Here is a 72089-nt window from a genome sequence, read left to right as displayed (position 1 = left end):
ACATTTCGAATGTAGTATGTGACGCTAGCATAGTAGTATATGAATAAAAGTGATAATTTATTGAGATGTAAGATTACGTAAGAAGCGATTAATTCTTATCATTCTTTCTCTACTCAGTCTGAGTACAAACAGACCGCTACGGTGTAATGGTAGAGTCTCGGTTCTGCGATGAGAGAAGAACGAGTTCGAAATCCAATTCATTAGAAAACTGGCTGCATATCTATAACTGGCTGCTTGATACATGTTCAGTCTGGCGGAGTCAAACGTTCTTCCGGTGTAATAGTAGTAAACATTTTAAAAAGTATTAAAATTTCAGAATTTTAAAACATAAGAAAATGTGTACAAAACAACTAATAAAGCGTTTTTTAGTTTTTATGTCTGCTTTAGAAGACAAATTTCGTCTGCAGCTCCGATTTTCGCCTAGGGACTAAAATGAGAACTCTTCATTCTTTATAAATCAATTTTCCATGGTCTAATAGTATGTTGTTGTTGCTTATCCCCCTTGGGTTGAACGCCAATTCAAACCAAGTCCAAGAGATCGGGAAAGGGGTACAATAGCTTCTGAGGATAAGGATCCCTGAGCACCTGAGGGCAGAGGTCTGACTTTAACTCATATGAAGATGACACTCACACACTCGCTTACACAACCCCTTTTTGCAGGAGGGCTCTTCCACACATCTCACAGATAGAACACTAGGTAAAGAGCAACCATGCTCGAACCAGGACGCCCAGATCCCGTGGGAAACGCGCTACCCCTGGGCCAGGACGGCGGCATCTAATAGTATATGTACCATATGACGCTCCGTTTGGCCTACTGCTTTGTAAATGAGCTCTGAATATGTACACTTGAGAACTATACAAAGTATGATCATAATTAAAAAGTTTAAATTCTGTGGGCAACTTTTGTCACCTGAAATGATAAAAACTAAGAACGTTTGGGAAGAAACGGGATGGGGGTAAACCGGATGAATAATGGCCGAACTTTTATAAATAAATAATTTAAACTGCTAGGACATGCGCTTACTAACATCGACGAAATGACAACCCCGTCACACTACATTAAACATTGACATATTGTTCATCAAGAATTGACGAAATTTTCAAACATTTCTTCTCGGTGAGCTGCAACTTCAGGAATCCTGATAAATAACTCTTCATTAGAGTTAATGTGATTGCTATCACTTTGTAAGTTTTTGTATTACATTAAAGGTAAAAGTTCTATCGTAAAAAGTTGGTTAATCCCATCATCCATTTGATGGGACTAATCCAAGTGAGAAACGTTCTCTCCCCCTCCCCTCTATTATAAGAGGATATGTGCTTCTCACCTTACGTTCAATCACTAATTGAAATTTGTATCAAGAGTGCTATGGCTCTTTGTAACATCAATTAAGTTCCAAAATCCCAACTGCAGGGTGATTTCCCGCAAGTTAAATCTAAAAACGGATGGTGGATCACTGAGTCACGACTCGAGAATATGTTACTTTCCAAGACCCCTCGACTGGAATCAAATTTACGACCTTGTATTCAAATCGAAACAATTTATTGAATTTCCTTTTTCTGGAAGATGAGTAAAATAGTGCATAATTTCGTATCTATAAACTATGACTATTGACGAACTAAAATATTAAGAAGGAAATTCTATAACTTTGTCTTTATTATTTTGTTGCATAGTGGCAGACTCTCGAGTTCCTGATCAGCGGAGAGGTTGCAGTGGTCTTGTGCTTCGGGGCCGAACGGCTCTGATTCCGTTAAAGATCTGTTCTTATATGCAGGCCTGATGCACTTTAAACCTAAGTCCTTAGTCAAATGTCCTCCCGTTTGGGTAGTATGGAAGTTCAATTGATTTCGTCTTCGTCATTTGGCAGGGGTTCAAAAGTACAAAGTTCATCCCAAAATAGACCCAGTGTAGCTTCCAAACGGGTTGTTAATATAACTAAACTAAATCTTGATGAGCGAACCCCGGATTTGAATTCTAATCGAAAGAGATTGCTCACCATGCTATATTTTAATTCGAGTCATTAGTCGAATAAAATTTATAATAAAATCAATCAATCAGCTTGCCTTTATCACCGATATATAAATAAATTATTCAACATCTGCAATCCCTCTACATTTTCTCTAAAATTCTTCTTTGCGTGTTTCAAACTTAGAAAACAAACGCTTTCAAAATGGCCTTCATTAACGAGTATTCTGTTTTTATTATTAGGCAAGAGGCTTACTTTAGCCATGAGGTACGGTACTGTTTCACTGTTAATAATTTTCCTGCCATAGATACGTTGGAGTTCTCAAAAAGTTTTGACACCGAATGCACCCAGAATCCAACAATTTGGGATGTTTCGGTTAAGCTTTTCAAGCAATCGAATCCATCCCAAACCGTAGCATGCATTTTCACTTTAAAAAGAAGCGACACTAGACCTGCATCTGTAAGGCTAAGTTGTACCGTAGATTTTCTCACTAATTCCAATCAACCTTTATGTCCATCAAAAGGATTTCCACCGAGAGAAATACAAAATGGATTTGAAATGAAAGAAATTTATGATCCTGTTATTCCGAATAATGATATGACTTTGTTGCCTGGTCAAATGTTAACAGTTACAGTTCGTTTGAGCGTAATGTCTTGTCATAGACCAAGAAGAAGAGTCAGTCGTACTGTGGGTTTCACTTTTGATGACATTGAAATGCTCACCTCGAAGCTATAACTCGATTTCTGCTCCTTCTTTCCAATTCTTAAATTTTGCAGTGACTTCAATGTTTGAAATATTCCTCTGGTCACAAGCCTAATGTCTGAAAAGTGTTAGAAAAATAATTGGAGCCGTAAATGGGAGAAACTTTTTCCAATTTTCAAGTAAATCTAGAATAAATGCAAGAACAAGAGTATTTGGAATAAAGTTGCTTGGTTACTAGCATGTTTTAAGCAAAACAGAGCCGAACTTGTTTCTTGATGCCATTGTTTGCAAACGCAAGAAATCCATGATAACTATTGATTCTTAGTATTCAGCGAACTAATTAAAAGAATACTCTGTGAATATTGCAAATTTCTGAGAAGGATGTTAGAGAAGAACTTTCATACCTTATTAATATAGATTTCGTGTTCTGCTTAGCTCTTTATAAATAATTTAATGTCTTCAAAAAGTTTTTGTCATAACTAAAAAATGAATGCGAGTGAAATTCATATGTTGTAAGCTGATTCACTAAAAAAAATAGACGGCTAGAAGAACACTTTATTTTCATAATAAATACTGTGATGGAGCTCTTCTTAATCGCAAAATAATATAAAGAAAATGGAACGAATAATTTATTTTAACAAATGTGTATTGTTTTTGATATAGGAAATGGTTTCTTATCAGAAGTAATACCTACCTCAATTCTCCAAGATTTACTATGAAAATTAAAAACTATCGTTCGCAACTGATGGAAACTAATCCTGATTTGTTCCCTCTTGATCTGATACGAGACATGTTTATGCCTGATGCATAAAAAAAAAATTAAAATACACAATTTTAGTTGAGGAAAATTGTTTCTTTTTCCTTTTTAAGGAATTTTGCATGTTAAGCGACAAAATGTTTCTACTTTTAATGTTGTGCAGTCTACTAATGTAATGATAATTATGTTTATATATTTTTATATTCAATGTTTTATATGGTTTTCTTGTTAAATTGTTTTACAACATAATAATTTGGAAAAAATTTTGAATTAAATAAATTTTAAAACATTAAGGTTTTGCATTAATTTTTTTATTGGATTCAAATAGGAAACTGACAAACTTCAGAAATAATTTATTGTGCTAACAAAAAAAAATTAGAAATCGCATTCCAAACATGGGAATAATTCTTTTCATTTTATGTAATTGTAATACCATGTCAATGAAACATGGATATGCTTCAAAATTCTTACTTTCTAGTATGAATTTCACTTTGAAATTAATTCTATCGAGTATTTAATACAATTTTAACATTTATTTTGACTTGGTGCATTCCGAATATCGAATCCATTTAGATTGGAAAAGAAACCTTTCACTTGTAAATTCCGTTAAAATATGTGCTAACTTTCATAAGAATAAAATCTCTAAATTAACGCGTTGCATGGATTTCTTTTACAAGTTAACGTGTATTTAATAAAATCAATGGTGATACGATTTTCCAGGAAATATATCAATGTCTATCCGAGGAATGTTTGATGCCATATTTTGAATTGATTTTTTTTCTTTCTTTTGAAGTCCTTAAATTTCTTGCGCTATAAATTAGCAGGAATTTGTATAGTGACAGGCATAGCACGCCATTATAGCACAAGAGGCCAAGAGGAAATTGAAAGTTTTTCTCAATTCTTCATTCCTCCGATATAAAATTGCAGTAGTAATTTAAGAAATGGTAGGGCCACTATAAGAAATTAATTCATTTTAATAATGCTGTATATCCAAAATACACTTGCAAATAAGTCGTATGAAAGTAGCAGGAAATTCACCAAGTGAGTATTGTGTGCAGCAGGTATGTATATCACTTATGAATATATATAGCGTCTTAAAAATGATTTTTTCTTGGTAGCCTTGCATTTTGCAATGCATCGAACTATATTATACCTAGATACAAATCTAACCGGGCTTCTATAAGTTAGTAATGGTTTGAGAATCGCTGTGTAGACATTCAGCCAATTTTCAACAGTCGGTTGAAAATTTCGGTTAATTAGGAGGTGGCATGTTAATTTGGTACATAATGGAACACTTCATAGTTCAGTTTTCCTTGATGAGGCAATTTAATTAATAGATGAAATTAGGGTCTTCGTTTTTTTCTTTTATAAAGATAAATTGCTTCACTCTTGACAGTATTTGAGGCAATTATCTTAAGATTCAGCTTTCTAACAGCTGTAGGCTGCCTTAAAACTATGGAAATGTGAGAGATTTCTAATTTTAGCCCGTATCGTTAATGTATCATCTTGTGAATATCGGATATAAACATGGAATATTGAGCTGAAATTTCGCATCCTTTTGATAAACTGGTTCTGTTGGATTAGTTTTGCAGACATTAAATCAACCAAAATGGCCTTTATAAATTCTTCGAAATTTCTTAAGATATTTGTTGCTGTTTTACGTGGAATAAGTCATTCATTCAGATGAATTTAAAATAATCGATTATGCTGAAGAAAGCCATAACCAATATTCAATCGGGGGGGGATTCAACAGAAAACGGTCAATATTTTTGTTGTTGTCGTTTCTAATGGTACTTGTCCTAGACAAGCCCATTGACTGTTTTGTGGATTAAGCCAAGGGGACGTCACTTGTTTTTCCGTAGCGCCATCTAGGGCCAAGAGAACGACTTGGCTATACACACGTCACAACCCTTTTTACGGGGCGGATTTCATTTATTCAACCACAGATTGTACACCCAGTGGTATTACTCTCGACATGGAGGAATTTGTGACCACGACAGACTTATACGCGCTTCAGTCACCACACACGCGGGGAGTCCGGCCGGCGGGGTTCGAACTCGCAACCTAAGGAACGCGAATCCAAAGCCCTACCAACCAGGCTATACATTTTCTAATTATCGCTATTTATATATTCATTGTTTAATTATTCGTATCCTCTGAAAAACGAATTGTTATAAATCCTTGAATTGTTCTTCAAGGATCGAATTGTTCTTGTCACAGAATCGCATTCGTCAGCAAGCAGCTATCGCAGAAGTAAAAATGGCGTTTGCGGGCCGTCAACTGAGATTGTTTACAAGAATACAGCTTACAGAAGCACAGTCTTCGAACACTAATTTTAGATCTTTTCTTATTTCTATAAGATGTCGGATACTTTGTATGACTTCACTGCGAGTTATCGTGAACTTTTTCGGTACGCGCACCTGCAAATTTCTTGCAACCGCAAGTGGTCAATTGTTATCCGATTATAATGGCAAGTTCTCAAATGGTAAAATTCGGATAAAAATGCATGTAATTCATCTCTGTAAAAGGTTTCAAAAGGTTATAGCTATAACAAATTTAAATTATTTGTTATAGCTAAATTGACTTTCAACACTGAAAAATGGATTGCTACTACCTGCTCGCATTGTTTGTTCCCTTGTCCATATCGGTCATTCGAAATTTATTACAAATGATGTCTAAAATACATTCATTAGTAAAAGAAGAATCGGTCTCTTTAGTGGTTCAGTCTTGTCTTGTTAAAGTTAATACTCTGTTTTGAAGAATCGTGAGATCATATCGGGACCCTGTTTTCATTTTGAAACGTGATTAAAGTGACGAGAGATGAGCCTTCAAATTTTTTAAAGTCAGAAAATGATAATGCTAACAATTTTATGGTAATCTTATTAAGAATATATGCAGATAGAATTAATTTAGAATTTTTCTAAATATTTAGTAGGCAATTCTCATTAAACAAAATATCATTAGTAATTTCTTCAGCCTATAATTTTCTTAATTTCCTGTATTAAGCTTGTATATCAGAATAAAAAATAAATGGTTTTTAAAAACACTTTAAGACAGTTTCTGCTGTTTAGTGCACTAAATTACCTCCCTTTTTTTTTTAATTTGATCAATATTTCAAACTTGCAATCCGTTTGTGTCCCTAATACGGATTCGGAAAGTGATATTGTGAAAATATTAGAATAGTGTATTTTCATCGAGAACACAAGAATGCAAAGTTTCAAGTCTAAAACAGGAAGCGAAAGAAGGATCAATTATGGAACTCCGTGTTTGCAATTGGGAAACAATTGAGGTCAACTCAATTGGGAATATTCAGTTCAATTGCGAATACAATGAAAATAGGTAACATTTTACAAAACGAATTCGCCTATTTATAAGGATCCAGAAAGCGATGAGATACTTCAGAAGAAAGTAAAGTAAGATTTTTACCAATCAGATTGCCAAGATTTTTACCAATCAGATTGTCTTGTAAATTTTCGATACGTAATTAATAAAAATGAGAACTGTAGCAAATACTTTTGAAAATGGAAGTTACGCTATCAAAGAAAAGTTGGAATATCGGTCGATACAACATCTATGCAATGTTCAGAAACGAGTATTTATATGGTGTTCCGAATAGATGGTTAATTTCTATTGTGATTTATTCTCGGGTCATATCAGTGCTGAGGAATGAAATTTGAATCTACGATTATGCTTGTTCTATAATACTTATGTATAAATTTAATCATTTGGTTTAACACGTAAAGCGCTAAACCTACTTCGGCGTCCCTTCCATCGATCTCGCGATTCTTTGATATGATGACAACCCGAGATCTATGTAAAATTGTGATAAAATTGCGTGCACCATTTTGATCTCCAGATTAAAATCTATTTAAAGAATATACTTTTTTTTAACTGTATATCGTCAATCAACAATGACTAAAGCAGCCTGCACGAAAATTATATTGTCAGTCAGCAGTAACTGATGTGATCTGAAGGAAAAGTGTAAGGTCAGTCACCGTAGGTACGAAATGAAAATATACTGTCAGTTTCTTTGGCTGGTGCTGTCAAAACAAAGTTCAGTGTCAGTCACTGGTGACTGACATGAAGCTTAACGTGTTAATGATACCTATTTTTTATGAACAACTTAATATATCGTATATATTTAAAATTAAATTGAAAAGGCATTTTTCAAAGAAGTAAACTCAGTTTTAGCTGGAAGTTAATGTTTGTTATATTTTCACTTAATTAAAATCAGCCACTAATTCTAAAATTTAATATAAAAGTGCAAGTATGAATGTACACTGCAAAAGCTTGGGTCCCTGAAAATATAAGGACATCAGTGCATATCTCCTATCTGACTATATTAGCGGAATGAGAAATGAAATAAATCCTTTCTGCTATCATACAATTTCTTCGCCTAAACTTGTTTCTGCTGTCCCATTATACATGGAAAATCTTTTTTGATCCTCTCAATTACTTGTTTACACGGAAGGATAAAACACCCAACTTAATTGCGTTAATAAATGAACATTTATAAAATATCAAAATGACGGTAATTTGTTAAATCGAAGGATATACACTTTAATTAGATAAAATTATTCTAAATATAGAAACTTATTCCCGATTATGATTTTAATAAATGAAAACAGAAAATAATGGAAAAAAATTAGGACATCCAGTTACTCTCATAATAAATATATTTGATAGATTTCAGAATATTTAAATTTTTTGCGAATTTCTTTCAATGATTTTGAAGAGTTACTGCATTGCCTTTTCATTACAGTAGATAATTCAATTACTTTCATGTATTAATTATATGTTAAAAACATTTAAATAAATTCTCAAAATATTTTTTATAACTGTAGATATAAAATGGTGATATGGTGTAGAGGATGGTTATACTTGTACTGCCCATATAAACAGCAACCTGCAACGCGTACGTATTGCAACGAAATTTGGCATACAGACTATACACGAGGTGTGCTCGTGAAATTTCAAAAAAAAAATAAATAAATAAATAAATAAATAAAAGTTCCAAAATGTCCACCAGAGGGCGCCTTTTTCCGGAAAAACATTAATTTTAAACTCAATAAACGACCAAAACGGAATACAGGCACAATATTAGCATTTATTGACTACTTTCTGATCACCTTGTCATCGAACTATATTAAGTAAAGGTAAGGAAAAAATAATAGCACGCTGTTTGAGAAAAACAGTTCAGTTTGCAGAAACAAGAACAGATGAGGATGAAATTGCTCAAGAGGACCAGTTGCTAATCTGTCCAGAATGATGTAGGGAAAAATCCCTCATCACCCTCAATCACCTGCAAAATTTCAAGTCGAAGGACAGTGTGTTCAACAGCAGATCGTAACTGATCAGTTGTGATGCTTCTCGCATAAAGCGTTATGGTGTTCTTTAAGTCATTGACAGTCGCAACAACGTTACAAGATACCGTCATCATTACAGCCGGAAACATCGGCATAAAACATGTGAACGACAGCAAATGTCTCTTATCCTAACCTGTTTGCATAAAGCTTCCTCTTCTTTGCAAGCAGGCAAATCACGGCCCTTTTTTTTCTAGAACTGACAACTTTTACCGATTTTACATTTTGTTCTCATAATTCTTGTTCTGGATTGTAAATATTATTTCTGTACTCCGTTTTGGCCGTTTATTGTGTTAAATTTAATGTTTGTCCGGAAAAGGCGCCCTCTGGTGCACATTTTAGATTTTTTTCTTTTTCTTTTTTTCCGAAATTTCGTGAGCGCATCTCGTGTATAGCCTATATACCAAATTTCGTTGCACTTCGTTCATCCGTTTGCGTTGTAGGATGCTGTTTATAGGGGAAGTTTAATTATAACCACTCTGTAGTTATAGTAACACGAAAAGCAGCCTGAATATTTTAGCGCATTTTGTAATCAGTGTCAAGATAATGTAAAACTGTCGAGCAAATGTAATATCTTTTTCGAAAATAAGTGTATGTAAATATTTAATTCTATGAGCCCGATTAGCATGAGAATCCCAGAGCCTCAAAGTCCTGAGCCGTTTTCTGTGGATAAAAACAGAATGGAATCGTATTTTCCTTCAGAGATAACAGGAGGGGGGGGGGATCACCTAATTGAGCTATAATTGAAATGCGTGCTTAGTTTTAATCCTCATAGGGTTGTCGTTTGCGGTTTGAGGGAAGGGTTTGCTTAATTTGTTGCTGAATTTACACTCACAGGTGTTTCAACGATTTTAGATGCATTTTAACGTTGCTATATTTTAAAAATAATATATTAGTTGCTATATTTTAAAAATAAAATAAGAATAATTAAACATAAAACATTATTATCTTTGATTCTCCTTCAAATATTTTTTTTTCAAAAGTGTATTTTCTTACTTTTAAAGTATGAAAACGTATAATGATAAAAATAAAGTTGGGATTTTAAATTCGTATTTTAGAATTGGTGTTTTTTAAACCCTTACATAAAGTATATGAAAATTATCATGAAGACTTCAAAGAAAAACCTTTTTTTTTAGCAACAAAAAATCTTGAAAATTCAATTGGGCATGCTGTTATTTGCTTTTTAACTTACCCAAAATATTTTTACAAACTTTGCAGATATAGCGCAATACAAAATAAGGTGTTGGTGACTTGAACTGAAAGGAATCTAATGAAAAGGTTAAAAATAATGTATCGTTAAAATTTATTATTTTGCAAATATAAAATTTAAAACGTCTCTAATTACCAAATATCAGCAGTAATGTAGAATGCAGTTTGTAAAAATCTCTTCCTTTCTGCATTGTATATTTAATTCCATTGAATATTCAGTAAAGATGATCGCGAAGAGTATCTTAACACAATTCTGCCTTCGTTTGCTTCTTCAAAAAAATAATATATATTCACATTAGTAGATAAAGTACATAGTTGGGCGGGGGTGAGGGTTCTGGCGATATTAAAAGAAAAAAAAATTATCATTATCGATTCCTCAAAAGATCATTTTTTTTATTCTTAAAAAACTCTATTACATAATCTTGTAGAATATTTACAGCAATTCAAATTAGTATCCGAATTAAAATTAATACTTTTTATTTAATTTCATAATTAAAACATAATAAATTTTATTCCAAACAGTAAGATTTTTGTATTTATTCAAAACTGAGAAATTTTTGACAAAGAAGGTAATAAATTTGTTAAGATTATTTGTACTTTTCACATGCATGTAGCCATTTATCAATCCGTTCATAATTTTTCAATTATTTTCACAAGAGTTCCTTCAAAACTGAAACTGAATGCATAAATTTTTACTTTATTTCTAAATTTTATACAGATTGATTAAAATTACCAGTCACCGTATTTTCCTAAAATGTGATAAATGTAAATAGGTGAGGAAAGAAACGGTAATTGTTGAAATTTTTATTTAATATCTAATTGAGGATTTTTGGTAATTCAATAAATTTAGAAAAATCGATTTGTAATTAAAAAAGGAAAGAGATTTCGAAAAAATATTTGAATAATCAGTGATAATAAATAAAAATAAGTAAAGAGGAAGGAAATAGGTTTTTTAATTGATAAACATATTAAAAATTTTGATATCTTATGCATAAAAAAACTGAAAAACTTATAGCAATCGTAATAAAATGTTTAAGAAAATCCAATCATTGAATTTAGGTCTTCTTAACTGATAATGTTTCATCCACTTAGTTACTATCGGACGTGTCTTTTTCCATCGCAAGCAAAACACACTTGAAAAGCCGCTCATCAATCAATGTCAAGGTCAGCGGACCCCCCGGTAGCGAGCATATGGTGCGCACGTTGCAAAAAAGCGCCTAAGTCAGGCCCCTGTTGGACGGGACGATCTCGGGCGAGTTAGGGCTCATAGAGTTAAATATATTTGTAATATCTTTAACAAGATACGAAGCTGCCTCATTTGGTGCAGCTTCTTCATATAAGAAAATAAAATTTTAGGAACTATAATTCGATTATATACACAATCACTAATGCATCGCATTCATTGAATCTCTAGAAAATGCATTAAATATTTATATTCTGATTTTGTTTATTTCTGTTTATTAAATACTCATCTGGCTTGATAGCTTACTTCATGTATCAAAGACAAATATTTTGATTTTAAAACAGTGAAGGGCTAATGACTATAACAATGATCGACAAAAATTCGCGCAAAAGGATTCAAGAACGGTGAAAGGAAAAGACTGTTGCTGTCTTGTAATAAATTCAGCTGATGCGATTATTACAAAAATATCATCTAATTATGAAAGAATATATCCCAAACATCAAATCTGAATATAGAAAAAATAAAGGTTCGATTTGAAAAGCGTTATTTTGAAGTATTAGAAATGATAAACATTTTATACAACGTGCCTTCTGGGTTTACTTAAAACTTTAAGTAAAAAAGAATTATAAGCTTCCAAGTTATTTTGTGTGTGTGTGTTTTCTATATGCATTTTGCCACATCGGTTTGCAGATAAATTTCTATGAAAGAGAATCATTAAGCAGTTCGATATTTTGAGGCCGCGGTAGCCTGGTGGTAAGGTCTCGGCTTCGAAACCAGAAGGCTTCAGGTTCGAGACTTGATTCCACCGAAGATTCTTCGTGTAAGCGGGTCTGTTGCACGTCAAATCCGGCGGGGCGAAATGTCCTCCCGCTGGTATGGTGTGGAAGTTTGTAAAGGGAGGTGCCAGATCAGACGTCGTCCTCGTCATTTGACCTCGGTTCAAAATTACGAGGTCCGTCCGAAAATAGCCCTAGTGTTACTTTAAAACGGGACGTTAATATAATTGAACTAAAAAAACCCCAAAAGTTCCACATTTTGATTTATAATGGCATAGTTTTTTGTGGATTTCAATAAAATGCTAATATTTAGAATTGCATATCTATTGTATTATTTTATTTGAAATGTTTATTCAATATTTTTTTATCTTCAATTATGTTTTATTTTTCACGTAATTTTGTAACTTGATATGTCAAAAGAAGGAATGATAAAAAATATATCGCATCATATTAGAATTTACGGGAATCTGAAAAGATAAAACTATATACAATTTATATCAAAACAATTTTATTGATGGATTTCTAGTTCAACTGGAAGCGTAATTAAAAACAAGATATATATTAAAGAAAATGATTTAATTTATTCATTAATCACGTTCTACGAGTGGGAGCTATAAATCATTTCAGATTCACAAAGTAGTAATTTTAATATCTTTAGCAAAAAATGGTCTATACTCTATATGTATCAAAAGCACTTAAAGGCGTTTCAAATTCACTCTAAATCTCTACATATTCATTTACACTATGCCATTGTGACAAACAACATTTATGAAATAGTATCAATGACATATAAAACAAAAACATCTTGATTCTAAAAATAAAATGCCAGTAGGAAAATATATTAATATCCACATCATTATTACGTAAAAGAATGTGGATTTGCTTTTAAAAGCATTCAAAGTATATACTAAAAATGAGTATTCATTCAGCATCGAATATTTAAAAAAAAAAAAAAATGAATTTCCCAAACATACGTTAAAAATAGTAAGAAATCCACCACAAAAGCAAAATGTTAAACCTTTCTAATGTAAGTATATATGGGCCGCGGTGGCCTGGTGGTAAGATCTCGGCTTCGGAACCGGAGGGTTTCAGGTTCGAGACCATATTCCACCGAAGAACCGTCGTGTAAGGGGATCTGTTGCACGTTAAATTCGTCATGACTAAACTTCCTTCCGCTGGTGTGGAGAGGGGGGTGCCAGCTCAGGTGTTGTCTTCGTCATCTGACCGTGGTTCAAAATTACGAGGTCCGTCCCAAAATAGCCCTAGTGTTGCTTCAAACAGGATGTTAATATAACTAAACTAAACTAAATCTAATGTAAGTATAAATACCAAATAAAAGCATCATTTGGAGTTACTGAAACAAGGTTATTCGATATTATAAAAAAACTGCGCAAAAGTATAAGATTGCAAACTATTAAGTTTAAAATTGCAACAACGACTAACTTTAGCATTTCTAAATGTATCAAGCCTCCAAGGTAATTTAAAAAGCCTTGCAATTTCAGTAACTGATATGTATTGTTCGCTATTAGCGTCATGTAACGATACTGACATATTTACTTCAACATCTATGGAGTCGTATCTACTAAAATAAACTGAACAGGGAATCCAACCGGTTTCCGTTCCTCGCCTGTATGTAATCGTTAATTATTATGATGTTGATATGCCACAGCAGTCGGAATGGAAATCCTGTTTAATGGTACATGACTACGTTTCTAAAGCAATATGGTTTTGCTCAGAAACCCAATACCAAACTTCATGTCCTTCGAAAGTTTCTGCTGGAAGTCCTGAATCATCAAAGTAAGTCATATTTGAAAATTTTACTTTCTTTTGATGTTATATGCAAAGAAAATTTTCTATTTAATTTTGGAATAATAGGAATTTACTACTGTAAATATTATTTCTCACTACCAAATGAATAAGTAAATATCAAGGACAGAGTTGGAAATACAGAGCAAGTAAAATAATATTTCAAGATAAATAATATGCATTTTGAGTTTGTATTTAATTGGAATAAATAGTTTCTTCTAATGTAGGAAATATTCAGGTAGATAATACACCAGACATGTAGGAAATATTGACCTACTAGAATTACATAATTCTTTTTTTACAGAAACAGACTAAATTTGCATTTCATGTAACAGCTTTCATCAAAATATATATATTACGAAAAAAATTCGTGAAAATTTTATTTTTATACAAAAATCACTTGGATGATATTTGTTATTCAATAGTGTGTGAATTACTATAAGCGAAAGAGCGGGGTTCTTATTAAAATGAACCCAATTCTGAGAATACCAATATTTATTAAAGGCCAAATGATTGACCTCAAAATCTGCTCATTTTAACCTCTTCTTTGTTGTACTTTTTTTAGTTAGTTTCTTTCATTTTCTCTTTTTATATTACCAAAATTATTATTTTTTCTGTTTTTCTGCAAATGATATTTGATTCAGAAGGAAATTTGATAAGCAGGTGAATTCAGTGAAGTGCATTTAAAGTGTGAAACATCTTGATTCTTAAAATTCTGAATATCACTCTCTGTAAATATAGATATGCATTATACGTTAATACAAGTCGTATATAACATTTTTCTGCTAAGTATAATAGTTTAATAATTACATTATTCAAATCATAAATTGTTCCTAGTATTTTAAGAAGTTTCATAATCTATTGATTTAATACAAACTCTTTACTCTTTGAAAAAAAAAAGGGGGGGAGGGCTTTTTTCCTACTGTTGTTATTGAAAATACGCATTTTTATTTTCGTACAGTGCCAGATATTTTGAAAACAACACCGAATGTTTCACAAAAATCGCATCTTTCAAAAGAAAATTAAAATAATTTTAAAGAATTGCATGCAATTTTTAATCATTCTGTGTCAAAACTTAATGCTCCTTAGTTTGGCTTATCGTTAGAAAAAATATATAGTTCTGACTTTTCCGGGATTTCATCCTCCTAAGTAAAATGTGCACATTCCGCAAATAAAATCTTGATAATGGTTTTCTAGCATTGACATAAAGCCACTAAGGCAATTACAGCGAATTCTTCTTTCTACACTGTACACGTTTACCAGCTATATATTTTAAGGGCGTTGTAATTTAACGATGCCTCCGTATCTGTGAGAAGGGGGATTAAAATAGGGATTAAATAAATTTATGTCTGAGAGAAATACTTTTGTCTTTACACCACAAAAGCTCCTCAGCCGACACCTCTTTTGGAGCTGCTGTCTCGGCTCCCATTGGACAGATATCTGAAACTGTTACGAGTGATTCAAGTCACCGCTTTTCACGATAAGAACAAGAATAAAGGCGATTTTTTTTAAAGAAATCGAAACAGTTGCGAGATGACGAAAACAAGATAAAATAAGATACTGTAACTTGTAGAGTTAAAAGATGCTTTCTTTCAAAACAAAAGACAAGGCAAGGTGAGCGAAATTCTTATCATTTGTTTTATTATCTTATGCTTCCCCTCCTCATGCAGGCACTTCACGTATGAGGATTAGAAACTACCGGTGTGGTCTCACCACCCTGGTGGGTACAGAAATAATGTGGGATCGACCACCTCCTACAGTTGACAGGACCTGCTCCTACGGGAGGGGTTATACCGTGACCGACTTTTAGGATTCACAGTTCCTACTTATAATGTCGTGGCGTTCCGATCATTCAAATTTTTCCGTGTGTATTTGACCAGGTTAGAGCACTTCTCCGTGATTATTAGTGTGCTAATTTTGTTGTATTATTCTTTTCCTTTCCAGACAATCATTAAAATAATTATTTAACTTCTTGTATAAATCTGCGAAATATCCATCTATCAATCATAACTTTCTAATACATTAATTCCAGTAAACGTATTAAAAATAATTATTTTAGAAAAGTTAGTAAATAGAGCAGAACAGATCGCTAATATACTAATAATAACTTCAGAATGATATGAAATGTTATTTTTCATTTACATTATTTAAAATTACATAAGTGAAAACTTTATTAACTTACTTTAAATTTCATGCTGTGAAGTGCTTGCCATTTACTATACTTATAAATATATCATATAAATTTTTTTGGAATTAAAACTATTGTCAAAATAACAAGTTGATGCCTTTTAATAGTTTTCCTCTGGCAATTATAAGGGTAATTAATTTTAAACATCATATTTTCTTTTTAATTTTTTTAAATTGTTAGCTGTAGAGCTTCATATAATCATGCTAGCAGATTAATCAAATGTTAAAGTAGTAATCTTAATATTTCCATATTGCTCCACTGTTTGTTTCTAATGGGAAGAGCCATAATCTAATGGAAAGTGGGGGGAAATTAGTGCTGATTTAGGTAGATTATTAGAAATGCTTGACTGTTAGAAGATGAAGGCAAATGAAACAATTGATCAATACAGCGATACTCCTAATGTATAAAGAACAGAAGAAAAAAATTGGAGGTGGTGATACAGAAGATATTGTACTTAAAGGAAAGGAAAAAACTGAATGTCCATATTTACCTATACTAAATATACTCTGCTCAGAACTTTCGTGGCGAATATAAAATTAATTACATAGTTGGATATGTAGTTATTTTCAAAAAGAACCAACATCGATATTAAGGAAGCTGCTCAAAAATTTTAAGAACATGATTCAGAAAAATCGAATCTTAATTTGGTAATGAAATGGTACATTTTAAATTCTTCCTGTCACAGTTTCTCGAAACAAATGAAGAAAAAAAATAGTATCTGCAAAGAGTTTTTAGAAATTGCTGTATGATAATGGTACAATCATCTTTTTAGAATGTAATGACTGCGTTGCAAATTTACAGATGCCCAATGTCATAAATGCAATCTGTAAATGAAGTTCCAAGAAACCGAAGCTGTTAAAAAATCGAAAAGGCCTGAACTCTTTGGCTATTATGGTCAATATGCGTAAAGTATCAGGTGAAAAAACTGATTTCCAAGATGTTTAACAAAACATATAAAACAAATTGAAGAAAGTTACAATATGAAACTGTACATAATATAATAATAGAGATAATAAGATAAGATTAATAAGATGCAATTAGAATATATAATATAATATGATATGATTTGTTTTATAATTTTATAAATAATTCTGTTTTCAATTTTTTTAAATGTCCAATACTAAAATTAAATATTTAAATTGTGTTAAAAAGTTTGGGCATCGTTTACTATTTTGTTTAAATAGAACAAATCAAAATAGCAAATATTTTAACATTTTTTTTACTGAAAAATATTTAAGTTAACAATTTTGAAGTAATAAATTTTGTTCACTAAACAATTTCAGATTTTAAATCATTTTTAATAATAAATTTAATAACTTAAATTTAAAATAAGTTAAATACTAATTATTTGAAGATAATAGTAATTTAATTATTTCTAATATAAATTTTTACTAAAAAATTTACAATTACAATGCAAATATTAAATTGAATAGAAAATACCATTCAGTTCTTGGGACATAGGAGTCTGACACTATTTATTCCAGTTTAAAGTTCGGAAGGGATATAAGTAGGAATATTTTCCCTTAAGAGTTTTCTGTTTATAATAAAACATTATACTTCATAAAAAATTTGGTGATTTATGAATTTAAGCCAGTTATTTTAACCGAATAAGTTGCGTTTTTAAATAAACAAAAGCAAAAATGATGTATTTTTGATGTAATGTAAGATTATTTGATTTAATGTAAGATTTATTTTTCAATTTTTATTCCTGATTAAATCAAAATTTGAATACTTGGACATTATAATGTTAACTCCATTTAGAAAATATGCAAGGACAGAATGAAAGTTCTGTCACTTATTTCCATCGCGACAACGTTCACTGCAAAAAAACATTTTTACACAGTCAGGATGATATGTCGTCCCTTCCGTCACCATAATTGGAATAGGGTTGCAACGCGAAATTGTCGAATTCGTACTGATCGTGTCAATGAAATCTTTTATCTCACACCTTATCGGGTACTTTGTCTTTCTCATTCAGTTTATAAAACAGCATCGAGGCATCGGTGGTGCGCTAGAAATGAACGCACCCGGGGTTCACGGTGCGTTGTCTGAACGTGAAGTACGTTTTTACAAGCAAGAACTGGCCACAATTCCAATAACATTCACTTCTGACGTCGTTGTTTATTCTTTGTTATCCCTCGCTGCTCTTTCGAATGGATCTGGAATAACGCTTTTCGAGCTTCAGAAAATCCACTTTGTCCGGTCGAAACTTTTCTTCCGACGCGCAAGAAGACTCGGCCATTCGCATGAAATTGTCTCTGAAAATGTCGTTGCTCCAGAGCATCGGTATTACTTGACGCAGAGGGATAAAGTTTAAATCTCGGTATTCGGCGAGTCCAAACGTGAATGCCGTCACGTCTGACAAGTTCAGAAAATAATCTTTGCTGCTGTAGTCAACGCGGTTTTGGAGGGTAAGTCGGTGGTTAAATATACAGGGAAAATACCGTATGTCGCCGATGATTCTTCTACCATGGTCATTGCTGTTGATCTGGTGCCGTTGCCATGGTCAAAATGATGATCTAATAGAGACATAGAAGAAAAATGATGTGGTATCCACAGCACGAAGCGCTGTTACTTATGATCAGTGATGGTAGGTTCTGGGTTGGATAAATTCGCTGAAGTGGATGAAGTTTGGGGTTTAAGTGGAAAACTTGATTTCAATGGTAAGCTTGTCGGACCACTCCTTCTGAGAGCAAAGGACTATCTCCTTCATGGCAGTGGCTGAAGTTAATGACTTTTGGTACAATGACATGAGCTAGGTAGAGTCTTGATAAAGTTTGTGAGAATTTTAGCAGAGTTTTTCACGAAACTAGGCTTATGGTTGGTCAGTTAAATGGATGGAAACGAATGGAGCTATTCTATTGGATGTCATTAGTGGCAATGGTGTGGGGGGCGCACTGCTGAAAGGAAACGGGTAGTTGCGATTTTTTGCTCAGTGTAAGTTCTGGTGATTTTTATAATAGAATAGTAGTATTAGTATAGTAATAAGTAGCGCCAGTAATATCTAGATATTGACTTTAATTTAAAAGGTTATGTGAAGGGATTAGAAGGGTTAGGTGAAAGGGTTAGAAGGGTAATAGGAAAACGTTTTTAGGATGTTTTAAGACGTTTTTATTCTGGAATTGGGATCGTACTTAGGGATTAGTTTTAGTGCTTTATTATCTAGGTTCATTATAGAAGTTAGTGGCAGAGTAGAAAACTTTGTCCGACGTTGGAGTATATTTAGTCTTGAGCAAGCAGGGTCTTTGGTCCAATCCATTTGGTTCTTCCAGAGGAGGGTCGTGGCTTCTAGGATGGTGATTTTTTCTCCATAAGATGCTTCTTGTCTTGGTCTGGGGAAGTTGGGGTCCTTTCTCCTTTGGGGTCCGCTCCTTTCACACTTTGGGGTTAATTTTATGTTCTCCATCATTAGCCATAAAGTGGAATTTTAGTGTAGCTGATAACCTTCATAACAGTGACCATTTTCCAAATATTGTATCATACAAAGATGATGATCTAACTTATCCTGAAAGAACGAAAAAGTATATATTTGATAAGGCAAACTGGGATCTTTTCTCAGAGATGGCTTTCATTTCAGAAGACATTGTGGGAGACGAAAATATTCATGATGTTATTGAAAATATAATTGAAAAATTTTTAGAAGCAGCTGATAAGGCAATACCAAAATCCTCTGGGAAGATTCCAAGACACTGGAAACCTTGGTGGAATAAGGAATGCAAAATCGCTGATAAAAAACAAGCAAAATATATTTCGACGACATCCTACAACGGATAATTTTATAGCCTTTAAACATACAAAAGTAAATGCTCAACGAATAAGATGGAGGAGTAAAGGGATTCCTGGATGCTATTTGTAAATTCAATAAACAACCAAATTAGCTCTAAACAACTCTGGGATAAAGTCAGGAAAATCTCTGGCTGCAATAAAAATAATCTCCCTTCGATCTTTTTGACTCTGAATGAACGTACAATCACGGATATTAGCACAATAGCTGACACTTTGGATGAGGCTTTCTCTAAGGTATCCAGTGAAACGGTTTATACCGAAAAATTTATATGTTATAAAAAAACGAAGAAAATAATATTTTAAATTTTACCACTCATACTGACGAGGAATATAATTCCGATTTCAGTTTTACAGAACTGAAAAGGACTCTATATAAATCACGAGCTACCTCACCAGATCCTAACAAAATCCATCTAAACATGATTATTCATTTAATTAAATCATTTTTGTTAAATATTTTACGAGTATTTAATAGAATCTGACAAGTGCATAGATTTCCTAATTCCCGGAGAAGAACATTAATTATACCAGTAGCTAAACCAGTTAAGGACCCACAAAATCCAAGTAATTACAGACCGATTGCACTCACTAGTTGTCTGTGCAAAATTTTGGAACGGATGGTTAATGTCAGGTTGATTAATATACTTGAAACAAAGAATTGGTTATCACCTTTCTAAAGCGGCTTCTGCCGTGGCAGAAACAATTTATACAATGTTTTGAAATTAGAAACAGCAGTTAGATGGGCCTTTGTCAGTAAAAACCATCTAGTATCCATTATGTTTGATATGGAAAAGGTCTATGATAGAGTATGGAGTTACGGCATAATGAAATATATACTTAAAATAGGCATCAGAGAAAATTTACTAATTTTTATACAAAACTTTTTAAGGGTGAGAAATTTTAGAGTTCGACTAGGTAATGTCTTATGAAATAGTTTTTATCAAGACGGAGGCGTTCCCCACGGGAGCGTCCTGAGTATAATCTTATTTATTATAAAAATCAATGATATCATGAAAAATAGTTCATTATTCGGGGATGACTTCCAGATTCATTGCTCCGGAGAGAATATGAGAAAGAAAACTTCAAGACGCCATAAATAAAATACAAAAATGGGGATGGGGGAATTAAAGGTTTCACTATATCTTCACAGAAATCTGCTGCAATTCACTTTTGTAAAAGACGTGAAATTCACCCAGATCATAAACTTAAACTGAACAACCAGGTAATTCCTTTTGTTACTGAGATGAAATTTTTAGATTTAATCTTCGACTCTAAACTTACCTTTAAACCGCATATAAATTATGTAAAAAGAGAATGTATGCTTTCGTTGAACTTATTAAAAATACTCTCTAGCACATGGTTTGGCCAGAAAGCTCCTGCTTTCTCAAAATATATAGAGCTTTAATTCGATCGAAACTTGATTATGGGAGCATGATATATGGATAAATCTACACTGCGGCCCCTTGATACAATACACAATCAAGGTTTACGGTTATCAGAGGATGCTTTTCGAACCAAACCACTTTTAAGCCTATATACTTTGTGTCACAAGCCCCCTTTGGAACTTAGACGACAGAAGATTGCACTTAATTTGTCTTTTAAAATAAAAAGTGCTGATTCCCATTCACTACATTACAAAGTCATAAATCCAATTTATGATTAATTATTTTCATTGAGACTTTCATTTATTCCTATTTTTGATTTTAGAATCGGACAAATTCTTAGTGATTTAAAAATTGATGATTTTCCAGTTCTTAATAAATCTGACAAATTCCCTTCAGGGAAAAATAGTAATTTAAAATTTATTTGACTTCGAAAAATGGCAGAAATCGACAACTCTAAATCAAGTGTATCGGTATATGTTTTATGACCACCGACAACAGTATTCTAGCTATGAACCTGTTTTTACCGACGGATCAAAAGCCGGTAAATTAGTGGGCGTGGCGGTAGTTAACAGAAATATGATCATTTCTGAGGCTGCATGAGTTTTATTCCGTTTTTACATCTGAAATATATGCAACATATCGGAACTTAACAAAATTGTCATTTAGTAACTATAAGAAAATTATTTTATACACAGACTCAAAAAGCGTCATCGAAACACTAAGGAATATTTCGCCATCAAGTCATCCCTTAGCTGTCAAATGTATTGAATTTTACTGTTTCTTAACAGGAAAAGGTATAGATATTTTATTTTGTTGGATTTCAGGAATTGTAGGTAATGAGATGGTGATAAAGCGGCAAAAACTCCAGTACTGACACACGAAACTTTTGTTCCTCTAAGTGACGCTATTCAAACAGTAAAAAATAGATTGGGGGGAAAAATGGCAGGGTATATGGAACGAACAAACTCATAACAAGTTATATAAAACTCATCCTTCGGTAAAATCCTTTAAATATTATGACTTATAACGAAGAAAATCGGTTATGTTAAATCGACTTAGAACTGGACACACCAGACTGACTCCCAAATATTTACTCAACTCAGAACCACCACCTACATGTTCACATTGTCCATAAAACATATACTTGTAGAATGTCCCAATTTCAACCAATTTAGACGGAATCATTTTGGTAGCAACAATGTAACTTTAAGACTTGGGTGAGAACCATAACTAAAATATTTTTTTTTATTGTAGGATATTGGCATTGAAAAGCTTATTCGAGTTTTTTAAAATTTTGATATAATTTTTGTGCATGGTTTCTTTTGTAATAAACTGAGTTTTTAAACACATCTTGTGTTTGGCGCAGCATGGCCAAGAATGGCTTTTGTGCCATAAAAGCAAACCAATCACTGACTGCTGTTCCACAGTTAGGTACTTTTATAATTTTAACGGTCATATTCTAATGACTAAATATTTCGATTCTGTATTACTCAGAATTTTTCAACCTGATTGACGTCTCTACACAATTCCACACACATTAAGACCATATATGATTCAAACACAAATCTAATGACTTTAGAAACCTACAAAAATTGAAATATTTAAGAAGTTAATTATCCGATACTGTTTAATTAATGAAGGGATGGCTAGAAAACTGATAAGCAAATTTTATGACTGGAATTCTTTAGAAATTAAAATGTAAAGATATTTATAAAAATGTATAAGACATTCAATTTTATTAAGTCTTCAGATTTGCTAACTAGATTAATAGTATCCTCATTCTATTAGAGCTCAGTCTTACTAGAAACTCAAAGAAATTATTTTCTTCACTGTCTTAAAACTTAAAACATTTAAGAATGTACAAATAATTATTGGTAATCAATATGGCAAATATATTTACTGATAATTGAATTATTAGTGAATCAATAAAATAGATATTCAACTTCGCAAAATTAGAAACTGAATTTATTTATTTTCTAATGTTGCAGAGGTTACAAAATTGTAGAAAGTTTCAGTTACAGACTGGGTTCCTTAAACTAAGTACTGTGATTAGATGAGAGGGTTACTAAAAAAATCACAAGTATTTCTGTCAAATTCTTTAACATTTACAAGTAAAAGAAATTGAGAGTGTAATCTTAATTCTATTAGCTTACAAAATAATAAATTGCTTTACATTTAATGCTAAATGTTTGCTTTTTTTTTGTCCTAGGAATATATATATACACAAGGGTGCAAAAAATATTTTGTTATAAAAAGAAAACAAATAGCTCAGCTTTACATCTATAATGAATGATAAAATGTTTACTTAATCAGGTTTAATCATCGGTAACCATGCAAGATTCTAAAAATTTACACAACAAAATCACAATTTTGACATATAAAAACATTCAGACATTTCATATCAAATGAGTAATGAAATTTATTGCCAACATACAACAATATACAATTCTCCAACAAACTGGTTACATGATTAATCAAAAGAAATGAAATATGCGATGTTTGAAACAATCATGTTTCAAACATCGTATAATTGCTTATCAAAATAATGTGCAGACTTTGTTTCAAGTTCTAAAAAGATGACATGTATTTTATTTTTCAATCCTACTATGAAGTGCTATCATAAAACCATACCCAACAAATGCAAATGTATGATGATATTTTTACACTGGAAAACTTTAATCATCCATAAACATAGGGGATCGATGCTTGTTCCCAGCATCTTTCTTAATTCGCTTGATTTTAGAACGCAAATCTTCCTCACGCCTGTTCAGAGGGCTCTGCCTTCGAGAGCTCAATGCCCTTCGAAGATCTTCTGATGAATCATCTCGAGATGGTCTCCAAGGCCTAGAACCTCCCGCAGATTCTGGAGAGCTACGATTACGAGCAAAAGATCTACCTCCTTTTTTCTCATGACTTCGAGATTTCCTCTGATCAAATGACTCGGTGTCTGGTGAATTGGCTCGAGGTCTCCTACGGTCTTCTTCAGCTATGTCTTGCCTACGGTCTTCTTCAGCAATATCTGTCCAAACATTGTATCGGTCTGGCACGGTACAATGTATAGAAATATTATCATCTTCTTCTTCACTTTCACTAGAAAATCTATTTCCAAGTTGAGACAAGTCGTCTTTAGTATATTTTGTTCCAAGACGACTATGAACACTTTTGCGTTCTGCTCTGTAAACAGAATTCAAAATATCACACACAGATAATAAAGATTATAAAGAATTTATGATTATAAAATAAAGTGATAAATTCCAATGATAAAGAGTCAAAATACTGAAAATCTAAAAGCGCACTTACTCATAATGCACAGGGACGCTTTTTTTCTTTTTTGCTTCCTCATCGTCTGCATACATTCTCATTCTTGGCATTTTAGTTCGGCTTGCTTTAATTACAGTTCTTTTGCTTGTTTCACCTACAAATGAAATAATTTAGGATATCCAATGCAAGTCTTAACACAGTTAAACAACAATAAATAAATAAATAAAATAAAAAGAACTTCCTGTAGAGAATTTTTTAAACTTCAGATTGAAATTTTTTTACGTTTTTTATTTTTAAAAGTTCATTCGATGTTCTAACTTTTTAGCTTCTTCTCTTTTTAAATAATACAATTTTTATGATTTTTTTTAGAAATTTTCTATTTGAAAACGAAAATTTGTTTGCATTGTAAGAGATTCTCAAATTTCAGGAACTTTTAGTAGTATTGTGCAGCATATGTTGACACAAATTTGGTAGACAAATTTTGTCACATAATTTGCATTTTTAGCTGCGAGCAGTTGTATTCTAATACCAAATTCAGGACAATTTATAAGTAAAATGAAATAACTCAAAAAGATGCAAAAATAAGAAAGACTTGAAACAAATTATTTATAGAATTGCTAAATAAATCATACATGAGGATTTCTATAATGGTTACAAATGAATGAAAATTCCATGAAAACAAAGAAAATTAACAGGTACCAAACAATAAAATGCATGCTTATAAGGAAAAAAGCGTCTCTTCCTGTAATAAATGGAAAGATTTCAGACAGAATATGGCCATGACGCGCAACATTGAAATATAAATAAGTGTGTGTAGCTGATTTATGATAGCTCATGCCAAATGGTTTGTTTATTTAAAATGGCAAATTATTGGGGCTTGTTAACATGCAGATAGTAGATTTAACAGCATACATAAAAATGTGTAAGTGCTCGTAACAACCCTACACAGTGTCTCAAAAATATTAAGGCAAATAAAAGTGAGAGAAATAAACAGTTTAACCCTTTCTAGGGCTGCGGGAAGTATGCTTCCCACCAAATTTATCAATTTTTGTATGAATTTATGTAGGTTGGCATAAGTTCTGACAATTTTTTTTAGAAAGTCAGAAACTTAGATGTCTTAGTCCTTTATTTTACAGAAAATGATGTGTCTTGATTTGATACTTAATTATTAATCAAATTAAATTAAATTTATCTAATAAGCTAAATGAATCTCTTTTCTTATTTTAATTTCAAGCCTAAAAATATTTTAACATAATATGACTAGAAAAAAATGGCCCTTTAAAAGGGTTAAATGAAAAATGTGAGCGGAAAATGCGCGTTCAAATGGCAGAAGGAGCTGTTTAAGTAAAAAAGCAGTCTGCTGACAATATTTGTAATTCCCCGCGAGGATTTCGGACATCATGCACTGCTACATGATTTCAGAGCTTGCCGAAATGCATTTTTACGTATGAGGTTGCGAATGGGATTTGAGTAGCTTTTCAAAAGTACAGAAAGCGATGTAAGCTAATTATGGCTTGCACAGGAATAGAAGGGGATAAACTGATACCGCTTTTAACATGCACGGATTTCTTCTGAGGAAGCATTATGAGAGTGATGTTATAGATGATCCACTGAGTTCGAAGAAACTCTAGTGACCAAATAGTTAATAGCTATTGAAAAGTGTGTCAAGTGCCAAAAATCTTTATTAATAAATGCCAATCATGCACCGTCATTGTGCATCTTGCATTATTTTTGAAGATTTCTCTTTTAAACACCTACTATAGAAAGCTTTTTCAATAAAATGTTACTTTTGGGGGGGGGGGGCTTTCATGTCTTTCTTACTGATTTGTTATTCATAGCTTCTTCATAAAGAAGCTCTTTTAATATGCCACTTCCTCCAATACAAAATCTGCTCATTTTGAACCACTCTATTCTGCCTTATATTTTTACGATATCTTGCAGATCACAAAAGAATAAACACCTAGGTGCATGGAAACAGGAAAATTTTTTTCCAGACATTAAAATTTCTACATTTCAGCAAGAAGTATAATTTGATGGAATTTACTGAAACTGGAATTGTACCATTTCACTGTCTCAATAAAATGATTTACTATATTCTAAGCAATAATGCTCAATTTATCACTAAAAAAATATGTACTTTCTTCATGATTTAGTTAATATATATACTTCAAAAAGAGTAGGCATGTTTTCTCAACAAATATTTTATATTACCTTAACAAATACAAAAACAGTTCACTTAGAAATAAAATCATTAAAAAAACCCCTAAAAGAACTAAAAATTATTTAAAATTTCATGGTATTAACTTTCAGCCCGTTTTTATGAAGAAGTTTTTTTTCTCAGTTTCAGTGGCAAAGTCACCATATACATTAAAGAATTAAATAAAACTGAATTATAAAATTTATATTAATTGAAAAGGAATTATAATGTTTTGTGGTTTGGATATGGAGTTGTTTACATGCTAAAAGTGAAAGTTTGAAATAAATTGATTACTTAGCAGGAATAAATAGGATTTAATATGAGCAAGAATACACTAAGCTTGTTCTAAAAAACAGCAAAATCTGGCATTCTGAAAAAATGCCAAACTACGTTTTATACTACTAGAATATTGACGCTAAAAATGTAACCATATTTGGGAACCAATAAATCAAATAAATAAAAAGTAGAAGGCGTTTTCAAGCAGAAAAATTCTATCAAAATATTTGCAAATCCTTGAAATATTTTCTTGGAACAGTTCAGAGAAAAAAAAGTTATGCTGTGACAAGAATAAGGAATTTGTTGAAATAATTCGGGGAGTGAAAAAAAAATTAATGGCATCAATCAGACCAAGGAATATGATAAATATAGGTTTTAAAAAATAATGGGACATTGGACGTAATATTAGCATTTAATCAGGATTTCTGAAAACTCAGCATCATTATTTGTTCTTAAAACTTTTATCATCCTAACACAAGTACTTTAATTATTAGCTAGAAATTGTTGCCACATTTGTTAAACTAAAAAAAAATTCAGTTTTCAAAATAATTAATTAAATATTTAGTTAAAGTTTAATCACAAAATGATAAATACTCATTTTAGAACCCAATAAGAATGATAATTCATCAGTACATAAAAGGTCAATACATGTCTCAGCAAAAAATAAAATCTCTTTTTTCAGTTTGATAAGTATTCAACTTCAGCAGGTTATAGACATAAATAAATAGTAAAAAGTAAGTTAACAATGATCATACCAGAATTGTTTTCTGACTGAGAAGTGATGTCTTCAGTCAATTTTTCAACGACTTGTCTGTTCCTAGCAGCCTGCATCTTGCGTTTCCTAGATGAACTAATGAGACCCTTCAAACCTAAATTAAGTGAAAATTCTTAAGTCATATAAAAACAAACTATGTCATATTTATTGTCAAGGTTTTGTTAAAAACTTATGTTGAGGATTAAAATTAATATTTAATAATAAAATCAAATGAACATGAAATAAAATTCTCAACATTCTCAAATAATTTTATCATAACTGCAAATGTGCTAAGAAACTATGATACTTAGAAAGAAAAAAATATAAAAATGTTTATTTTTTAAAAAACTTGAATGTATTAATAATACATTAATTAAAATTCAAGAAATATAAGTTTTAAGGATAATATCTACAAAGGCCAACAATTACATTCTCTTTCTTACCTCCATAATTCGGATTTCCATATTTTTGATAGTATTGGCTCCTCTTCTCTGCACCTGGCAGTTTTTTATCATCTATAACAGAAAGGAACACGATTTTAAAAGCTAAAAAAAACTCTTAAGACTTGAGCATCTATTTCTAGAATGAATATATAATATCAATAGAATATTTAAAACATGCCATTCTTGACTAATAGTTGAATATTCACATTAACGAAAGAATGGTAGAAGGGACAAATGAGAGTTAAATTATCCATTCAACAACACAATATATCCTGTTTTTTCTAAGAGAATAAATTCCTTGGCCTGGTGCTTTCTGAAAGGGGCACAAAATTCCATCACAAAATAAATGATGTTGATAATAATAAGATATTTAATCCTTTGACAAATAGTTACAAACCTTTATAAGAAAAAATAAGTCCATCTACTTAATTTGAAACTTACACAAATAATAAAGTAAAATCCCTATTTTACACTTTTCCAGGGACCAGAAGAATAATGGTGCAAACCAGGAGAAGTATAAATCTAGGGAAGCCACTTACCTTAACTACCACTTAGAACTTAATCACATGGAGCCATCAAAAAGTATAAACAATGGGAACATAAGTATGAGAAAATACCATATATAATCAATATCAAATATATTTTTAAATGTTAATTCATTCCAGCTACTCAGAAAACCAACTATTAATTCAATTAGTATTTGTTTACTGTAATTTTTTTTTTTTAGATTAATAAGTTCGTCTAAACAAATTTTTTTAGGATCGTAATTGCCATTACTGAATTAATTTGTAGCTTGAACAGTACAATATTTCATTTTTTCAATACAAGTTTTAAGAAATACAAATGAGTTAGATATTAAACAATTGGAATTAAGTTGCAACTATATCAAAGAAAGGGAAATTAATCAAATGCTAATAACACCAATAACAAAAACAAAAATTTGATGAAGTTATTGAAACTACAAGAATAAAATATTATTTAAAATAAAATTTCATTTACCACGACTACTCTAGAAATTTTAAATGCTATAACCTGTAATCAAAATGAAAGAAAAATTTTTAACAAAATCACCTCTTGTGGCGAACCTCAGCAATATGGCTTTCGATTTAGGATGACGAATTCCAATCCTCCAGTAACCTGGTGGCACTGGTACATTGACTACTTCAGATGAATCATTTTTTGTTTCAGATTTACCTGGTTTCTCAGTATCTGGCAGGGAATCAACTTCCATAGATTTCACTACCGTTTCCTATTCAAATTATAACTTAAAATTAAGATGAATCGTATGAGATGATACTTAAAATCATATAAATCTTATAAAAACCATAATAAAGGAATGAAGGGGAAAACAAAAAGAATTTTGTTAAAATTTGTTCACATTGTATCAATTACAATAAAAAAATAACCACTTTAACAACACATTCAAAATCACAAAAATAACTTCTTTACAGTTTAATATAAAATAGATTTATTAACTTAAATTTCTATACTAATTAATAGTAAACTTTTCTTTCATAATAACATAGTTTATCTTCATTATGAAATAAATTTAATTAAATTTAAAAAAAATTTCTACATGATAATTGCTTAAGATTTATTTTTAAAAATATTCTAAAGCAAACATAGAAATAAAAGTGATATTAATATGCGAAATTTAACTTTTCCAATAATAATAATAATGACAATAATAATCACATCAGATTCTTTTTTATCACTGCATTCATCTTCCTCTAAATCGGACATTTCAATAATATATTCAACCTCCGGACTTTTTACTCCCCTTTGGCCACCGATCCATTGGCCAACTCCTTTGGCCACCGATTCTGAAAAAAATTTACAAAAGTAAATTCGTGAGAAAACTTTATCCTGTTATATTTCATAACCATTACTAAAATAATTATGCATGAAATTTTGCAAATTTCACAGTGTAATATTTTGTAATTTTTACATTTTCTCATTTGAAGCAAGATATATTCATAGTGAGAAACTAATTTGGAAAATATCCTATTTGTAAACAAGAAAAATGTACGTATTTCCCTATAGAGCTAAGAAAATATTTAAGAAAGGGAATGGTGAAACAAATGACTAATAATTATCGTATGGTTTTTAAAAATATAACATTTAAGAATAATAGATAAAACTAGCTGCCTTCAGTAATTAGCTTGCTCACCCGCATTATTGGATTTTTAGGCTGTTAAATGATTAATATGAAATCATTTTTTAAAAATTTTATCTTGCTATTTGATACGACTCAAAAACATGAATTCAATAGAATCAGTTTACCACAAATTAAAAAGTGTATATATAATAAAAAAAACAGCGGAAGTGAAAATCCTACTATAACGCTGGTGATGGGAAAAAGCTAGCAATTACATGTTCTGATGGCTAGGTTTGAATTCCCTCATAACATTTGAAAACATTAGCATATTCGTTATTTCGCATATTTAGCGAGTTTACTTTAGTGCTTTTAATGACACCAATTGAGATATCCATGCTGATTCCAGAACTTGGTAGGAGAGAGCATCAAGTTGGCGACTTCGAAATAGATGAGCGATTCTTCACTTTTCCCCAAGCATTCTCAGAGATTGCATATCAAAATTAAAAACTATTATTAAAATTCAGGTAAAAATTCTATAGAAATGAAATTAATATCATTAAAAAGGCAGTTTTGTCTTAAGATAATACGAAGAGCATTTTTGTAAGACAATTGCTTTGGTAGATAAGAAAATCAATGTCTATAAGAAAGTCAGCGATTATCCATCTGGCGACTGTTAAGCCTAATTTTGTGCTCGATTAGACTTTCTGTTTGAAGGCTACTTCCTGATTTCTTTTATATCTTCTTTCCTCTGACTTTTGATAAGATGGTGAACCTTACCCAGAACTTTTAATAACATTTTGCAGCTCCATTAATTAGCAAAGCGAAGCATTTAGTTCAGTGTAGCTGTAAGAACAATGAAGCTATCTGAAATTCATACGATAGTTTGCTTATATTTGTCTGTTGCCATTCCGTAATGAGTAATAAGTGCGATTTTTAAGCCTCGTACGTTAGCTATTTATATACATAGATATTAGATAAAATATTAGAAAGGAATATTAACAGAAATATCACATTTGAAAAAAATATTTTTAAAAATTCAACATATATTTCTTTGATTAATCCTAATACTTCAACATATAACCAATTTATTTTAAGTATTCCCAATTAAAAACTATAAGTATGAAACTTATCAAGAAAATATATTTAAAGTAAGAAATGAGAAGGCAATCAATATGAATCTTAAAATAAAATGTTTTAATAAAAAATACATAAATCTTTAAACTATCCTGAAATAGCTTCAACTTGAAAATAAAAATACTGCATAACTCTACACAAATATGAAATTGCAAATTAAAATATCAATTAGTTTAAAAAAACAATCAGGTACAGATTAATCTTTTATATTTCAATCTTACACAGTACTTTTCGAAAGTTATATTTTGTTGTTCTTTCCCAATACCTGTTACTTTTTGCTTTGTGGTACCTTTCTTCTTTAAGGTCAAAGGTCGGCTCATACCAATCATTGCTCTTGCTGTACTTGCAGCATCCAACCAAATAACATTGCCTGTTTTGTAAATAAAATCATTTTATTAATAAAAACAATAGCTTTAATATATTATACTTTTTCAAGTAACTGTGATCTACAGATATAAAAGAAACACATTAATCGCGGTACAAACAAAGAAACACTTTGCTATTCGTATAACTTTATGATATAAGTAGAAGCATATTTTATATTATACCATAGTATTAAAAATATGCCTGCAACTTTTTCAGCAACATACTAAATTACACTGACGAAATCTTATTAATCAAGATTCAAACCAATATGAGTAATGTCATCATAATGAATTCAAGAAAGTTAACTTATACTAATTTTGCTTTAAAAGAGATAAATGGAAATATATTTCTAAAAAAAAATGATAAAATTACTAATGTCTTTAATAATAATATATTTTTAACATAATATATTTTCAGCCATGCTAATAATTAAAAATAAAAGAACATGCTTGCAACATCATCCTGCATATGCTTGAAATAAATGGTAATATAGTCCCGCATATCGAAACTGGCTTCTATGAAAAGGGTTCATTTATTGCATTCATACTCGTCAAAAATAAGTCTTAATATATATTATTATTCCTTGTCAACCATTATTCATTACATAATATAACATATTTATATTTTATTAAAAGATTTGCGAATATAATTAAATAATATAGCTTTAAAATATTTCATTCTTTGATAATAAACATTTCATTTAGAATACATTGATTTTTATTTGAAAATGCTTTTATGATGACACATGTAATTTTGATTTTTATCAATGTAGTACAAAATTTGAAAATCTCTGTATTACAGAGTGAAAAATGGTGGCTGCATTCAAATTCCAAAACAGTACCTTCACCTTTGAAGTTGGATCTGAATGGACTACATACATACTGGCAGTACGGATTACGCTCGTTAAGCGAGGTGCTCTCGAATCTAACTCAAAATGCGAATAATTTTTTACATAAGAAGCCATGTTAAATAGGATAATGCGTTTCATTCCAGACAAAAAAAAATTATCAAATTTATTATTTATAATACAAGAAGTCTAAAGACATTTGTCTTTGACTAGCTTCAAAATTTGGCGAAAATAGACATGACTATCACTAAATAAATTTGTAGAACGCATTACTACTGCATGATTTGAGTGACATTTCTCAATATATGATAAAATAAAATTTTATGCTTTGAGCAATTGCCTTATTTCATTAGAAGATTATTGCGCTGCTGAGGTAGTAGTCTCCTCTTAGATAAAATCTCATCCTCAACTTTTTACTATGTCACAGAATACAGTTCTATAAAATCTTCTGTAATTCCATCTATGTTCTTTCACCAGTTCATCAATGTTGTTGCTGCCCATCTCTACTCAATAATCTTGGCCAGAAACACAATCTCGTCGTTTAACACTTCATTTTCAAATTCCTCAGACTCGCCTTCAACACCATCCAGCCAGTCAAAACTTCTTTCATGCAGAAATAAGAATTCTCTTCAAACAAATGTTTAACATACCTGATACGCGAAATACAAGCGAATCCTACATGTGATGTTATATCTTCCTTTTACTCGTTCAGTTAGGAGAATGGTCCCCCCCCCCTTTTCCCATTTTGCTTTGCTTGTTGTACAAATCATTCGTTACAGAAGGTGGTCGTTAAGCAAGGTATGACTGTAGTTTAAAGTTTTAATTTTTTCAGTATGGCTATTAGCAGATAAACTATTCCTTAAATATTTTTTTAAACAAAATAGTGTGCAAGATTTCACAAAAAAAAAATTAACAATTCTTTTCAGAGACAGAAATTTTACCTATTTTTTATACAATTTACAATTTTATTAAGTAAAAAGGCATTTAAGTTTTCTTAATCATACATAATTGAGCAAGAAACACAGCATTTGTTTAAATCCCTCAAAACATTTATCAAACTAAATTTAAAGAGAATTTAAAAAATGATATGCAAATATAAAATACTAACATGAAATATCATTGATCCATTCCACAGATGCAGGACAATAATCTTCAAAATAAGTAAAAATATCAGTTGTACTCATCTCCTCGACTCCACGCATATGAAGAGCTTCTAAACGAATATTTTTCAATTTACCTACAATATAAGCAATAAAACTTCGTTTATATATAAAATCAAAGCATTATCAGAAATAGTTCTCAAGAACCCCAGTAAAGATGAGCATAGTGAAGTAGAGACTATAAAAACAAAAATGCTACACTTCGAGTTTGTGTTGCTTTACGAATTCTGGCACTGAGTATTCAATGACATTAATTATGCATCGAAAATTTTAGATCAATATCGATTTGGACGAGGCAAGCAGAGCTTCAGCAAAGACAAAAGTAAAGTTGCATATTTATAGAAATGACTTTGAATCATTCAAGAGCAAGGCAAGTGAAACAGTACGAAAATATGGTATAGATCCCTATTTTCAAGAAAAAAAGGTAACAGAAAGTTAAGACCATTTTGATGAATTAGTTTATCATCGCCGATTTCGAAACCGAGAAAAGATATTTAAAATTACTATTTTCAATAAGATGCTAGACACAATATTAGATCAATTAAATACACGTTGTACTGTATGAGTGCAGTCTGTCAAATATTCAATTTTCTAAAACCAACGTTTTTACTAGTTGTAGATGAAACAACTTTATTATAAAAGTGTGACGAATACCAAAATAAGTATTTTAATATAATAGGCCCAAACTGTTCCCCTTCAATTTCTTAATATTAACAACCTAGTTCTCCCTAAAATAATTCTGTTCACCAATTATATAAGGAAACAGTGAGCAAATATGGAATGCTACAATTCTAACAGAAGTATTTACAGCAATGTTATTATTCTATACAATTCTCGTCACTTCTGCAGCAGCTGAAAGATCATTTAGCAAATTAAAAATTATTTAAGAAACGGTGTGGGCCAAGCTAGACTCCGATATTTATCGCTAATAGCAATTGAAAACAAACTTATCTTGTTCGTTATTGTTTAATTTTTTATTATCTATTACATTACTTCTTGTCTTCCGGTTCCGGTAATTCCTAAATTCTTCAGAGCTGTTCTGGAAGAAGTCTACCGTGGTGTTTAATCGAACATGGATGATCACTAAAGCTCACACAAGAATACTCGCACAGATGCATGTAGATAGTATGTAGCTTTGCTTTCCTGTGTTCTGCAGAGCACAATAAAGAGGTGATGATAAAGTAATTTTTCACCTTTAAATTATTCACATATTTTTTATTTTTTTGATAAAACTTAACCAGTTTAAATAGGGCCCACATTTATTTATTCATTTGCACCAAGGCCTTTGGATATCTAGCTACACTGCTGATTCCTTAGTAATTTTCGCTACTTTACTTTTATTTTTGCAAACCTCCAGCCATTCACCATTGAAAGTTTACACAACATAAAATAAACATTTTCCCAGAATATTTGCCCGAAAATTACTAAAAGTAAAAATACTGAATCATTTCTCTAATAATAATGTCAAAATATAATAAACAAATGCTTCATTAAAAAGTGACTATGTGCAGAAATGCAAAGACAAGTGACTTAAAAACAAATTCAGGTAATTTATGGGAATATATAAAATTATCTCTGAATACGTCCTCCCGATCCCTATGTTGGCAAGCAAAAGCAGATGAAAGTAGAATCAAGCCTATAAAAGGCATATATTTTCCCCACACTGTCAGCCTTTCCCTAAATTGAGGGAAATCATTTTTCACTGACCTCCAGACTTAATGGGCATTCCATAGAGATGAAAGATCAGACACTACAAGGAAAGAAATATTCATATAACTCTGCAGATCTAGCATGGAAAAAATTCCACACACACCCCTCCTCCTTCAGAAATAAAAATAAGCACTTTTAATGATGCTATACATCCAGCGTCACTGGAAATATAAATTCAATATGTAGTCCAACATGAAAATATACTTCACATCAATGATTTATATCACCTTTAAAATTAAACTTAATTATTTGTAATAAAATATAAATATTGTTTAATTTAAAAGCAAATAACATTACTGATGTTGGCTACAAATAATAATTTAAACAAAAGGAATAAAACAAGAGATTGGGTACATGATAACACAAATTATTATGAGATGCATAATCAGCACAAGGTTTAATTAGAATATACAAATAATGAGAAAAAAGAATTCAAAGAATTAAAAAAGAAATAAAATATATTAATACATTAAGAGATATATTTATAACAAGACAACAATTTCACATTTGGTCTTATATCATGGGAAAAAGTTAATAATATGCTATATGAAGATTTAAAAAGTGTATTTATATCAAATGTTAGTTTTATTATGAATATTACATCTTTTTACTATCATTTGGCAAAAAAGCATTCCTGCAAAGTGAAAATTCACTTTGTTTTGAAGGAAGAAAAATAATTATCAAAATTCACATTAAAATACATGCTACCATTTCCAAAATATATTTTAATTAACCTTTAATAAAGGCATTATTAAGATTTACAGTCAAAAATAAAAATAAAGAAATCCCTTGCAATAGATCTACCTCATTAAGATGCAGTAATAAAAATTTTAGAAGACTAATGTATCTAATAAAACTGGTCAATTGGGATAAATATTTCCTAACAAATCTATGTACATCTAAAGTGATAGCACATGAAATGCAGATAACATAATATTCTTGTAACAAAAATAACTATCTTATCAGGAAATTGTTTTCAGAAAATATGTTATATATATTTAAGAAATATTTAACACAACAAAATAAGCAAATAAATAGTTTAGGAACTTACATGTGTTTAAATTTTCTGGTTCAATGCCTAAGCTAAAATGAACAAAAAATATTAGTCGGGGATTATTACTTTTTTTTTTCCATCAGTAAAACATAAAAAATGGAAACTTAGAAATCAAATACTTTATATTAAAAAAATATATCTTTTAAAGTATACTTTTAGCTAAATTTGAAATGAAATAGAAAACTACAAAATATTAAAAAGACAATTTTAGTTAAATAAACAGAATAGCACTTAGTAATAAGACTGATCTTGAGAAGCATACTCTTTTAAAGAACATTACTAAAGTTCATCAATAATTACCTTTTATATAACTCGTCAATTTTCTTTTGTGTAATTGGTCCATCCTTTTTTGTTATGCCAAACCTTTCAGCACGCTCTTGTAACTTTTTTATTAATGCCTATACCAAAAAAAGAATGAAATTTGAAAAATATTCCAAAAATCATGCACAGTTTTTATAACTTATTTATTTAAGGAAAATTTTTTAATAGAGCACAAAATCTTAAACAGGGTTCCAGATTTATTTAAGTGTTTACAGTAATCCAATAAAATTTTATTAATTTATTTTTTGAAAGCACTTAGGATAAAATTACACTTAATTTAGAAGATTTATAGCATACAATTAGAAAATCTGAATCATGTCATTATAAAATTCACCTAGAGCAATACTTTTCATTATATATATATATATTTTAATTTTATCCTTTTCTTGATTGCACAATTTAAAATACTGTTGAGAAAGTGCTTGGATTTTTAGAGTATCGTGGAATCAAATATTAAATTCTTTAGCCAAAAATGTCAGCCGTCGCTATGATAAAATAAATTCCTTTAAGAAAAAGTACAACTTTTGATTTAATTTGAAGGCAACAAAGAATTGAAAAAAGAGTGGTGCAATAGAGAAATAAGCGTTTTTGGATTTTACAAGAACAGGAACTTTCATTAAATAACTATGAAAATATATCTCAAAAAGTAAATTTCACCAATCAATAACTGAACAAAGTTCAATTAATATCGATAATAACTTTTCAGAAGAGTATTTGATTTTTTCCATCAAATTAAAGAGCAGTGGTATACACAAATGTCTACTATAGTTTCTGAGGCCACTATTACTTTAAATCTAAAGATGGACCATACTAAGATGAAAATTTAACCACAATAATAGGACTGTTTGCAAAGGGAAAAGTATTCGTTATATCATCAATAGAACACAGATAATAATTATGTATTTATGTTATAACTCGGAGAATCAATATTTGCTATTTAGAGACTACAAAGCAAAAAAGTTCCATTTTAAATTTGACACATTCTTAGTTATTAGGTGAGTAAATTCTCAGGTTTTAAAAGTAAAAATGAAAGAACAAAGTTTGTAGAAAAATAATAAAAGAATAAATTTACTTATTGAATTTTTCAGTTCATTTTTAAGTTTTCGTAAAAGTCTGAGATAGTTATAATATAGTTGACAAGGTATTACATAAATAAGAGAAAGAAAGATGCAATCCACACACACATATATATATTGTAAAATATCCATTTGATAAATCAATATTAATTATTTAACACAGGAAGCATATTCATACCTCAGAAGCAAGATCCACTCCAGTGACGAAAGTTCCAGCTTTATTTTCATAGACTTTAACCTCCTAGAAAGTAGAAATGCATTCAAATAACATTATCTGTGGATTCTAAATGCCTCCATTATATACAGCAAAATAATTTAAATAAATAACAGAAGAATAAGACTGAAAATCAAAGAAGCATAAATGGTTTTGAATAAATATTGCTACACATAATTTATAAACAATTTTTTTCTTATTAATGCATTCCTTCGTTAAATTAGATTAAAGCAAAAATATATTTGGTTAATGTTAAAAAAGCTTTTCTATATATAAACATTTTTAATAAAGTAATTAAGAAAAATAATTGATAAAAGATAATAAATACAGCACAAAGAAATGATAATTATATTTAGAAGTTTATTCTGCTATGTATATACCAAACTGAAGAGTAGGCATTCTATAATAGAATGGAGCTTTTAAAAATTGTGCATCAAGTTTTTAAACTTTATATTCTTTGTATTAATCATATGATAATCTCTAATAAAATTTAATAAAAGGTCTTTAAATGCATTTTACAGCATTATCAAGTATTTAAGCTGTAAATTTTTATTACCTCATGAACTTCCAGGAAGAACTTTTTTTAATGTCTCGCAACTTTGCAATTTTTTAAAATGTTTCTAAAACAATAACAAAAGTATGTAACACTTAAAAATCTGTGAATCAGAAACAGTTGTGTAGATAAAAACATTTATAGAAAGAAGGTAATTAGTCTTCTCTTCCCCCCCCCCCCCTTTGTTTTGTTTAACAGTTCAACCATCACGGATTTCATAATACTCAAAATGAAACCAGCATTCTTCTCTTATTCCAACAAATTTTTTTGACTGAATGATACAAAAACAGATTAAAAATCATACAAGTTCTCATCATTAAATGTTTCTTGCAGCAATGAAAAAATGGCAATTAACATTGTTAATTCAAATTTAATTTTTATTGATATGAGAACAAGCCAATGGTAATTAGATGCTTTGAATGTTTTAAAAGGCATTAAAAAGCATTAGCATCTTTATTTACTTTCCATAATTATCATTTGAAATGCTCTTCAATCCTGTTTGAACAATTAGAGAAATACTAAAAGAATACTAAGTAGCAAGAATTAATACATACACAGCAGTCAATTTTTACAAAGAGCGACAAACCTCTTTATAGATAAGAAAAAGGTTAAAGCTATTCATAAAGCTCCTTTACAAACATAAATACAATATATATGACACCGCAAACGATTGATTACGACATTCCATACATTTTTTGGTACATTTGAAAAATTTATTTATACTGTAGGACATTCAATCAATGGTCCTTTACTCTAAAATTACAAATAAAATTTCACTTAATAATGTATGTAATATTATTACTTAAAATCTTTTTTCTTTATTAAACTTAAAGCATTGAAAAGGAAATCATAAATTTTCATTTTTTAAATTTGCTTTTCAATCCAAATTATGCACCATGCATCCCATTTTAAAGCTACATGAAAGAAAGCTATTAGGAGAGAGACCTCATAATTTTGAAATACAATCAATCAGATGATGAAAATAGCACTACTTGCCAAATTTCCGGGTTAAACAAACCCGATCCTTGATTGCGAAATAAAACTGCAGCAAGTTCAGAAACATGATGGATTTTCTATTAAAATGGGACTTCAGTTCTCATGGTCCTTTAATATTGAAACCAAGATTTAACTACCAAGCCCTCTTAATATAAGTAATCGTGACCATGCTTTTACTTAGAAGATAATACATGGGATTTTAATTTCAAAGCAAATTTCTGCAATGGACACAAATATTTTAAGTAGCATATATAAATTTCTCATCTTAATAAAGTTTATTTTTAGCATTTACAATAAATGTCTATAACTAAACGATAAATTGTTTCAACAAGCTTTTTCTGGTGTGTAGTGAAAAAAAAGATGGTGTCTCCCCCCCCCCACTTTTTTTAAATAACATATTAAACATTTTCAGTTCATCCTAATATGGTCCTATTATTAACGCTCTGATTAAATCAGTTTTTATCATTGTTTATGCTCAGTAGATTTTTTTATTTATTTATATTTCTTAAAATTTCATGGATTAAATATTCTTGAAATTTCAAAATTTTAATTGCATATAAAAAAATTAAGATTTATTTTACACCTCTAAAAATTTAAACTTATTCAACAAAATAATAGTCTGCTTGGAAAGTTGAATATTTTCATATAGTTTTTAAAAATTGGTGTCTTTTAGTCAGATTTGATTTGAATAATCTTCTATTTTGATACTACACTAACAGGATTGCCAGTCAAACCTGGAAAATAAATTCCCTGCGTTTTCCCAGTATTTATTAGAGGAAGTGTATGAATAGCACCCAAGTGCTCGTTACAATAGAATAACAATAAATCCCTTGTTTTTATTAGTGGAAAAAGCAAAAGGAAGTAAGAAACAATTCAACATTATCCGAAATAATAATATACTAAATAAATGTTTATATGCGGAAAAAAAAATTGTCTTTGTTATTTCCTAGCATTTTACAAGACAAATTCACATTTAAAAGGAAAGAGGAGATATTGATAATTTACTTTGCACTCTAATTTAAAGCGATACAAAATTAGGGTTCAGATGAAATAGAACACAAAATAACTTCCTTGCTATTATGATATAAACCATTTAATGATCACTTAACAAAAAAAGATTATAAAGATATTCCCCCCAATTCATATATTTGAGCACCAATTTCTGCAACTCCCAACCGCAGAATTTTCAGTCTCATTTTTACAATTCTTCTTTTTTATGAGCACAACAGCTGCTTGCAGGCCTTGGCTGCCTCAACCCCGCATACTTTCCAGCACTTTCTATTCCTCGCAACTCCCTTAAAGTCCTTTATCCTCAGAACACTCAGGTCTGTTTCCATATCATCCAGCCATCTAGTCAGAGGTCTACCTTTCCCCTGGGATCCCATAGGATTTTTAAAAGTGGATATTTTGAGGGCGCTGTTTTCAGGACTTCTCCAGATATGGCCGAGCCATTTTAACCTATTGCTTCGGATAACCAGTATTATCTGTGGTTGCTTATAGAGTTTGTATAATTCAAAATTGAATCTAGTTCACCAACATCCTCTATCTAGTACTGGGCCAAAGGTAGTTCTAAGGATCTTTCTCTTGAACATGCCCAGAGAATGCTGAGTGTCCAAGTTTCACTTGCATACAGCAGAACAGGCATAATAAGAGTATTATAAATTCTTAGTTTAGTTTTGCGATTGATTAAGTTGGATCTTAGATATTTTTTCAGTCCAAATAAACATTTATTAGCCATTTTTACTCTGTTGTCAATTTCTGCTCTGAGTTTATTATTGTCATTAATCATTGTGCCAAGGTATTTGAAATGATCGATTTTTTTGAAGGTATGTCCTTTAATACATAGAGGAACACTGTGATTTATAGTTCGGGGTGGGAATTCCACAAATTTGGTTTTATCGTCGTTGATGGTAAGGCCAATATTTGTGGCAGAAGTTTCCAAAGCTTGAGAGGCCTCTCATTTTTACAATGCAGTACAATTTAATTTCAAAGCTGTTTGGTATTTGTTAGATTTTTTTTTTTTTGACACTGTTTGGGTTTTTTAGTTTCAAAATATCTCGCATGTGCTAATTTTGCATACTATAGCAAATGTCTTAAGATCGGAACATTTCACACACTTCCATAAAAATTCATGGTATACACAGTTCTTAGAACAATAAAAGAATCATCAAATTTTCAACAAGCATTTCCTTGACAATACTAAATTTACTTTTCAAAGTCACATTGTCATGTAATAATATAAGAATTATTTTTACAATTTCCCAAAAATTAGATAATTCCTTGGAACTTGAAACATAAGAAATCATCTAAATGAGTTTTTTTTATTAAATGAATCAAGTTATTCTTTGTATTCACTTCTTAGTTTTTCAGAAAAAATTCAAATTGGATCTTTTCAAATTCTGAACATGGAATGAAAATTTGTGCTTTAGAATAAACTATAACCCAACTATTCACTTTTCATATAATACTGCATTGCTATTTAATAAACATGGTTTTAAACAAGTTGCAGCCTTTAAAACAGCAAAATTTTTGGGCATGCATTCAGTTTTTTTGTAGTGTCTTTGTTCAGTTTAAATTTGAGCCTGAAAAGTGTCTTTGTTCAGTTTAAGTACTCTACTAGCATTGAAGATGCTGTAGTCATTATTCCAATAATGGTATTGGAAATTAGACTGATCAGTGCAGAAGAAAAGGGGACAAATGGTGTTATTTAGTTTTTAGAGCTATTGTGGCAATTAGGGATTGCAATATCGGACCAAAATTTCACTACCGGTATTTTTTAGATCTTAATACCGGGTTACCGGTTTTAATACCTGTAGTAGAAATTTTAGAAATCGAAAGAAAACACAGGTGTTTCTTTGTTTTATTTGCCAGTTTTATTAGAGAGTGTAAATATTACACATACAAAAAAAATTTGTAACTTATAAATTATAACAGTATATAAAGAATCACAAAAAAAGTAAACGAACGTCTAATTTATTTAAATCACAAAAAAGTGTAAATATCACTATTCATTCGGTGGTACTATTACAAATTTTTGAAATTTTGAGTCTAAGGTAGATGATAAGTTCAAGGGATGGGTGGGAAGGAAACAATGCTCTTTAGGTCGTTACCTCCAATGATCCAAATCTTTCACTTTACCCTCTGCAATGTTCAAACCTACTTCTAATCTCGAGCTAATGCTTGTGATTAAAGAACATTGTCAGTTTCACAATGAACAATCATCACATGTTGAGCATGAAAGCTACATAAGATATTCTGAAAGAGTACGATTAACTTCCTAGACTAAATCGGTAGGTATGTAGAAAATTTCTTAATTTGTTCTTAATTGTAAGTAGGAAAAGTAGGAATGATATCAAATCTGTAGTCCAATAGAATGGCAATTTAATGTGTAAATGAAAGCAATAATAGAAGGATGAGAACATGGAATATGCAGTGAAAAAGTGATTTTTCAAAGTAAGAGAAAAAAGATGGATACACTAGTGGGCGATTCTTACGTGATGCACGGGACATTTACATGTGTTTAAATCAATAAATTTTACTGAAATTAAGGTAATTCAATGTTTTGAAAATTACGAGGTATAAGCCCTTAACTTGCACTTCAAAATGATATGCAATTTTTTTTTCTACATTTAAAAATTAAGCAAACAAAAAAATTAAAATGCATGCATGATGAACGGGATTCACAAAAAATCAGATTTTCTGATCATGCTGGTATTAATATTAATTTCTGTGATGTTTTTTGGATTTACTGACTAATTTTTTTTAATGAAAGAACAATCAGTAGATTGATGTGGTACTCAATATTAAGTAAATATAAAATTTAATTAATAGTTTATGTTGATTTTTTGGCTGTGATGCATGGGACAAGTGTGATTTGTTTGATTACACCTGAGATTTATACCATTTCTCAATATATTTAGGTTGTTATATTTAGAGAATACATGACAGGTGAGATACTAATAATGTATTCACATTATGCAGATATTTATTTACATAAAATAACTGCCGGAAGATGGCACTAGTGAATGCATAATTTAAAATGTTTAAAAAATTAAATCAGCTAAAAATGTGTTTAAAAATATGATTTATTTTAATATTCATATAAGCCTCATTTCATTTTTAATATTTTTTATGAAAGATGCGAGTTACTTTGTAACTAAACTGTAATTGTGTCTGCTTTCACTTTACATACCACATGTTTGCAAGTTTGTTATTATCATCAATTTAGTTATTTAACAAAAATTAATTTGTCCAGTTTATTATTATTTTTTATGGAGTTTGTTAGAATGTCAGACAAAGAAAGAGCTAAGAAATATAGAGATAAAAACAAAGAGTTAGAGAAAGAAACAAGCAGAGGATGAGGGCTGTTAAACTTAAAGAAAACGCTGAAAGCTTGGTAGATCCAATTGAGAATGATAAATATAGGAGGAATGAAGCTGTACGAAAACAATTATATAGATTGAAAAAGAAAGAAATGTGTTCTAACACAACTGATAATTTACCTGCCATATCTTCAAGAGTTTGTGGTGCTTTCAGAAGTCCTCAATCGTTTGGTAAAGCATTCAAGAAATGTGTAAGAGTACTACCAAAATTACCAACAAAAAAAAGTGGCTGTTGTGACAAAACTTGCAGAAAAATGTGGATTAAAATTAGAATCATGCAAAAAGAAACCTTTAGAAAGTAACAAATCATTACAAACAACAGTCACTGATTTCTTTTTCCGAACAGATATAACTTACACTTCCCCAGGAATGAAAGATGAAATGACTACATGGACAAATGGTAAGAAAATAAAACTAAGAAAACATTATTTAGTTGTATTTCTTAGAGAGGCATATGCTATTTTCAAAGATGAACATCCTGAATATGTAATTAGTTTCTCTACATTTTGTAAACTTCGTCCTGAAAATGTTTGTCTTTTACATGAAACACCAATCGACCAGTGCAAATGTATGATTTGTGAGAATTTCTTTCTAAAGTTAAAATGTCTTAAGAAAACATATGACTATGAAACATTTTGGGATGAAGTGTTATGTAATAATACTAGGAATTCTCACTGTTGGCAAGGTCTTTGTAGTGATTGTTCTCATGGAGAAAAGATTGAAATCAGTGAACCAGATGAAAATGCAGTTATATGGAAATATTGGGAGAAATATGGAGGCAAGTTAATAAGATGTAATGTGAAAGAAAGCTGCATTGGTGAAGTTGTGCCAAGCTTAAAAGAGACATTTTCTTTGTTTACTTCCCACTTAAATATTAAACGAATTCAAAATGAAGAATTTCAGAATGATAAAAGAAACCCTAATGTAAGAGTTCTTCAGCTAGACTTCACTATGAATTACAGCTGTGAATATCAGAATGAAATTCAAAGCGCTCTTTGGTCTAGAAACAGTGTGACTTTATTCACAGCAGCGGCATTCTCTCAGGATATTTGCTCAACATTTTTAATTTATTCCGATGCAAAAGAGAAAGAAAAAAATACAGTCAGAGCATTTGTTCAGTTGCTTTATTCTGAACTGGAACCCGATTCAGATGAAAATAAACAACTGGAAGAAGTGATTTGGACAGATGGCCCATCATCTGAATTCAAGAATAAATTTCTGGCTCTTTTTCAACAAGAACTTAGCCTTAAATACCAGAAAACATTTAGCTGGAAATATTTTGCCACTTCCCATGAGAAGGGTGTTGTAGACGGTATAGGGGAAAGAGCAAATCACTTGTTCGTCAAAAAGTTATGAGCAAGCAAACATCTTCTGACATTGTACAATCTGCTTCTGATTTTTACTACCTGGTAAAAGGTTTAATGCAAGCAACAAAAGTTTTATTTGTTGAAGAAAGAAATATTCCATGAAATAATGATGTATGGATAATGCTGTGCCTATTTTGAACATTTCAAAGTTACACGGAATGAAATGCACACGAAATGATGGACTACCCTCTTCCTAAATGCAGCTAACCCAATTATGCAGGAACAATCTCATAGTGATACCAACATAGAGATAGGAAACTGGATCTTGGTAAATTATGATGGTAAGGAATACCCTGGACTGGTAATTCAAATTATAGGTGCAGAAACTGAAGTATCTGTGATGACAAAGAGCACAAATGGTGCATATTGGAAATGGCCTAACATGAAAACAAACTGTTCTACACACAGAATAACATAGTAAAAAAGATAAAAGCTCCTGAAATTGTAAATTCATGAGGATGCTACAGTTTTGCAGATTTATATTAAAGACAGATTATGTATGTTTTTGTAACAACAATCAATTAAATTATATTTTTTAAGAACCTTTTTTTTTTTTTATCATTTAACATAAATAAATATGTAAACACCAAAAATTTCTGAATGTCTTTTATTTCCCCCCTTTTTTAAACACTTATTTTAACATGAACAATGCACCGGATAAGGATGTGTGATGCGCGGGACAAATTTAAAATGCTTATATTTTGAAAAATTATTAATGTGAATTTGTCTTAATAATAGAATTTTTTTTTTCTTCTTGAAAGTACAAAGCAGATTAGAAATTATTTCTGTCTGAAAAAAAAATTAGTACTGCTAGTAAAACTTATAGCAGTTTTAATGTGATGCACGGTACATCCTTTAAGATATCTAAAATTATGAACTACAATTTGAAAAAATTAAAATGAAAGTAATTTCCTTTTTAAGCTAAATAAAAATATACCTGCAGCTACTTTGCAAAGCCAAAAATTGAATAAAAGTGCAGAATATTTGTTTACAGACATTATTAAAGTATACATGTATGAATTCAAAATTTTTTCAATATTGTAAGCACTATTATTGACCTCCATGAACATATAAAAACAAACTGTTTAAAAACAAAAAAATACATGAATTAAATAGCCCAGACTGTGTGTTTGACTAATCTATAAAAAAAAATGAATTTTATTTTTTGAAGGTATGGTTCACTTTTGGGAGAATAGTGAAGCACTGCTTCATCAGAAGGCAGACAGCATGTTGAATCTTTTGATGAATATTATTCATACGAACAGTTTTTCCAATTAATGCTAAATACTTCAAAAAATATGCAAATTTGATAACTTGTTAAAAGAAAACTTAAAAAATTAATTTAAGAATTTTTTCCAATTTTGTACATTACGTCAATTTTTCTAATTAAAGAAAATGATGTCGCGAGTCTATTTTTTCTGGTGTCCTTGTATTCCTACAAAATTGAAGTATTTTTAAGGCATTTTGGTTATACTGAATCATTTGAATATAATGATCACTTTGATTTGGACCCAAATTGATCACTGCAAAAATCATCTTCAATATTAGAAAATTATCAATTCTTTAAAATTTTAAATGCTTATAATTTAAATTATAAATTTGAAATTAACCAAAAATCTTATTTAATAAGTAGATATAATTTTCACAAATTTTGCCAACAATTTTGCTCTTTATAAATGATAAGCATCATATTAAATAATAATTAAGTGGCATTCAGAGAAATTAATTATTATGTCTGATGAGATATAAAAGTTTTGTATCTTGTATGTAAAGTAAAAGGAAGCATCTTGAAAAAAATAATGGATGTAATTGATACAAAAGATATATTTTTCACTTTATTTGTGGATGAAATTACATTTACAATTAAAACAGAACAGAATTATTTAAAATATACCAAGCACAAATGACTCATCCATTAGGGTTGCAGACATCCTTGAAATTAGCTTGAAGCTTGCTTTTCCATTTTAAAACTTTTTTTATTATTTTTCTATATTGAAAATTCAATGCATAAAAAAAGGAAGAAAAAGTAACATAAAAGAAGAAATAAGACAGAAATGAATCAATAAATAGAAGATACACATATTGAACCTGTGTAGATGAAAACTGTTTAGACAGAAACCCCAGTAGACATTAAAATTCACTTACTACGGAATAGCAGAAGGTGAAAACGAAAGATTTATCTCCTAAGTGTAGAAGTGCAAGACTGCTCTGATTGCAGTCCAAGCTTAAAACATGGCTAACATTGAAATAGTTTTTCTCATTAACTCTTATATTTTTCTGATTTTGCTTTCAAGCTGCCTAGCAAGAACTCATTTGCTACAATACACAATTGTTTGTTTTTACGAGACGTCATTCCTTGGAAAAAAGATAAGTAGACAAATTTTCTAAAACAAATTAATGTAGTTACAATTAAAAATTTTGAGTTATTTAGAAATAAAGCTGTTATTGTATTTTAATTATTTCTTTGTGAAATATTTTTGCAACAATGCTTGTTTCTGTGCTGATGAGCTGCCATTGATACCTAGACCATTCTAGAGAATACGCTACCTTCTATGAGTAATCTTTTCTAGCAATGAATGCACCACTTATTTTTAGCAGCTCTTTTCCATTTTACAAAGGACTTTAAAAAAAGTTAAATAAATGTTTCAAAGTTAAGACAAGCCTACTGCCAAAAAATCTGATACCAATTGAAAAAAATTTCGAACAAATAAGGTGACCACAGAAAGATAAAACTACAAAAGTTGAACTTGTAAACTAGCATCAAAAAAGGGCATTTATAACACTTCCGAGTTCCATAAGAAGCAGCAGTGGCGTGCAATAAGCAGAAAAAATGTTACAGTAATTAATATTAAAGGTGTGATGACACTCCTAAATACTAAAATATTTACATCATAATAGATTCAGCAGAACAGATTGTTTATTTATGGTTATAAGTCTTCCTTAATCAAAAAACAGTTTAAACTTAAATTCTTTGACAATCATGATTTATCTTTTACGGACAAGGCATTCATAAAAGGAACAGGATATATATGCTGAATTTGGGTGCTGGCATCATAAAATTAATATAAAAAGCCTTCTTTATTTTTTAACTCAATAAGAGGCAACAGTAGTGCATAAATAGAAATATAGGATACACATACTAATTTCCAAATATTTGAAACAGATTCGATTTTTGAAAACGATAGACATACACTAAGAAGTTTCATAACGAAGTACAAATGTCATTGATGAATTAATGATGACAGCTGATACATGACTGACGAAATCTATGATTTCGCGCCAAAAATATTTTGATGACTTACCTATACTGATAAAAATAGTTCCACTTTGAATTATTATTAAAAACACACAAAATGTAAATTTCCTACATTGAAACTATGAAAAAAAAAAGAATAAATAGACGAATCTTACAAAATTATATGAAAACAATATCAAAGCAGAAAATATAGTTTTATAAAATTTACAACACAAACGAATACTAAAAATTACATACTTGTAATGTCTGCATCCATGTACGATAAACTTCGACCTGCTTTTGATCTTTTTCATTTTCCATAAAATCTTCAAGCTCTTCATCTAGAGAATCATAGAGCTCACCTTCCTCAGTAAAAATTTCTGAATCAGTATCAAGTCCTAACGTAATTTCAAGATTAGGGAGAAGCTTTCCCATAGATTTCTGATCCATCATGTATCTATAACAACTGTCACTTTGGAACTGTGAAAGTTAAAAGTATTGACAAGTTTAATAATTAGTATAAAGATCCACAAAAAATAAACGGCAAATTTATAGCTATCTCTTGTCTCTAGCTTTCAGCTGTTTTATCACTTCAGTTTATTTCAAAACAAGTTTAAAGTGTTGCCATTTTCCAGTCAAGGTAATATAAGTTTGAAAAAGCCAACTGACTTATGACACTTTCTGTAGACTCATCCATAGAAATTTCAATGATAAAAGCACTTTGATATTTAAAAAGATGTAATAAAAAGATTTAAAGTATTTTTAATATATTGTACTTCATCAACAAATATATATTCTGAAATTGAATTAAAATGAAGTAACGACAGTAAAAAAATGGTTTTTACAGATTGGAGTAAGTCGTTGCCACCGGAAGTATACCCCTGATTCTACCGGATGTGAACCAAAATTCATCGGATATGACGTAACACTTTGTTGACGTCATACTGGTCATTTAGCGCGGGCTTTATCTAGCAATATTTAGTGACTAATCCTTTTTTTTTTGCCCTGCTGTACGTGAGACGTGTGTATTGAATCTCTTACACCTTTTATTTGCTTGTGGAGATAAGAATTCATTTTGTTCTTTTATATATTATTAATCTATATTGTTTATTTATCTTTCATTATTTATTTATATTATTTAGGGTTTTTTTTTTTTACTTTACTTAACTTAATTAGAATTAGTATCACTGAACATACTAATTAGGGTTAGCTAGGAAACAAAAAAGTTTCTTTGTGCTTGTATTTTATATTATAAACTTTTATATTTAATTTTACTATTTGTTTTTCCGTAGATTAATTATATCTTATTATTATCTATAATCTGAAAGATTTTAATTTCCAGATTAGTGCTAACTTGGGAAATTGTTTTTTTTTTTAATTTAATTTGTGTATTATTTCAATTTTTTAATTATTCAGTGGTGTATTGAACTTGATAGTTTCAAATTTATTTGTGGTATCTAATAATAATCTTTAACATCTTCTGTATATTGAATCTTATAATTGTTTTCTGTTTTGCTGTATGCTTTTTTGGCAGTTTGTACAGAATTTTGTTACTATTACTAGCTTTTGAAAGAATTCCATTTTATCTCACTGTTTTACAATGAGGGCTCTCTTTATTGGCGATTCCATGATCAAATACTTGCATAAGTATCTATCTGTTGAAACACTTGACTTTCATTTGGACATTGTTTCCTATCCTGGTGCAACTATTGAAAGATTAGCTAGCAATATTTCTGTACACAAAAATTATGACTGGGTCTTAGTGCATGTTGGCACAAATAATGCATCTTTGGATACTATTGAAGTAATACTTAAAAAATATAGAGCTTTGGCCACTGAGGTATTACTTCATGACCCAGGTGCAAGAATAATTTTCTCGAGTATTGTTCCAAGAGATTTTGATTTCCACAGAAAGGAGTATAAGGAATCGGAGTATTATTTACAGACACTAAACTATAAGGTTCGAGCCATAAACTGTGCACTTAAAGAACTATGTTATTTTCAAATGTTTTTCTTTTGCAGTTCTTTCCAGCCATCTTGGAAAAACTATCTTGCAAGAGATGGCTTGCATTTAAACAGATGGGGTAATAAGCTGCTTGCAGGTTGTTTTCTTGAATCCTTAACAGGATGCATCTCAGCAGATACAGCATCTAAAAAGGTAAGCATGAATACGTTTTTTTTTTTTTTTCTCACAATGATTTTAAAAATTTATGCAAGCCTGAAGTCGATAATTTATAATTGGTTTTTGTTTTATTTTCGCAGATTGCAAAGACGCAGTCTTCCAACTCTGGTTTTTCTTTTGATGATTCAGAGTTTCCTCTATTGCCATTTTTTCCCGCAGCATTTGTTTCTTCTGCTAGGCCAAAGCAAGAGTCTACAAGGCTAATTTCTACACCCGTGCAACAGTCAGCTGCTCTGCTGACGAAAGATATTTCTTCTCTGCCATCTTCTAAAGGTAATACTCAATTTGTACTGCCTGTGATCCCATGCATTCCATTCAGTCAGTTTAGTGAAAATGTTTTTAGTAGTATTCCCACATCAAATAAATTTTCAGTTTTGCCAACAAATTGTAAAATATTGCATGGTGGAACATTCGCTCGCTCAAAATTGTTTCTATTCTAAAAACTGTGTTTATTGTGGGAAAACATATTCTATGCGGTCCTCGTTTTCAAATCACCTGAAGAAATTTAAATGCCCTCAACCTGTCAAAGACTGTTATCCTAAACTATGTGAAAAATGTTTGAAGTCCTATTCCTCTAAATCTTCTTTTTCAAACCATTTAAATCAATGCAACAAATCAAAAACTCGTGTTTTCTTATCCCCATCTGGAAAAAATTTCAGTAGGGTTTTGGAAACAATTGCATGTCTGACAGAATCAGTGGCAGGACCTGCAAAGGATCTACAAGCAAGTAGAGATATTAAATTAACATCTTCAGTTTCAGATATTTGTCAAAAATTTAAACGCCCTTCCAAAGTTAAAAATACATATCCTAGAATTTGTAAATTATGTTTAAAGTCTTATTCTTCTAAATCCTCTTTTAGCTATCATTTAAAGCGTAGCTGTAAATCTGAGGTTCAAACTGTATCATGTTTGCCAGTTAAAAGTAACTGTATTGTATTGGATAATAACTCTCACAAGGAATCAATAATAAACCCCATTGCAGATGTAGGAATAAATCAAAATGTACATAATTCTCAATTTATGAGTGATAATTATGAAAAATCCCCAAAAAGTTTAAAATGTGGTAGCATTATTCCTGTAAAACCTTTTAAAAGTCGTCAAGAAACTTGCAATTTTACCAAGAAAAATGAACTGTTTTTTTGTGTACAATCTGAGTGCAATCAAGTCTTTTCTAATCTATGGTATTTAAATAAACATCATAGTGCTGTGCATCAAATTCAGAATGTCAAAACATTTTCTTTTGATTCTTTTAAGAATTTTAAGATTTGGTTAGAAGCTGCAAGTTCTTCTACTTATACTTTTTTCCAGAAATCAACAGGCAAAAAAGTTTTGGGTGATAAAACATTTCATTATTATGTTTACGAATTTTTTTATCCTTCATATCTGTCAAGGATTCAATCAAGAGTAGAACGACATGCTAAAAGATACCACCCACTTAAAGAAAATACACGTAATTTAATCAAATCTTATTTATTGCTATCATTTCCTGTTTCAAAAATAGTAAGCTTAATTCGTGGTGATGCAGGCTGTCGGGATAAAAGAAATTTGCCCAACAAAAGAAGTTTTTATTTCTCGGAAGACTATACAGTCTTATTCAAGGCATCTACATAATACAATAAAGCCGATTAATGATGCCATGTCTGTTTTCTGTACTGTGGAGAAATTAAAAAATGAAAAATATAATCCCATTTTAATTTTCAAATTACTAATGTCGGATACTATCTTTGGACCTTCTTATTTGGATAGCTTACCAAATTGTGAAAATTCTTTTGCATTAGGTTTTCAAACTGAAGCTCAAAAAGACATGCTTATGAAACATTCCCATAAAATCCTTTGTATTGATGCTACCCATGGCACAAACCATTATGATTTTTTTCTTCTTTCATTGCATGTGCAAGATGAATATGGTCAGGGATATCCTGTTGCGCATTTTATTACAAATGATTTAGATTTTCGTACATTAGTGGCTTTATTTTCTAGTTTACATTGTCGCATTCCTAATTTGAAAGTTAATACAGTCATGACTGATGATGATGGTTTTACTTTTAATTCTGTATTTGGTCCCGATATCAAGCATCTATTGTGTCAATGGCATGTATACCGTGCTTGGAAAAGGCAGTTGACTGTTAAAGTCCATGATAAATGTCTCCGTATGAAGATGTCGTATGAATTATTAAATATAATGAATGAAAAGTCTCTAGAGGATTTTGATAATAAAGTTTCAATTTTTATTAGTAAATATTTAAATGAATGCCAAAATTTTGTTGATTATTTTGTAAAAAATTATTCTACCTGCTATAGACAGTTTCCACAAGGTGGTACCAATACAAATAATTACTGTGAATCGTTTCATAATCAGTTAAAAAACTGTATATTTTGAGCGTAAATTTAATAGGCGCATAGATGAGCTAATTTTAACTCTTTTAAAGATGGAAACAGATAGGTTTTTAAAATATTCTTCTAATGTTGTAAATAATGTTCCATTAAATTCAAATTTCAATAAAACTATTAAAGAAAAGCATGAAATGGGTGTAAAAATTCCTATTAATGATACAGTTAAACATGATGATCAATGGTTAGTAAATTCATAGACGAAAAAGGGAATAGTATACTCAATAAAAAAAATTACAGATGTTTGTCTTTTATTAGATCATTGCTGTTTTAAATGTACTGATATTAACTGTACAGTACTATGTAGTCATTTGTATGTGTGTTCTTGTGAAGACAATAGTAACCTTTGCAAACATATTCATAAAGTACATTTATTGTATTCTGAAATGAAAACATACATAACAGATGATTTTTATGCTGTTGAAAATGAAAGAAATGCACAAGGAATTGAGCCCCAAATCTTAAATTTGGAATTGAAAGGTAATGTTTCGTCTGAATGTTTTAACACAAAAGAAGCTGAATGCAAAAAACTATGCTCCGAGATTTTGGAATTAATTAAAATTCCTCGTATTCAAGAAACTATGCTAACTAATGTAGTAAATTGTTTAAATACTTTAGTATCTGGTATGCGCGGAGTTGTCTGTCACAAAGATGATCCTGCTCCTGTCGCACCTCGGTTATATGTTGCTCCCAATCAAAAAATTCCCCCACAGATTAAATTTTATAAAACTTCTCAAAGACATAAGAGGAGAAAATCATTTCAGGAAAAAAAATGGGAAACGGCAAAGATTAAATGAAAAAAATATTGATGAACCTGACAGTATTATAGATGAGATTGCACCTTTACAATCGTATCATGCGGGAGAAATTTCTAAATGCTTTAGTCGTGATGAAAAAAGTAATGATGATCCTGATGGTCATAAAAAGGAAATTATTCCTTTAAAAGCTTATTCTGCTAGAGAAAATTCTGTATGTACTAGCCTTAATATATTCAATAAATTTAGTAAGATGAATGTGGGTAACCCTACTGCAACAGTAGTAACTATTAATAATATCAATCTTTCTTTTTATATATTAAAATCTTTAGATCCTTTTGTTACTCGGAAAGAAGAGAATTATCTAAAGTCTGTGTCACCGAGCTTTAAGAAGGGTTGGCTTTATGATTCTGCTATTGATGCTTTTCTTTTTCTGTTAACCGAGAAATTCAGAAATTGTAAAGCAATAGAATCCTTGCAATCAGTTTTAATTTTTAATCAGAAGGATATTCTTAAATTTTCTTGGATTCAAGAGTTGCCAAATCTAGATTTATTAATTATCCCTGTCAATTTAAATTGTCATTGGACTTTGATTATTGTTAATATAAAACTTAAAACATTTGAATATTTTGATCCACTTTTTGGCAGACCAGATAATAATACTGCAATTTTGGTTAGGAAGTGGTCTAAGATTTTAAATAAATTGCTTAATTCAAAAAGCCACTGGCAGATACTTTTTCCATCTCATATAAAACAAACTGATGATTTTAATTGTGGAGTTTATATAAGCTTTTATGCACATCAAAAATTGAATAAATTTTCTTTAACTCAGGACTTCAACATACTTTCATTTAGAGCCCTAATGTTTGAACAGATTACTAAAAACTTAAATTTTTTAAATCTTTTATTGTGAAAATTTTAATTTTTATATTAATTTAAAAATAATAAATTTGATTAATTGTTAACCTTACTTAATGGGAATTATCCCTTATCCCTTCTAAATTTTAAACACCATGAACAAATAATTCCCAATGGTTAATTTTAAGTGATTGTCTAAAGTTTTTTAGCTTTCTCTTAAGCTTAACTTTTAGGAAGTTCTTTTATTATTAGTTTCACAGAAGATTTAATGCAAGTTATGATTGCTAATCTCAGTGAGAATAGATAATTTTGGAAATGGAGTGCCTTGATGGTGTCAAGAAAAGGTAAGTGACTAAATTCAAAAATTTAAGTTAATCACATATTCAAAACAGGAAGAAACAAGTTCATAATGGAAGCAACATACTAAAAACGACTTAATATAAGTATATGATTGTGTTACTTTAAATTGTTCTTATCTCATTTTAATGGGTTTATTAAATGTTGTTTGTTATTTAGTGAATTTAATTTGAATCAGTATATCAATAAAAGCTCACTGTTACCAAAATAGTATATATTTTTATAAGAAAAATAAATTAATTTTTTATACTGCAGTTTATATTGTTATATTGTATATATTTCAGTTTATTTATTTTCTCCTGTCTTAAAATAAAGGAACAAATTCCCAATGGTTTAGCTGAAAAGATTGTCCAGAAATTTCTGGCTTTCTTTTTAAGCTTTTAACTTTTAGGAAGTTCCTTTATGAAAAAAAAATTTAGTATCAGGATAAATCCATACCAGAAATTGTGGTGAAGCTTACAAGCCAGATAACAGCCTCTGGAAAGAGTGTACACTTTTGTCCAGGGGTCTTGTTACTCGGCTACAAACCCCAACATCACGAGTTTGCTCCTCGTCCTCATCAATCTTCCTCATTGGTGACCCTGGCTCTGAACTAACAAATGTATCCAAACAAGAATTCAAGAAATAAAGCAGTAAGTGACAGCTAAGAAATGGAACATTTTCCATGCTATAGCTGCGTTGTATTTAAAATTAAAATAGATCATTTAGATAATATGAAAATAATTATATTTCATTTGTTTAGTGTACATTCTTATAAGGGGGGGCATAGAAATCTGTATAAAAATTATTTAAATGTAGATGGTTGAAATATATGTAGAAATTTATAATGTTATATTATCTATTCATTGTCTGCATATTTCATCACTTTGCCATGCTTGTTGAAAATCTGCAAGAATATTGCTGAGCTTGATTTTTCTTCTTTCAGCTCATATAAAGATGTATAGTTCTCACACTCTGAAGTGAAACAAAACAATAAGAATATGCTACATTATTACTTTTCACAAATTACAGATTTTTAATGATTCTATGTTATTTTATTTTTCCATTTATACCTATTACTTAATGATTTCTTTTTACATAGTTAATAAATATAATTAATCTTTGGTTATCAATTAATTTAATAAATGTCTCCCAGATACAGTTTTCTTTTCTTCATTTTGCAAATGAAACAAATTTATAAGTGCTTGGAATAGTATATAAAATTAGTGAACTTAATAAAATTCATCTATTTCTTTGGCACATTGGAGTACTGAGAGAATATCATTATAACTTGAAAGAATAAAATAAAAATGTCAAAATAGAAACAAATTTTATATTTAACAAAATTATTTATGATTTTGAAGATTTGTATTTTAAAAAAATTAATTATAGAGTGGCAATAAACTATCTAGCAAGGTAAAAAAATAAAAGAAAAAAAGTACTGTTTCCTGATTTTATGTTTTATATAATTTACTACACAGCACATTTTTGCAGTGTCTTGCTTGGAGACAGTTGACTGAATATTTTTTGGAAAATGTGACTAGGTTATTGCCAATATCCAACGTAAAAGGCCATGTCTATGAAATTAAGAATAAATATACAACATCTTTTTAGTCTTTTTTTTATAAGGTAATGAAGATATTTGTTAAATATTGTAAAAATTTTAATTATGAGTTAAGATTTTTTATAAGCAAAATAGGTATGTGATAAATCCTAATTTTAAAATGACAAGTGAATCACTAAAAAATCAGCTCATTCAGTTATAAAACTTTTCCTGCCAAATGCTGATATTGATTGTTTATGCTCATAGGGTGTGAGTGGGAAATTTCAATGGAAAAAAGAAAGGTAGAATGTGAATACTGGATTTTATGACTATACTTCCTACTTTTAAACTTTCAGCTTGAGAAAATAAGTTCTTGTCTTTTTTTTTTTTTTTTTTTTTTTTCTTCTTCTTCTTCTTTTCTAGGGAAGAGCTGATTTTCCGTTTTTTCTGTGAAATTCAGAAAGAATGAGTACCAAATTTATAGAAAAAAAATAATTAAACTGTGTTAAAATTCTGTAAAAAAAGAAGCCTCTCATAATATATGAACACTATATTTGGACTAGTTTTTCCTTACCAAATTTCATTTGAAGGCTATATTATTGCATGCAATTTTTTTTTGGATGAATTAAATATATTGGATGTAAAAAACTCTGTAAAATTAAAGTAATTTTCATTTTTTTACAAATGAGGTTTCATTATAGTGTTGACAAGTTTTTTTTTAACACATAACCAGTCTGAAGAATTAATAATTGTATGAATTTTTTATCCAAGAAATTTATATCCTAATATTGAAGACAAACTATTTCTTTTTATCTAAATGATGAATGAAACAGCTCGTCACTGAAATATTAAGCAATTTTTATTTTTAAGAAGTCAATCATGCGGTTATTTCTTTTAATAATTTTTCACATCTGATAGTTTAGCAACTTATGTTCCTTGCATTGTTTTTATTCGTGTAAAAACAAGTTCATTTTCATGAAAAATATCTTCAACAGAGTATATGTTGATAGTCTGAATACAATTCTGCAGTGCCTGAATATGACCTTTTTATTAAATAGACAACTGCTTAGGTCCCTCTAGATATTTTTTTTGTGTGTGTGTGGTATTTCCGATAGTTTCATTTTGTACTGTCGCCTAGTGTACAAAAGCCGTGCAAACTTAATTATTATTATAAATATTGATATTAATTTTAGAATATTTTTCTAGCAGTTCGTTATTTACTTTTAGAACATTGTTCTACCGAAACTTTTATATTTTGTTGTTCCATAATTTAAAAAAAAGCTGCATTATAATTTAAAATAAATATATCAAATCTATAATTAAATATTATTTAGATTGTCTTTAAAAAGTCATAAAACTTATTTTGTGTTGAATTCTTCGAAAATTTAATTTGGCATTGCGATATACTGAACTTTAGAAAGTGATCCGCAATAAAAATTTTTGTTATTTCAGTTTGATGAAATTTTCTTCTTAAAACTGTTTATATAGATATTGTTAAGGAGAGGAAAAGAGAAACGACCCCTTGAGGGTTTAATTGGCATTCGAAGACTTCGTTTTAGTCCGGTTCACTATCTGACTTATGATCTTCAACTTCTTGGAAATATTCTTTATAAGAATTTTTATTATGATGAATGGGTTTATTTTTCCATAGCACTCCTTTAAAGACTTTCATTCTAAATTTCTAAACGTTATTCTGTCTGACTACTAAAAAACACAATTGCCCCAATGATAGAAAATCGTTTTCAATTGAATTTTTTAGAATTGCAAATAAGTCCTTTAATTCGACTTTAAGAATACATTGTGATCAGAGACGTGTTGAAAGGAGAGGGGATTATTGCTCCTAAATTTTTTTTTTTCCCGAACTTGCTCCACATTTTGGTACTTTTCATGATAATTCGACTGGAATATTTTATGTTTGATTCCTCTGATTTTATTGTACCGAAAATAATTACTAAAGAATATACTTAATATCTTTGGAATGTGTGTGAGTATAAATTAATTATAATTAGTATATTAAAAAAATATTTTTAAAATTTTATATAAATTACAGGTAAAAACACGCACGGAAATAAAATAAATTTCATCGGAAAACTCATTTTTGTATTTTTAAAATAATTTAAAAAATGGTTTGTGTCTGATATGCTTCAAAATTATTGAAGGAAAAATTTAAAGTTTTAAATAATGTTTAGGTGAAAAATCTAATTCAAATTTTGAAAAACTCTTCCTTAATCTTTTAAAAGGTCATTTTTTTTTTACACAATCATGATTTGTTAAAATATTTTTAGGATTGAATTTGGCTTAAGAAAAGTGACTCATTTAGCTAATTACATTAATTAAATTTGGTTTCTTGATAATTAAGTAACAAATCAAGACACATTATTTTATGTGAAATAAGGAACTGAAGCATCTAAGTTCCTGTCTTATAGAAAATTTGTCCCCTCAGGGGCTCACCTTCTTTAGGTGGGTACAGGTGTTCCAATCCCGAGGTACCCAGGGATCTTTACTCTTTCTTTTCTCTTCCTACTCCTCTATCCCTTTTCTCTTCTTTATCCCCTTTTCACTTAAAATCCCCCCTTCCCCTTCTGTTTTCTTCATTCTCTCGACGGTAAGCGAGGGAGCTTGCCATGAGAAGCTGTCGCCGCTCTGTTTGCTTCTTGCTTCGCATGGACAACCAAAAACTCCACGTGTTCACCGTGCGTGGTGACCCTCTAAGGGTCTAAACCGAAATGTACCACCCGTCTAAACGGGTGGTACATTTCGGTCCCTGATGCATCAATCGGCCGGTATCCCAGATATTTGACTGGGCTGCTCAAGAAGATCAAGCGAAGGGGTTACTCCTTGGGCTTAGCTTTAAGGGTGGTCACTGTCCCCGGGGGTGACTCTCAGCGTATAGGTTCCTAGGTTCCAGCTAGCTCCATGATAAGCGCTAAGGCTGGGAATGGGAGCCAGTGGCTCCTTCCCTTGTTGGGCTCCGTGGAAGGCGGTGTCGTCGTGGCCCGAATCTTTTTCCCCCTTTTTGCATGGGTTTTCAGACACTTTGCCATGTTTACCTATCACTGAAGATACTAGATTTCTAATATTACACACACCAAAGACCTTTCATAGTTCAAAGATTGATTTCTTCATTTATTGGTGATGTGAAATCTACTAAAAAACTTCCATCCGGGAATCTTCTTATTGAGACCTCATCAAAAACACAGATTGCTACGATGCAGAAATTAACAAAACTTGAAGACTTCCCTGTAGAGGTAACTCCTCACAGGACACTGAATTATTCTCGAGGAGTCATCTCTGATTTAGATCTTTTTGATTGTTCGGAAAATGAACTCATTCGGGAATTGCATTCCCAAAAAGTTTGTGCAGCTCATCGCATAAAAATTAAACGTAATGGTTCATTCATTCCAAACAAAACATGTCATTCTAACTTTCAGTAGTCCGGAACTTCCGAAATTTATACGTGCTGGCTATATACAATCCAAAGTTAAACCATATGTACCGAATCTTCTACGTTGCTTTAAATGTCAGAGATTCGGACATTCGCAGGGAACTTGCCATGGCAGCCGTCGATGTGCCAAATGCTCAGCTGATGTTCATGAAACTTCAGTTTGTAGCTCACAAACCTTCAAATGTTTAAACTGCTCTGGGCTCCATCCTGCTTATTCCCGTGACTATCCTAAATGGAAAAAGTAATTCAAAGCCTGAAAGTTAGAAGAAATATTTCATACGCAGAAGCGAAAAAATTTGTTTTAGACAGAACACCCAAACCTGGCCTTATTATAGTGCCGCCATAAGTTCAACATTAAAATGTACTTGTTCTCAAACCGAATTACTTTTGTAGTCAGTTTTACCACACTGATGCACAGATGTGAAATTAATTCGTCTATGCATTGGACACACATAGACATTTGCTGTTTGGTGAACAAGCCTGAAGTTGAAGCTTCCTCATTGTACGAACTGTGGAGTGATCAATTCTATTGCACATATTCTTACTCAATGTCCTAATTTTACTTCTGATCGTTTAACTCACTTTCATTCGCCTATTTCAAATTTACAGGACCTGGACAGGAGGTGAGAAACCTCACTGAAAATTTTTTACTTTTTAAAACCTACTGGTTTCTTTCATAGCATTTAAAATTTATTTTTATTCTTGTACCAAATCATTATAAATCATAGACCTTTTAAACTTTTGACGTTTTACAATGTATCCTTGTTTTATTTACACCTTTATGATGGAAATGCTTAAATATCCTTGTGGATGACACAACTTGCCCTAAATTGTACCTTGTGCCAGAAAACCTAAACTATACCATACCATACTATAGAAAATTTGAGTCAGAACTTAAGTAAACCTACATAACTTCACACAAAAATTGAAATATTTGGGAGGAAGCATATTTTCCATATCTCTTGAAAGGGTTAATGAGCATCAGCAACGTAAGAAGTAACTTTTGTAGTTGCAGATGCGATGATCTGTTCTGTAAACCATTTTGAATGATTTTTGTCATGCATGGTGAAATTATAAACAGTACACACGTCTATAAACGCTATCATGTTAGAAATATAATCCAAATCTTTGCACTATGTACCACATTTGGGTTCATTAAATTTGTGTTACATGTTGTATCATTTTTATTTTATTAATATTATATTCTTTGTTAGCACAATAAGCAGTAAATGAAAAAAAAAAATTGAATGGATTAGAACCTAATAATGGATAGCAGGTCAAAATTAAACTCTGTAGAGGCATATAGGCAAGCAATACAAGTTTTTTTTGGGGAAGGGGGATCTGAAATGTTTTGAATACAAAACGAATTCTAAACTGTAGTATATGAATAATAGCATATCAATTACTCATTAAAAAATCAGCAATTTTGCAATTTCATGGGAAGAATTTTAATTATTTCCCTATAATAAGTATTTGTTTTTTGAATTTGCAATATCAGAGATATTTCATAAAATCAGTTTACATTGAACCAGGATTATACAACATTTATTTATTAATATTGTTTAAATTAAATATTTCCAGAAAATGAAATAGCAAAGCATTTAATTTTTGCTAAGTTTCAAGAGAAAGAATTTTGGCGTCTTATTTGTTAGAAAGCTATTTTAATTTAAAAATAAATTTTAACAAAATAGCAAATTGTTAAAAGGAATGAAAAATAAATATTACTCTTTTTTTGCTTCACTATATTATGTGAAGAGATGAAGTTGCAATGTAATGTAAAAGTTTGGAAACTGAAGATTAATATAAAACCAGGACAAGGTTTATATAAAATTAGAGATATTTTAAGAACTTAAATCTTAAAACATTTATTTGACACTGAGATAATCAACAAATGTAGTTGCTGAATGGTACCAACTTTAATTGTATTTAAAACAAATTCACTAATTCATTAATAATTAAACAAATTCATTAGGAGCTGACTAAGTACTATTTATTATGCTTGCATGAAACTTCTGTATAGCTTATTTTAAATATACATAATTTCTCAATCCTTTAAAAAAAATATAACATGTATGCATTTTAATATCATACAATGATCATTATATTTCTTTAACGAGTAAAATATTGTATTAAAATTCTAAGTGCATTATATGAGGCCTCATACATCTGTATAAAGCCTTCCATAAAAGGATTTTAAAATATTCACCTTTACACGAAAAAAGGTATTCAATAGATTGGCATATTTTACCTTCATTGGAATATGAAAGTTTTTGTATTGGATATATATGTTATTGAAAGAACTAATTCAAACCAATTCAGAAAAAAATATTCTGAAATTTTTTTTAAAGAAATATAACATGGCTATTTAAAATTACATTATATATATATGTATAGCAAAATATTGAGTAAAATACAGAAAACGTGTTATTAGAAGTATGTCTTTTATTGAAATTTGGATATATTTTAAAATGGTTAATATGAAATAAAGTAAAAGCAGATGGTATTAAAATATTTCAATGTAAATTCACACACAAACAATTAAAAAATTCACACATATATGAGTTGCTTGATCTTCATAATTTATATCGAAGGAATGGCAATTAAGAATTGCACAAATTGTCGTGGCATTATAGTTTGAGAAAGACATTTGTTTGACTAATTCTGCTGAAATTGCTATATAAATAGAAATCAATGTCTAAGTCTATGTAGTTGATTTTAAGAAGTAAAAAAAACAACCAATTTTATATTTTTAAAATACAAATTTTCCTTTTCACTTTGAATATGTTCAATATATGAGTATTTTTTCCCCTACATATTCCATTTCAATGCAAAATAAATAAATAAACAAAAAAAGGGCAATGCTTATTACGACTTGTCATGTAACAATTAGGTAAAATTAGTATTTAATAAGAATGTCAATCATTAGTTGGGCTTAAGTGTTATTGAAACAAAGGGGAACAAAAAGTAAAGAGATGAAAGTATTTAAAATTGAGGAAATATGAATATCTGCAGCAATAAAATTCTGATAGTTAAATATGAACATGATAATCATTGCTAAAAATTATGACTCAATACTTGTGAAAACATGATATTGATAGAAAGCCTTCTTTGCATGTTCTGCACGAAAAAAGAAAAAAAAATTACTAGAAAATAAAATCTTTGAAATATATTTAAAAAAAAATCATTTATCTAAATATGCTACTTATTTTTTGATACATACAAATATACTTTAAATCATAATCATCTCACATGTTACTGAAGATTTGTAAGTTAATGTAAATGGAATAACATTATGTACATGATAAAAAGAACTATATTTTTATGTTTACTATCCCACATATATCAACAATTGCTCATAAATTCTTTCACACTTCTGTGTCTCAAACCACCTGTGAATTTTCAAAGATTAACCAGACAGAATCTGACACACGTTTGCTGTTCATTTCCAAAATACTAGCGTCTCAATCGCAACGTAATCCCTATGGGAAGGGCGAATCCATCATGAACCGTACTTTTCACAGGTAGGTACGTTTGCCCGAGAGGGGCAGCAGGGATAAACGTTGGCTTTTAAATGTTGAGTTGAGTACCGGACTAGCGTCTCAATCGCAACGTAATCCCTATGGGAAGGGCGAATCCATCATGAACCGTACTTTTCACAGGTAGGTACGTTTGCCCGAGAGGGGCAGCAGGGATAAACGTTGGCTTTTAAATGTTGAGTTGTAGCTCAACGCTTATCCCGGTTCATTTGAATCGTTTTTCATTGATCACGAGGGAATACGTTGTCATTACTTTAGCATGTTAATGTGGATATAGTTTTCCTCTCTATTAATGTCTATTTTTAAATCACTATTTCTTATCTTTGAAAATGTTTACAAATTTGTTCTTGTGTTGCATTTCATAAACGGATCGTATATAATTTTTAGAAATGTATAAAATTACATTGTGAATGAAGAGGTAATGTGATATTGATATTTAAGTTTCAGTATGTAATATGGAAATAAAGCAAATCATTAACCATTTCATTTTCATACTTGATTTTTTTTTTGCCATTATATTACTCTTGTGCTTTGTAGTTTTAAGTAAATGCATGTTAAATTCTTGTAAAGGTAATAAACTAACAGGAATGAAATAACTTATTGAATTTAAATAACACGTTTTGTGAGTAGAAGACATATAACCAAAACTTAATGATCTAGGTCATCTTTATTTTTAAAAAAATAAGTTAAATAACTTTTACACAAATTTAGAAAAATAATTTTATAAAGTGCTTACTGTAAAAACAACTTTAGCACAAAGTTTATTTCGTACTCGGGGTTCATAGTGTAATAAAAGACATAGCATGTTGAGTAGGTATATATTGTAATATTTATTGTATATCAAGTCAAGCCTTTATTCAAGAAACAGTTTTCTTAAAAGGATTCTGATTTTATTAATGTTTGATTGAGATTTATTTTACTATATTATAAATTTCTGAAATTTTTATTATCACAAGTTGTTTTCCTCTTCTCAATAAATAAAACAAATTGAGTTTTATTACTTAACAGATAAATCTCATTAAATGAGCTATAAAAATATGAACCTTTTTAATGCATGAAATAAAACTATTTTCAATTCATGTTTTATTGATAATTTAAGTTCTTTTGTAACAAATTAGTCCTACATAAATGACACAATTGTAAATATATTTAAAATATTTTCATTTGATGAAGTTATTTTATTAGTTCAATTAGTATTATTTGAAAAATAACATTTTAATAATGTCTGTTAGCAATTTAAAGTTGCAAAGAATTGTATTTTATAGTGATTTTTTTTAAACATAGGACTATTTAAATTCAATTTTCTTATGACTAGTATAAGATTATTTTCAATTACATAAAAGTATTAAAATGTAACTCCCTGCGAATATTTCGGAGGATATAATTTTTTTTTTTTTTAATACTGGTTTTCTTTAAGGTTTGTTTTTCTAGTTATTAAGAAATCATGTTATATAGAGTTTCATGTTCATACTTGCACCTTCCTCAGTATATTTCAAAATATAAATATTTTTGAAAGATTAATATAATGGTCTTTTAAAAGATGTTCAGAATATTCACAATATTACAGCCTGTTACTGACATTCTGAATATAGGAAAGGAATATTTTAAAAAATGAATTTATTTTTAAAAAATGAAACTACTAACTACTCTACTACTCTATTTTTAAAAAATGAAACTACTAAATTTTCCTGTTAATAACTGAAAAAGAAGTGATATTGAACTAATATATTATACAAATATAGAAAGCCTGAATGTTCAGCATGTCACATGTTCTATTTCTAGTAGCACCAATATGTCTCCATGTGAAAACTTTTTTAAAGAGGGTTAGTGGAATTTGGCTTCATTCTATTTAGTCGTAGATGCCTCCAAATGGGGAAAGTTATTTTATGGTCACCCTGTAGTTTAATTACACAAAATTTTTGAAATATGGCAAAGTGAAGTTTTAAAAATTCATTTAAAAAAAGTAAAAATTGGAGCCAAAAAATTATAGTTAGGAAAGAATTAATTTTACCTGCTAAATCATGCAGCAGTTATTTTTTTCATGTTTAGGAGTATGAATATAATATCCTGAAAATTCTACAATTAAATAACAAGCTAATTTTGAATTAAGCAATAACATTTGGAAAAATAGAAATATAGTCAAATATCAAATTCTTATTGGTTTAACAGTATAATATAAACAAATTAACATATGAAATAAAAACTAAAGAAAATAAATAATATATAGCACTGTATTACACAATTTTTTGACTAAACTTTAATAAGTTAATGTCATAACTAGGCAGTTTTTAGAGTGAGGAAAAATATAATGTATCGATTGTTAGCTTTATACAGCTATAAAATGTAAATAAATGTGTTCATGGTAATTTTTTTCAGATTGTTGTTCTGTGACATAAAATCATATTTACAGTGTTTGGGAATGAAGTAATCGTGTTATCTTCCTTTTGTGAATAATTGCAATACTTATTAATTTATTTGAAAAATCTTGGTTGATTTCATTATAAGAGTCATAAAAAGAAATAGCTATAATATATATAATCCTTATGATGAGAAAGGTTTTATTTGATTTGTCAAAATTTTTCTCATCTCATCTCATCTCATCTTAATGCTTATCTTATTGAAATGATAGTGCAAGTTTACACATTACTAAAGTTTCTACTATTTTAATAACAAAACAATGACAAAATGAGATTCTCATCTTACTGTTTATCAAATAAAATACAAAGATATCCTTACCAAATATGAAATCATGATAAAAAGAATTAAATAATAATTAGCAAGTTCACTTGAATCACAACAAGGAAAACTAAAAGCTAAATTTAGAAGAGCCTACAGAAGCAAATTGTTTTTTGAGATGTAATCTAACTGACATTGCTCACAAATGGTAAAATGTTTAGTATGTAATAAAGTTAAATATAATAAAAACGCAATATATATTTATTACGAAAACATTGTGTAATGAAACAAACAGAAAATGGATTAATATTAGTATGAAAGAGAATACTATGCAATATTGAAACATGACATTGTTTTCATATTTGTTATAGTCTGTTCCATCATTCTGTTATGCATTTCATAGTATATATATTCATACTTGTCACATCAGGTGACCAGTTTGTTCATCAGGAACATTGGTTGTATTTGTTTTTAGATAAATTGTTTAGATATAACTTCATATCAATGAGTCTATCAAATAGTTTAGCATTAAAATTGTGATTTTAACTGACTTATTTAAATATTCTTATTTACTCTGTGTATTGTGATCATAAACTTTTCTGATTGAGACTGTTACTTGACATCATGGCACTGTTGAAAATGTAAATAACCCTTTCATCTATCTTCTGAATTTGAGGTATTGTAACTTCACTTTTTCTATTTGTTTTATAAATTGCTCAGATATTAAATATAATACTTCTTTACTTGCCTTTCAATAATGGGCGAAAACCATGTGATTAATTACATGATGAAAAAATGAAAACGATTTGGATTTCAGGGTAATAATGTAACATTAAATGTGGGGGGGGGATATTTTTTAAAAAAGCAAATATTCGTTCTACAATTCAATTGATATAATTAAAAAAATTTCAAACAATGTAAAATTTATGTTTGTGCAGTGATATTTTCAGAAATTATCGTGGAAAAACGGCAAATTTCAGCTTAAAATAATATTTAAAATTTCCAAAAAAATCGGTCCAAGGTGCACACGTCCACCTTTCTACATATGTGTCACATTTGATACATGTAGGTCAAATATTTGGCTTGTAGAGCACCAAAACACACACATTCAACTTTATTATTAGTATATAAATATATTTGTTCCACTTTTTTTATAATTAAATGTTTCGTTATTCGTTCGTTGAAGCAAGTTATGTATGGGGTGGATTAAAAAATGATTCCGTTTTTATCCTTATAATGTATTAAAATAGTTAAATATAATAATAATAAAAGAAATATGCAAGTGATACAATAAATGAGTTTTTCTTTTTATTGGTTAGATAATGCAGACAAAGATATTTACATAAATACTACAGACAACAACTCTGTACACGATGACTTGCAATTCTGTTATTTGGTTAAATGTTACAAACTGCATTTTGGTTTATATATTATAAACTAGTGAATCTGTAGAACTTCAGCTCTCAAGAATTGAATAAATTTGATGATAGTTAATAGATATTTTATAGAAACTTTTAATTTAATAAATTTAAATAATATTTTAAAAACTTTCTATAGCAAACAACTTTTTTTTTGTTATCTTTATTGAATATAGAATAAGAAATGAAATACTTTTTTTACTTAATATACAAATGAATCTAAATTTTTCAAGGCAGATTTTTTAAAAATTTTAAATGCAATTTAGTTCCTCCATTGGTATATTATATCTAATTATTAAAAAATATAGCATTGTAGTTTTATTAGAAACAAAGAATTTTTCAAAAGCATACAATATATTTCATCATTTGAAGAACTTATTGTGCTATTTGACTTTATGAGGCAGAAAAAAAACTTAACACAAATTAAAAATATATAATGAAAATAGTTATTTCCATTTTTTTATTAGTATTTATATAAAAATATGTTCTTTTCTATGTGAAGAAATGTTATACTTCTATAATTTTATCGTTTTACAATAAAAAAATAATAAACACAAAATAAAGTTAGATGAACACTCTAGAAACAAAGTAAACAGAATGAAAGTAATTTGATTAAAACTTGTTTTAAATATTTACATAACAGCTCATTTTTGTGAGGCAGTTAAGAAAATAATATATTTGTTTTCATTAGGTTTGCTTCAAAATCATTAAGGAAACCAAAATATGAATGGCTGATAAGCATAGATAATATACTCTCAATTAGCATTGGAACCATTGTGCCTGCATATTGTGCATTATATATGTAATTTTCATAATTGTGCTATAGGTATAGGAAAAATATTTATTCACTTAAAATATATAAATGTTACAGTGTTAAAGAATATAGTAAAAATATTTACAGATTGGTTACAGAAGGCTACACTTAGCTGAATGCCTGCTAAAAATGTCTTTGGTAAGTGGTTAGTGATTAAAAAAAATAACTATAATTTGGTTATTTATTTACTGAATTATATAGGTAATTCTCATAATTTATAAGACTAACATTTATACATGAACATTTGACCGAGTGAAAAACATTTATGCATGAACATTTGACCGAGTTAGTCCAACAAACATTGATGTTGCATAATAGGAGATGCTTTGGATGTAGAATATTTTACTATATAACTTTCAAAAATCAAATAATAAAAACAGAAAATTATTTAGCATGTAACTAAATTGAAATACTAATATGAAAATTTTTTTTGTCTATTGAATTGATATATTTGGCTCTACATTCAAGAATTGATATATTATAATGTAAAATTGTAATGAAAGGAATTAACATTATCAAGAGGGTATTGCAATGAATAGACACATATTAAATGCACAAACTACATATAAAATGCTAAGCAAAATGTGTAAACTTTATTAAGAATGAGAACAAAACGCATAATGTAAAAAAAATATTACAACTGAAAAACATAGATACCATAATTACAATTTCAGGATCAATAAAGTAAAGAAAGCGACAAGAAGGAAAAATTTACCTAAGTATTTTAAACACCAGTATATCTTCTCACAAATCATGTGATGTGTCGCATTTTATTGTTAAAAAACGTTCCAAGATTCAAATTGCCAATACTACAATTGATTTTGAATAATCAATTTTTGAATACTTAGTACATTCTAAAAGAGACACTATGAATCTATGTGTGCAATATTTTACTTGGATTTTTTCTTTTTAAAAAGAATTTATCATAGCATAATTATTTTTAGAAACTATATAATTGCAACTGGCTAATGGAAAATAAATGTAAAACATATGAAGTTTCCAAATAATGTCTTAAATTGTGTTTTTATGATATGAGAACATGATCCAGTTTTGGGAATGAAATTTTTATTTCAGAAAAAAATTGGCCAGCTATATCTTTAAATTGGGACTGCAGAAAATGCAAAATATCAGAAAACATTCTAAATCCATTCCAAATTTATTCTGTTTGAGTTTATATTCTGAATTAACAACATTCTAATTATATTATAGAAAATACTTCTACAGAATGATTATATCAGGAAGCATATTCTATTTAAAGTATATATATTTCAGATGCTTCAATTTGTCAATGCCTTTTGTGACTATCTATGGTTTAAAAATCCAAATTTTAGTTTATGTTACAAAATTAAAATGTTCTCATGTCATATTTTAAATTTAAAAATAGCAGTATATATATATATATTTTTTTTTCAGTTCATGGTAAAATATTAAGACAAATAGAAATGTGAAGTTTAGGAATTATAAAAAAATAAACATACACTGTTCTGGGAATGTAAAGGCAAATATAACCATTGGCAGAATATTTTTTTTCTCAGACTATAAAGATATTATATCCATACAATCATATAATAGGCACATCTTTTTTATTTATTGCAGAAATAGTACATGTTAGATGTAAATGAAAAATATGTTTCCATATTATTCAGAAATTTTTCTGTAAAGGAATGTTATCATATTACAATTAAATTTTTTTCAAAATCAGTAAATTACCAGTTTTGAAGATGATGTATTAATGGAAACATTCGTCGGGTCAAAAGTACTTTTAAATGATTTCAAGATTCATTAATATCAGGAAATTCAGAACCCTATAAAAGCAGAATTAGTAATAATAATAATAAAAACAGTAGAAAACAAGTAAAAGCCACCTGAAAATGAATTGTCTGAAATATAGCTTTTGGTAAAATAAATGGTATTTGTAATAAATATCCATTGAATAAGATGAAGGTCACTGGAAAATATGTTTAAAGCTAATATGTCGACAGCTTGCTTGGAAAACGCATCCTTCCACTCCAGCGGAAAACGATTCAATTGAAGCGGGATAAGCGTTGAGCTACAACTCAACATTTAAAAGACAACGTTTATCCCTGCTGCCCCTCTCGGTCAAACGTCCCTACCTTTCGAAAGTATGGTTTGGGATGGATTCGCCCATCCCATAGGGATAGACGTTGCGATTGAGACGCTAGTTTCCAAAATGTAAACATACACAATCAATCACGTTGGCACGTTAGCCAATCACATGTACGATTGCATTGCTCATATACATGGATATACGTAGCGGCTTTCTTCCGCGGGCTGGGATTGGTCAATAAGAAAAGTGAATTTTGGTACACATTCTGGGGTACACATTTCCTCCAATCTTCCTCGTTCTAAAAAAATAAGCAACGTTAATGATAGAAATGTGCTTTATCCGTAACCAGGAGAAAAAAAGACTGGAAAGTGCGTTCGAAATAGGGATGACGAATATTTTCAGTGCGGTTATTACGTAACCAATATCAAAAAGTCACAAATACAAGTGATCAATACTTTTCAAAGAGGGGTATGATTCAAATCCTTCATACGATCTTACTGATGATATTTCGATTACAGGTTTTGGATCATGATAGAAACTAACAATCGATACGATATCACTGAAATTTCCCGGAGCGGTGACGATACGATCTGTCCAATGGAAGCTCTCAAAAGAAATCTGTGATTGGATTGAAAAGTGAACGGACCGGTTATTGGAATTATCGTATCGTATCATTGAATTGCATATCACTGAAATTTATCGGAGCGGTGATTTCACCGGAAAGTGCGAGGCTTCACTCGAAAGTGCGAAGTCACCGCTCCACTTTACGGGAGGGACCGATATTCGTATTTGATGATGCACTATTCCATACAGATCATTTTTAATTGCTCGTGACATGATTGACTTTGATTACATGTACTCTGTTTACTGCTGGCGCCATCTATTGGTAGAATATAGGACTAAAGTAAACACTTTAAAGAAATGACATATATTTTTAACTCATCTTTTCCAGAAAATGGTTCACTCTAATAAATATATTAAATAAATAGTTTTGAGAAAAAGATAAAATTTAAGAAGTAAGCTGAAACAGATAAATTAATTCAATCACACGTTAATTATATTAGTAAATTAAGTATTAATTACAATTAATAAATTTTATATTTAATATTAAGTAATAATTTTTCATCAATAATATGATTGAAATAACAGATATTTGGAACGCATATTTAAAAATAACAATAGCAATATTATTTGTTATTCAAAAAATTGTGGATTAGGCATCTCTAGTTCGAAACAGAGGAATAACGAGCATTTGGCAAGGAAAGTGTAAGTGACACAGGGACCAGTCTTAAATGATATCTTCGGGACAAAGCATCAATCCTATTTTAAATAATATGTCTTGAGCATGCCTTTTTATGAGAGTTGGCTCCTTTCTTTTTTCGCAGCTGCAATCCATCGGTGTAAAACTAATGATCGAGAGAACTCGCTGATCTTTTAAAGTAACAGAAATAAAGTCTTCTACGAACCATTAAAACCATTACAAAAACTTTCAGCCATAAAAGGC

At 29.8% G+C, this 72089-nt stretch overlaps 1 protein-coding gene across 1 annotated transcript; it reads right to left on the bottom strand.

The window, feature by feature from the left end:
* Positions 1-23515: 23515 nt before the first annotated feature.
* LOC129958957 (nuclear cap-binding protein subunit 3-like) lies at positions 23516-49142 on the bottom strand. The gene is made up of 12 exons (XM_056071713.1): positions 48822-49142; positions 37995-38057; positions 36720-36817; positions 36417-36448; positions 33604-33732; positions 31548-31652; positions 29746-29873; positions 29122-29299; positions 28051-28122; positions 27609-27722; positions 24420-24534; positions 23516-24293 (listed from the first exon to the last, which is right to left on the bottom strand). The coding sequence occupies exons 1-12, from the start codon at positions 49014-49016 to the stop codon at positions 23795-23797; spliced, it is 1728 nt and encodes a 575-aa protein (XP_055927688.1). The 5' UTR covers positions 49017-49142; the 3' UTR covers positions 23516-23794.
* Positions 49143-72089: the final 22947 nt, after the last annotated feature.

The sequence above is a fragment of the Argiope bruennichi genome, chromosome X1, assembly GCF_947563725.1.
Source record: "Argiope bruennichi chromosome X1, qqArgBrue1.1, whole genome shotgun sequence".
In the NCBI taxonomy this organism is placed as follows: Eukaryota; Metazoa; Arthropoda; class Arachnida; order Araneae; family Araneidae; genus Argiope; species Argiope bruennichi.
The sequence above is the reverse complement of the archived record's forward strand: the minus strand, read 5'-3'. Positions and strand labels throughout refer to the sequence as shown.

Coding starts and splice junctions, on each gene's coding strand:
- LOC129958957 (XM_056071713.1), bottom strand. CDS start 49,016: ATGATGGATCAGAAATCTATGGGAAAGCTTCTCCCTAATCTTGAAATT. Junction 31,653..33,603: donor ATGGATCAATGATATTTCAT/GTTAGTATTTTA, acceptor TTTACAAAACAG/GCAATGTTATTTGGTTGGAT. Junction 29,874..31,547: donor CACAAAGCAAAAAGTAACAG/GTATTGGGAAAG, acceptor AATTTTTTTCAG/AATCGGTGGCCAAAGGAGTT.